We start from the raw sequence: 58,239 nt of genomic DNA on the forward strand, positions 1-58,239 counted from the left end.
TTTTCTTCAAAAATTAATTTTTATTTAATGATTTTTTTTTGTCTTACTTTAATAGTTTGTGTAAATTAAAACTAAGCTAATTTGTAAACAAAGTCATATAACTTTTTTAAATTCTGATTTTAATTTGAATATATTTTTAAACTTTTTTTCTTTTCTCATTTGATTAGTAAATATATCCTCACATACTATATATAAGGAAGAAAAAGAATGTAATACAAACCAAACTTAGGAAAAAAGATAAGTGAATAAAGGACATTGTGTGGTTCAAATCTGTACACACTCTTATCTTATCCCATTCAGCACAGCTTATCAACCAGAGCCAAATCTTATACCATTAGAACTCTAAATATAATATTAATTAAAAAATTATAAATACCTAAATAGCATGTTAATGTTTGGTACTTCACTACTTATACTATAAAAAAAATTATTAAATGAAAACTAATTTTAGAGATCAATTATTAATTAATTATTATTCGAGTAAATTAGATATTATTTTATAAACTAAAAAATATAAGTACCTAAATTAGTTTATTATTAATAAAAAATTACAAAATAGTCTTTAAATTGGTATCTAACTTTATCTATCAAGATTTTAGTTATTAACTACTTTATATTCTAGATGAGTGTCTATTAGTTTGTTTAGAGATCAATTTAGAACTTGAAATATTAGTAGTTAAAATCTACGTAGTTAATTAATATATAAATTTAGAAACTATTTTATAATTTTTTATTAATAATAAAAATTACTTTAGATATCAATAATTTGTTAGTATCTAATTTAGTTAATATAATGACTAATTATTTTTTTTTCTCTAAAATTGATAATTATTTATTGATTTTCTCATAGTGTTATATTTTTAGATTATTATTTATCTTTTTATTATTATATCAAAATAAATATACTGTATTTTCATTTTAAAAAATGAGAAAAAAAATAAAGAAACACAATATAAGGAATACAAAGTGTTAAAAAAATAAGGATATTATTAATTTTCATATTAATTTTTAAAAAATGCTAGATAACAATAAAAAAGCTGAAAAAACTTCCATAATATATATAGAGAATTTAGTATTTATTCATAGATTACTCCAATTAGGGCATAAATAATGTACATTAGGGTTTATACTTGGGAGAGACTAAAAAAGCATAACATTTATCTCACATGTTTGAAACAAAAACACTCTATTTGAAAAAGATTTGAAACACTCTCTATATAAAAAGGATTTGAAACACTCTCTATTTGAATTAACTAATTGAGTTTAGGTTTTGATAGTTTGAAAATATGAAACAATAATGGAGAAAAAGAAGGTGAAATAATGAAAACTAGGTGGCCCAGTGTTCCCTCTGATGTGACTGGTTATTTGGCTGAGAGATGAGTGGTTCATGTTGCATCCCTTCTTCCAATCTCTTCTCTGAAACTTTTCTTCCACCATTTCTGTAGATGCAATATAACCCTAATTGCATGGCCCCCAGCAAAAATCCAGTTCCATTTGGCACCTTTTGTTTGCATGCAACAAACTAGTGATTACTACTTCAAGGAAAAAAAGTGTTTTCTAATTTCTTTTCTATATAAGTATGATAATATCCATATCTTTTACAAGTTCTGAATATTGTACACTTCACAAAATGAGTAATAGTTTAATGATTATCTATGGTGAAGAATCAGATTTTATTCATTAACATTTCAATAAACATATTGAATAAGAATTAATTTTGTGGAAAAAATATTATTTATGATATATTCACTATAAAAAATTATTAAATAAAAATTAGTTTTAGAGAAAAAATAATTAATTAGATATTATTTTATAGACTAAAAAATTTATTAGTATTTAAAATAATTTTTTTATTATTAAAATTTATAAACTATTTTTTAAATTGATTTATTAGTGACCAATTCCTTAAACTTGAAGATTATTATTATTCAATCTCTAAGAATAATTTTCTTCTAGTATTATATATTTAGAAATAAAAGTTTCTATTATATTTTAGATAGTCATTATAAAAATTAAGAAATTTATGAGATGTGAGTATTTATGATTGGAATATTAAAGATCTTATAGTGAAATTAAATTTATGAGAGAATGCAAAACTTACCCCAAGGATAACATCACGAACAAGAACAGCATACAACAACCAAACGCCACCGTTTAGAAAGAAGAAAAAGGAAAGCAAGAATGGCATGTATTCCACACTTTTTGTTGTGACTACTGTTTTCTGAAAAATAAAGAGTATATGTATAAGAAGACAAGAGTTAAAAAAAGAAAAGAAAAATCAAATTAGAAAGTAAAGAAAAAAAAAGCATTCATTTTTTACATAAAGTTTCATAAAATAGTTCATATTTGCATGGTGTAGGTAAGACAAAGAGGAAAATTTGTAAGCCAGATAATAAATTATCTAATTGAATACATGTTTCAACCTAGATGGACACATTATAGCCACAAAGAAAGAAGGATATTTATTTTTTTGTTTAATTGGGAGTTATAATTAAAATGTATAAAATAAATAATGTCTTGTTTTTTTTTTTTAAGAATGATATTTTTTTTAATAAAAATGGCAATGGTAATTGATGTCCCATTTTAAAAATCTCAAATAAAAAACTATTTTTCTTAAAATAAAAAAATTACACACTCCCTTTTAATTTTCCTTCAAATTATTGGTCCCAATAAATCTCAAGTGGGAGAAAAAAAGATGGAGTTTTTTTTTTCTTATTTGAGGTTTTTTTTAAAAAAAATACCTAAATCTTAATGATGAGGAATGTACAAATTGTTGTTAAAATAGGTTTTAAACAGCTCTATATAATGAGAATGTGAATTTAAAGTTTAACTTAATGTCATAAAATCGACTTTTCAGATAAGATTTACACTCACTTATAAAAAATGAAATAATTTAATCTTTAGTACGATGTTCAAAAATATCTCTCATAATTATTTTTTTTCATATAGTTTTTTATTCATGTTGCAAGTAGTGGGTGGAATGTTATTTTATCACGTGCTGGATCTAATTGAAGAAATGCCATGATTGATGGGCCAGTGGGAGATGCTCTTGAGAAAAAATCAGCCCTGTGGGACACTAGCTAGGTCAATATCATAAACAAGAAGATGAGAGAAACAGTATCACGGACAAGGACATTTTGGAAGTTTTCTAAACTCTAAATACATATTACATATTACATATAGGTGTGTGTGAATATTAATTAATTACATGTAAGTTTGAATTTGTATGTAAATTTTGGATATTAATTAATGTGTATGAATTCAAGAAACTAGAGATTTTGATTCTGATAGAAAACTAGATTTGGTGAAACTTACCATGACAGAAAGAGGTGAAGAATACATGACAATGTTCAAACCTGCTCCCATAACACCAACAGCACCACTACGACCATCTCCCTGCAAAGCTAGCAGAGTTGTAGCTACTGCTGCTGCAAAGATCACCACATCCAAAATCACAGCCAGAATCGCAGTTCTAACCTGAAATTGAATCAAATCAATATATCAAGTGATGAACTATGAAGAAACAGGCTTATTTATATAGTAAATAAGGCTTTAAAAACAAATAATGTTGATCATTGTCCATAAGAACTTATTTACCGTATATCGCGCAAATTACTAAAATATAATAAAAAATTTTAAGAATGAGAACTAGCAAGTTACACTTAAAAGAGTAGCTTAAAAATGAACAGTGTTGATTTTCTAAGATGTGAGTGATCACTGTTTATAAAAAGTTATCCGAATGTATTGCGCAAATCTCTCCAGATATATCAGGAACTTTTCAGAAAATTTTGAGAATGAAAACTAACAAACTACTCTTAAAAGAGTAAGAATCCAAATTGTAATAATATACATACACACCCTGATACTTTTTTGTGCATATATGAGAAATAGAATAATATAGATTATCTCCACCAAGATGCCAAAACCATTAACAGTTGCAACGAGGTATTCTCCGGGCTTTATGGTTCCATAGTAAGTCCAAAGAGAACAGTTAAGCAATGTGCAAATGTATGGAAGGCTAGAGAAATCTTCAGTGGATTTCTGCTTTATTATTTTCCAAAACGTTGGTCTGCATCAGTTAGCAATGAACATGAGATTTATATATATATAATCTGAAGATGAAAGTAATAAAAAGTGAATATTGTTATAGGTTTAAGAGAACTAACACAGGAGAAAGAAACATGAGAATTGAGATGATGTTACCTGCATCAAACAAAGAAAAGACACTATTATGAAACACCCTTTTGGGGGCATAAACCAAGATTGGTACACACCAACTATCGAACATGTGGTGTGTGTTACCTATGACTCCAAAAATGAAACTTGCGTCTTCCATGATAGTTTGCAGAAGAATAAAGAAGGTTAGTTCGAAAATGGTTAGTTTTAAAGTCTCTTTCTATATATGCATATTTATGGAAGAAGATGGGTGAGAAGGTGGTGTGTCAGTGTTTTGGACAATAATTGAAACTTTGACAGCGAAAATATGATACAACAACGTTAATGTAAAACAAGAAAAATTATTGTTCCTAAATGGTATAGCTGGTAGAGTTAGGGCCACTAGTTGAGACACTTCTTTTCATTCTTAAAATGTGTGTTTGAAGTTGTTGGGCTGAGTTAACTTGTTATGCAAATTAGCTCTTATAGCCTCGTACATATACTTGCTATGGGCTTGGTGAGGAAAATTCAGTGTAATTTGACACTAACGTGAATGTTCAATTGTAGAAAAATTATGAATATGAAATTCGTTATTATGGACACTACTTTATTTTTTCAAAATAACTAAAGTTGTCCTTCACATATACGACTTGACTTTAAGCTATGTTTGTGATGCACACCCAAGTCTTAAACACTTAATGCGACTTTAGTTTTAAAATATTATGTATGTGACTTTGATTAAGGTACTAATTTTATCAATATTTTTTTAATTGAAATTGTATGACGATTTTAGAGTACATATATTGTTGTTAGTAAATAATAATATTTTATATGTAAGAAATTACGAGCTTGTAAAGGAGGTTTCTGTGGGAATGAGAGAGTGAAGGTAAGAAAATTATTTGGATAAAAAATTTAAGTAAACCAAAGAAATAAAAGAGTTTGGGGATAAAGAATGTAAAAAGTTTTAATAAAGTTTTAGTAGCCAAATGGATATGGAAGTTGAAAGCGGACCAGACAGGAACATGGAGAGAGGTGGTGAAGTCTAAATATGTCACAAGCGTGAGAAGAAGAAAAGCTAATCATAGTAGGTCACATTCTTGGCGGTGACGAGATTTGTGTAAAGTCTGTGAGGAAGGTCAATCAATTAGTTGGTTTCATGATATGATTATGGGGAAGATATTCTATTATGAGAAGGCAAGTGGTTAGACAATATTTCCTTGAAACAGAAATATCCTAGGTTGTATCTTATCTCAAAAGATAAAAGAGAAAATAATTGAGTAGGTTGGTTAGTGGAATGAATCAAGATGGGAATGAAATCTGAGCTAGAGAATGATAACTTTTGAATGGGAAAGAGAACAACTTACACAGTTGATAACATACCTAAATACTGTTGTAAAACTGTGTATATTGTAAAACGAAAAACAGAGTGTGATTTTGCGAAACGGAAAAACAGAGAATGTGGCTTTGATTCATGAACCCTAATACAGTTTTGACTCACGAACCTAAATGCGGTTTTGATTCACAAACCTAAAATTCAGGGTTCAGTTTCCTTGTTGCACGATTCACGGAAACCTTCGTGCAAGCGTTCCTTTTCTCTTCACTCACGATCTGTGCAAGGGCAAAGCGTGAGACTCAGACCTTCGAAGAATCCGTTCTTCTCGGGAGGTTGTGTAGCTGGGACCTGGAGTAGTGCCGTAGATGACTGTTGGAACGTGGGTTGTGGCCGTTTGGGGCTGTTACTTTTTTCCCTATATAAGCAAGGGTTCCCCTCATTCAGAAAACGCATCTCACTTTAACCTTCTTCATCTTCTTCACCCACCAACAACACCTTCTTCTTCCTCCCACCTTCTTTCACTTTTTCACTTTCTCTCTCCTCACTTACTTTATTTGAATTATTATTATATTTCTGGGTTTCATTGGGTATTACTCTTTTAAGAGTAACTTGCTAGTTCTAATCCTCGAAAATTACCAGGAAGTTCCTGTTGTATCCTGGGGGACTTGCGCAATATACCGCGGATAAGTCCTTACGGACAGTGATTACTCACGCCTCGAGAAACCATTATTTTTGTTCGTTTTAAAGCCTAATTTACTACAATCGTAAGGATTTATGGCTGAAAATACGAACGACAACAACAACGCTACTCAGGGAACATCAAATGTTGTTTTCACAACGCAAACCATTTTTGCGAAACCATTTCTAGATGTCTCAAAGATTGAAGTCTTCACCGGTCAGAATTTTCGACGTTGGCAAGAACGCGTGTCCACCCTATTGGACATGTACAAAGTTGCTCTTGCACTTACAACTTCCAAACCGACTCAACCACGGCTGCGAAACAAGTTGACGATTGGATCCATGCAAATAAGGTATGTCGTCACACTTTACTCAGTATGTTATCTAACGATCTGTTTGATGTTTATGCTTCTTATAAGAATGCGAAAGATATTTGGGATTCTCTTATCCTCAAATATACTGCCGAAGACATCGTCAGACAAAGGTTCATAATTGCAAACTACTACCGCTGGGAGATGATCGAAGGTAAAGACATCAAAATCCAGATAAACGAAAATCACAAGTTGATTGAAGATATCAAAACTGAAAGCATAACCTTGCCGGATGAATTCGTGTCCGAACTCTTAATCGAAAAGCTTCTGCAATCTTGGACGGATTACAAACAACAACTGAAGCACAGACACAAGCAGATGACACTATCAGATTTGATCACCCACATCATCATCGAAGACACAAACAGGAAGGAGTGCGCTGCTGCAAAGGCCAAAACTTTGTCTGCCAAAGCAAACGTGGTAGAAGACAAACTAGCTCCAAAAAGGTACAAGAAAAAAATTGATCATAAAAAGAAATATAACAAATTCTCTCGTACCAATGGAACTAACCCCACTTTCAAGAAAAAGGGTAATTGCTTTGTTTGTGGAAAGTTAGGTCATCATGCACCTCAATGCAGACATAGGGCCAAAAATGGCTATCCTCCTAAGGCAAATCTAGTCGAAGGGGAAAATACTATTGTGGTAATCATTTCACAAGTAAATCTTGTGACAAATGTGAGCAAATGGGTGGTAGACTCTGGGGCTACCAGACACATCTGTGCAAACAAAAATGTGTTTACCTCCTACACAAGTGTGGGGGATGGAGAAGAACAAGTATATCTCGGTGACTCCAGGACAACTCCTGTCCTAGGAAAAGGAAAAATTCTTCTGAAGCTCACATCTGGTAAAACTCTGGTTTTGAGTGATGTGCTACATGTGCCATCAATTAGAGTTAATTTGATCTCTGTGACATTGCTAAGCAAAGTTGGGGTTAAAGTGTCATTTGAATATGACAAGATTGTTATGACAAAAAACAATGTTTTTGTGGGAAAGGGATATTGTGATCAATGCCTTTTTGTATTGAACATTTCTGAAATTATGAATGAATCTGAATCTTCTGCTTATATTGTTGACTCGTATGATATATGACATGCTAAATTATGACATGTGAATTCCTCGTATGTTATGAAATTGCAACGACTAGGATTAATCAACATGCATGACAAACAAAATAGTAAATGTGATGTATGCGTAGAATCTAAAATAACGAAGAAAACATGTCACTCTGTAGAACGTCAAACTGAAATTCTTGGTTTAATTCATACCGACCTTGCTGATTTAAAACAAACAATGTCTAGAGGTGGTAAAAATTATTTTGTAACTTTTATAGATGATTTTTCTAGATACACCAAAGTGTATTTAATTAAGCATAAGGATGAAGCTTTTGACATGTTTTTAACTTATAAAGTGGAAGTAGAAAATCAACTGAATAAGAAAATTAAGAGAATTAGATTAGATAGATGTGGTGAATATGTTTTATTTAATGATTATTGTGTAAAAGAAGGTATTATTCATGAAGTAACCCCACCGTATTCACCTGAGTCTAATGGAGTAGCTGAAAGGAAAAATAGGACTCTTAAAGAAATGATGAATGTCATGCTTATTAGTTCTAATGCTCCTGATAATTTATGGGGTGAATCTCTGCTTACCGCGTGTTTTTTTGCAAAATAGGATACCACATAGGAAAACTGGTAAAACACCCTATGAGTTGTGGAAAGGTTATCAACCTAACCTGAAATACCTAAGAGTGTGGGGGTGTTTAGCTAAAGTGATGTTACCTGATCCTAAGAAAAGGAAAATAGGCTCTAAAACATCTGATTGTATGTTCTTAGGATATGCAGAACATAGTGTTGCCTATAGGTTTTTAGTTCTTAATAGTGATATAATTGAACGTAACACTATAGTAGAGACGAAAAACGCTAAGTTCTTTGAACATATCTTTCCTCTAAGAGTAGTGGTACATCTGAACAACTTATAGATAGTGCTAGTGATACCTTAAGTGAGGATGTTAGGAGAAGTAAAAGACAGAGAAAGGAAACATCTTTTAGAGATGACTTTTATACTTATCTAGTTGAGAATGATCCAATAAGTTTTGTAGAAGCTACTAGTGCTCCTGATGCTAAACATTGGGATAAGGCCATTAAAACTGAGCTTGATTCAATTAAGAAAAATAATACGTGGACCTTAGTAGATCTGCCTAAAGGAGCAAAACTCATTGGTTGTAAGTGGATCTTTAAGAAGAAGTACCATCCTGATGGATCCATACAGAAATATAAGGCAAGATTAATAGCTAAAGGGTTTACTCAAAAACATAACATAGATTACTTTGATACTTTTGCACCTGTTACTAGGATTTCCTCTATCCGTGTGTTGCTAGCCTTAACATCTATCCATAAGTTAGTAATTCACCAAATGGATGTTAAAACAACTTTTCTGAATGGTGAATTAGAAGAGGAAATTTATATGACTCAACCTGAAGGATGTGTAGTTCCAGGTCAAAAGGAAAAAATATGCAAACTTTTAAAATCTTTGTATGGTTTGAAACAAGCACCAAAACAATGGCATGAAAAACTTGATAATGTTTTACTTCGTGAAGGTTTTTCTACCAATGATGCTGATAAATGTGTGTATTTTAGATCTGAAAATGGTGAATATGTCATTATATGTTTGTATGTGGATGACATGTTAATCTTTGGTACATGCAATGATATAGTTTTTCAAACAAAATTGTTTCTTGGATCTAAGTTTGAGATGAAAGACATGGGTGAAGCAAGTGTGATTCTAGGAGTTAAAATCATAAGGAAGGGAGACACTACAAGAAAATCATAAAATAGAAACCAATATTTAGAAACCAAAATAATTAGTTGCAATAGTAACTAAATTAGATACCATTTTAGAAACTAAACAAAAAATTGGTTTCTAAATTAGTTTCTATTATTTTCTATTATTGTTAAATAGTTTCTAAATTGGTATCTAATTAACAACCAAAGTTTTAACTACCAGATATTTAGTTTCTAAATTTGGTCTCTAAAACCTTGGTTGCTAATTAGATACCAATTTAGAAACTAGTTAACAATAATAGAAAATAATATAAACTAATTTAGAAACCAATTTTTTGTTTAGTTTCTAAAATGGTCTCTAATTTAGTTACTATTGCAATTAATTATTTTGGTCTCTAAAAATTGGTTTCTATTTCATGATTTTCTTGTAGTGAGATAGTATATTACTATCCCAAGAAAAATACACTGCGAAACTTCTTAAGAAGTTTGGTTATTATGACTTCAAGTCAGTGAGTACTCCTTATGATGCTAATTCTAAATTAAAGAAGAACAGAGGATAATCTATTTCTCAAACTCAGTATGCCCAGATAATTGGGAGCTTATTGCATTTGATGAGCTTTTCTAGACCAGATATTGCTTATGCAGTAGGTAGATTGAGTAGATACACTCAATGTCCTAGTCAGGATTATTGGGATGCACTTGCAAGACTCATGAAATACTTGAGAGGTACAATGGATTATGCCATTGAATATAGTGTATTTCCCGTTGTGCTAGAAGGGTACAATGATGCTAACTGGATCTCTGATTCAGATGAGACAAAATCCACTAGTGGTTATGTATTTACACTTGGGGGTGGTGCAGTTACATGGAGATCAGCCAGACAAACTATTATTGCAAGATCAACAATGGAATCTGAGTTTGTTGCTCTAGAAATGGCTAGTAGTGAAGCTGAGTGGTTGAAAAAGTCAGAACGGAATCTGGAAGATCCTCTGACAAAACCCTTAGGGAGAAAAAATGGTTTTAGAAACATCGAGGGGAATGAGACTTAAGCCACTTGCAAACAAACAAGTGATGGAAACCCAACCTTTGTGATTGGAGATCCCATGAATAAGGTTCATATGGGTAAAAACAAGTCACTTGTTAGTTCTGCTAGCACTGATATTGATTTAAAATCAATTTTGTCCATTCCTATGGTGTGTGTGAAAGTACTAGTTATTGCATTATCGAGACGATAAACTTTGTGGTTAAAATTCAGAGGTAAAAGAGTTTTAACGATTTACAAAGTTTTAATGATTTTCATATCCTTTATGGATGGTGTATGATTTGCAACATACACTTGATGAAATCACCTATATGAGTGTCAGTGGGGCCGCTTGCATGAGATCTTGACAAGATCTCTATAGCACTTATGAATACCGGGCACACGCATGGCCTAGTAGCGCAACACAGCGATAACAACAAGTAATGTGGGGGTGTATTATGATTGATAAACCTCTAACACATACTAAGTGTCTTGGTTCATATAGCTTGCTATACCAACTACACTATGTGTTACGTTCATCAATCTAAGACTGGTTCATATAGCTTGCTATACCAACTCTTATGCATTACATCTTAGATGAACCCAGAAGTTTTCTTTCTTTATCTCTATGTTTTATCTTTTGCAATATGTGGGGGATTGTTGTAAAACTGTGTATATTGCAAAACGAAAAACAAAGTGGGATTTTGTGAAACGGAAAACAGAGAATGTGGCTTTGATTCATGAACCCTAATATAGTTTTGACTCACGAACCTAAATGCGGTTTTGATTCACAAACCTAAAATCTAGGGTTCAGTTTCCTTGTTGCACGATTCACGGAAGCCCTCGTGCAAGCGTTCCTTTTCTCTTCACTCACGATTTGTGCAAGGGTAAAGCGTGAGACTCAGACCTTCGAAGAATCCGTTCTTCTCAGGAGGTTGTGCAGCTGGGACCTGGAATAGTGTCGCAGATGACTGCTGGAACGTGGGTTGTGGCCGTTTGGGGCTGTTACTTTTTTCCCTATATAAGCAAGGGTTCCCCTCATTCAGAAAACGCATCTTGCTTTCACCTTCTTCCTCTTCTTCACCCACCAACAACACCTTCTTCTTCCTCCCACCTTCTTTCTCTTTTTCACTTTCTCTCTCCTCACTTACTTTATTTGAATTATTATTATATTTCTGGGTTTCATTGGGTATTACTCTTTTAAGGGTAACTTGCTAATTCCGATCCTCAGAAATTACCGGGAAGTTCCTGTTGTATCTTGGGGGACTTGAGCAATATACCGCGGATAAGTCCTTACGGACAGTGATTACTCACGCCTCGGGAAACCATTATTTTTGTTCGTTTTAAAGCCTAATTTACTACAAATACTGGTAGAATCCAACACAATTCCTTAGTTTGGGCAGCTAAAGAAGGAGAATTGTTTTCAGTAAAATCTGCTTATCAAGTTCTACATTGTCTACACCCTTTGAAAGCAGCCAAGCAATGGAAACTTTATGGGAAATAAAAGCCACCCCCAATGCTTTAATGTTAGCTTGGAGAATCCTGAAAGGGAAAATACCAACTAGAACTAATCTATAGAGAAGATGAATAAACTTACCATCCTCTATGTGCCCCTTATGTAATCAGAAAGAAGAAACGGTTAACCATCTATTTCCAGAATGTAGAATAGTCTTTCAAGTGTGGTCTACGACGTATCACAACCATATGAAACATCATCTTCTACAGTTCGTTTTAGTGCGAAGAGAAATCGTGTTTGGAAAGGGGTTTAGGTAGCGTGGTATGGAGCACCTAGAATCAAAGGAATGATGTGGTGTTCAAAGAAGGAAAGGTGGATGCATAAGAGGTATTTAGCCTTGCACAACTAGAGGCTAGGACTTGGATGAGGATGAGAATAAAGAACTTCAACTTTTCCTATTCCAATTGGGTGCTTTACCCTTTAATTTGTTTTCATTCCTTAGGTCCTTAATGTTTAAATAGATGTTGCCTAGGGAACTCTTGTGGTAAACTGTGGTTGATGGAAGTGGTGGCAGGTTAGGAGAATGGCATGGTGTTATAGGAAGACTCAAGGAATATATGTGGAGCGTCTAAGGTTGATAACCAAGTAAGAAGGAATGGTGTGAATGGAAGGATTGCAGCACTTTTGAGCAATAATAATTTAAGTGTCACTGTTGTTGCTGCACAATAAAAGCTGCATAATTGCTGCCTAACTACTGCATAATATTTGGGTAAACAGTTTGGCTTATAAATAGCAATATATAATTGGTAAAATCTAGCTAGAACTACTTAACCTTCTTTTTCATTGTTTCTTAGGATTGAACTGAGTTTGTTTATAAAAGGTTGTCACACTCCTGTTTTGTTTAATTATATTTATTTATTATTGATAAAAAAAATTATATATAAATTAAAAGTTGTTAATTAAAAAAAAAATGAAAGTTGAAATATATCACTTCATTTTTATTCATAACATTTAAAAAGGATGTTAATTTTATTGTACAAGTATGACATGGAATTCATATAATGTTACCCTAATAATTTATATTTATTTTAGATAAACTATATGTACTATGCCACTATGCGTATGCTTTTCTTGTTTTATTTTACCAATTTTGTATAATAATATATTTTGTACTAAATTTACAAAATACATAATTTAACACATACTTTTAATGATTTTTTTAAAAATTTAATTTACTATAAAAATATATCTAAAAAAAGATTGCAATCACACCTGGACAATAATTTAAAACAATGACACACAAAAAACTGTGTTTGTTAAGGTTCATCAGTTGTTAAACTAGAATTAAAAGCGTCTAAATTTGTAAGTTGTAAAGAAATAAACATAGACTTACCTAGATGTTAGAATAAGTTCATTTTCTACATCTTCACTCGAAAATGTGATAACTATGGATATTGAAAAACTAAAATTTGGGAGTAAAATTAGTTTACATTCCTCAAAATATTTATTTTAATTTTTTAAAAATTTAATACAATTTTCTTTCTTATATTTTAAAAGAATAATGTGTGTTCTTAGTCTTTTAAAAGAATAAAAATACATTACATTTTTCTGTTATAAAAAAATAAAGTGTCATTAGATTATATGAGTTTTACAAGAAGAGTAAGAGACTCTTGTGCTGAGTTATGAAATATATTTTAGAGAAATGATATTCCAACATCAAATGTAGGTTAATATGTAAAAAAATTGTTAACATCAAGTAAAAAAAAATCAAATTAATAATGTAAATAATAAATATGAGTTTAAATTGTCATTAGTATAAATATTCTGATAAACTTTAGGATATGAACTTGTTTCGGTACGACCAATATATAGTCTCACATAATTTAATGATTGATATAAATGACAGTTTAATTACACATTCCTTTCTTAACTCATCGAGACGTCTTTTAAAGATAAAATCGTGACGGAACATCGATCTTCAAAGCGGACAATATCTCAAATGCAACTATTGATCTTAAAACTAATATTTCCAAAAATGCATGACTTATTTCCATGGACACCATACCATATAGAACTTCATCTTTATACTCTTTTGATAAAAAAAAAAACAAAAAATTGTTTATTAAAATAATCTCCCTTCTTCACTTAACCTTTATGACTTATATGGTTTAATGTGAGGTATAATGGGGGTAAAGAAAATTTTCCACTAACCACATTAATACAACTACCTCCATCAATAATAATAAGAATACATAAATTATAAATTTTCATTTATGAAGCACCTAATATAAAAAATGTATTTTATTTGAATTTCATCAATCAATATATCAAAAATTTACAACATTTAAACTCAAAGTTAAAGACATAATAAATCTAAACTCAATAATAAATCTAAACTCAACTCAAAATGTGAAAAATATAAAAAAGTTAGAAGACAAAACAAAGATTTTTTTATTATTATATATATATATTATTCGGATACGGTTTCAAAAAATCACGCCACCTGATTCCGTCACTTCCCCTAAAAGCTAGCCAAAGCTGATTCGAAGATAGAGATAGAAAAAAAATGAGTGAAGAAGCCAAAAAGGGCATTGCCGGACCTCTAACGGCGAGGCCCAACACCGATGACCGGAAGCCGTTACCCTTACCGGCGCCGGCCGTCCCTCCCAAGAAGGTCATCATCAAGAGCGCCGACATGATCCCCGACATGCAGAAGGAGGCCGTTGATATTGCTGTCGCCGTTAGTTTTAACAACTTTCTTCTCTTCCATTTTCTTGGTTGCATGGTTCACCCTTTTGGATTCTGTTTCTGGGTTTGTTTTTGCTTGCTGTGTTGTGTCGTAAAGCCTTTACTTTTTTGCGGATTAATCAGGCCTTTGAGAAGTACAATGTAGAGAAAGATGTTGCGGAGCAGGTAAAGAAGGAGTTCGATAAGAGGCACGGTCCCACTTGGCATTGCATCGTTGGTCGTAATTTTGGTATTTCATTTTGTTCTTTTCTTAATTGTTATTATTTGTATTCAATGATTTCGGTATTCGGGTAGACTTGGGTTTTTGGTTTCTCTACTAGAAATCGAGTGGATGTAGATCTGTGTAAGCTAATTCTTGTTTGCTTCTCTGCATGATTGGACTTTAGAAGGGTTGCTGAAACCTAGGTTTTTGTTTTTGGCTGCATATGGTTGATTTTCTAGTTACGGAATAAGATTTTGCGGCCTTCTTCTTAGCTTGATTTTCCAGAGGAAAATTGTGAGCTGAATGGTATATGAATATGTAGATTAGTTGGTGTGATTTGTGTTGCATTTATGAGTCACCATGACTTATGTACTGTTGTGACAGATAAGTTGTTCCACTTTGATTGTGCCATATAAGCTGTAGAGGATGGGATTTTCCTTTGTTGGTTTCAGAAGTCTTTTCTTGAATTAGTGTTTACTGGAGGAGAAAATGGTTGAATGTAACGTTGACTATTTACATTTTGACAAATGCTCCCTGATATTCCATGTTAGTGCTCTATCATTCTGGTCTCTCAAAATTTATAATAGCTAGGGGTCTGTTTGGACAAGCTTCTTTTTCCCTAAAAGGTAAGCTACTCAAATGCAAACTTGATGCATGGAAAGGGCCAGTCACGTGGGATGAATTCACCGATGTTCTACATTTGTACAGAGGGAAATTATATGGTCTATCGCTTGGATTAATAAAGAGCTAATGACACTAGGGAGTGCTGGGATTCTCTAGTAGTATCTAGTTGGAGATTAGGAATTCAAGCTTGAAGAAATTATGACTGGATGAGTTGTTTTGCTGCGAATGAAGGGACTGTTTCTATTATATCTTCTTCCCTGCACTGCGTGTTTGTCTTTCATTTCCATTGAATATCTCAATGTCAACAGGCCAACAGGCCTGTTGTTATTAACAAGAACCTTTTTCTAGATTGAAAAATTATTTACAATTGATGCTTTTTCTCAAGTCATAAGTATTATCCTGTGCAATTAATCTTTCTAGCATCATTTACAGTCCATAGTCTCTGGGGCTTAATCAAACTTACACTCTTTTTTTGATCTGGCAAAGTAGTTAGTCTGTAAGTATGATAAAGCTTCAAGGTTTTGAGTAGTCAATTATCTTACTTGAGATAGAAGTATGGAAAATATGCTTAAGAGAGAAATTTGTCTCTAATCTCACTCATTCATTCATTCATTTATAGGAGTTCCTTACATCAAAGATACAGAGAAAGTAATGATTAATCCTACACATATAGTTCAGATAGTTAATATGCATAAGTTACACAATTATGACAATCTTTCACATCTGTTTTCAGTTACCCTGTTATGTCAAGGAAATATGCCTCTTAGACCAACTCTATGAGCAGCTAGTTATGATTGATATAGTTAGTCAGTCCATTAGTGGGTTACATAGTGAGTCAAGTTCATTATGACTCATGGTTGAGAAGGATTTTATCTTGTGATTTGAGAGGGAATTTCATAGGCCATAATGAATGTGTTTCGGAGGAGAGGCAAAGAGAGGGATAAGGGAGTAAAGCTAGAGGAAAATGGGCCTAAAAAGGACCTTTGGGTGTATGAAAGTAGAAAGAAACTTGTGGCAAGCAAGGAGAGAGAGAGAGAGAGAGAGGCACTGGGAAAGGAAATAGCAGAATTGCCAGGTGGCAGTGGGAGAATGGAAGAGGGGGATGTGGGAGTCATGTCATGCTAGATGGTAGAGATAAGGATTATTTGGCGGTATAACAAAATGGAGGGTGTTGAATAAATTATCAAATAGGGTCAGGGTGATTTTATGGTAAGGAGAGGAGCTGGTTCTCTTATAGCAGTTTAACCTCCTTACCTACTGTCTTTCATTCTTCACACTGTAAGGAGCATTGCTCTATTCCAATACCATTTAAGATTTTTTCTTCATATTTTTCTTCAATTCACTGCAATAAGGAATTCATCTGTAGGTGGGAGTGTCCTCCTAATATTAATAGTTGTTCAAGTCTTGTTTCATCCGTAGGTGGGATGTCAAAAGCTTTTTCAAGAAGCCACTAAACTACCTCCTACTAGAAGACGTGATCATACAATAGAGATAAAGGAAAGCCCTCAAATACCAAATATCAAGCCCTATAGGTACCCCACCATCTAAAGGATGCAATAGAGATGTTTGTGAAGGACATAACTAAGTGTAAGTCCTTACACTATCTTTGATTTTAGATTAAAAAATGGGATTTGGAGTTTTGTACTGATTGTAGAGCCCTTCCATAGCATTACTACCCTCAATAAATTCCCAATTCAGGTTATAGAGGAGCTCTTGGATGAATTGTATAGTGCTATCATCTTTTCAAAATTGGTTGTTAAAATCTGGATATCACTAAATTAGAATGAGTAAGAGAGATATTCATAGGATGAAGTTCAGAACTTATGAGGGATATTATGAATATTTGGTTATGGCCTTTGGGCTGTGGTGTCTGAATAAACAATGGCAAGTCAAGTGTTAAATAAATTGATACAAGATTTGACAATTAAGTCTGGTGTTAATCCTATTTCATATCCAAATAGGGTTGTTTGCAGCATGAGTGGAAGCTGTTCATGTCTGCACAATCTAACACAATCATGTCCGTTATAGCATATTTCCACTTTTCACCATGGGGTGGTCACGTGGGGGTACTCAACTTATTAGAGGATTGTGGTTGTTTTCTATTGGGAAGGTACGAGAAAAAGTATAGAAAGTCATACGCAGAGGTGTGAGGTTTACCAGCAAAATAAATATCAAGCTTTGAAGCTTGCTGGTCTGCTACAACCTCTTCCAATTCCTACTCAAGTTTGGTAGGAGTTATTGATGGATTTCCTGGGAGGGTTGTGCACAAATTAACTAAATCAGCACATTTTCTTCCTTTGAGCCATCCATTGTGGTAGAAGGTGTTGGTGTATTTATTTCAGAAATCATTTTCCTTTGTGGTTTTGTGAATTCCATAGTTTTGGGTATGTATAGGGTGTTGTTCATGAGTAAATTCTGGAAGTACTTATTTAAGATGGCTGACACAAACAATGGATGGGCAGAAGGAGGTCACTAACAGGACCATTGGGTCTTATTTAAGATGCTTTGTGTATGGCTATCCTAAACTCGTGGAGTGGATTATGTGTGGGAAGAATTTTGGTTTAAAATTGTTCTCACAATGTATCTCTTGGTATGGATTCCATTTAAGGCACTGTATGAGAGGGATCCCCGCCCTTGGCATGCCCCCTCACCTGCCACCATAGTCAAGTATCATCTCGTTGGAACTTTAGTACGTGAAGTGGATCATTTGCTTTTGGAAAAAGATGCAATCCAATAAGATTTGATCAACAATTATGCAAGGCTCAGAATTCTATGAAGTTGTTGGTAGATAAGAAAAGAAGGGAAGTCAAATTTGACATAGGGGAGGAAGAGGGTTTATTTGAAGGCGCAACCTTATAAGTACAAGTCCTTTTGAAGTTAAGGAGAGGATGATTGGGCAAGCAGCATACACGTTGGACTTGTCTGCGCATGCAAGCTGGTCTTACCTTGCCATGTCGTCACAAATTCCTTGTAGAATGGTGGGAATTGCAGGTGATGCCTCAAGAGATAGTGCAAGTGCATAGGTTGATGAATGGAACCACTAGTATTGGTTAAGTGGGTTAACCTCCCTGATCATGAGAATATATGGGAGGCAGTGTTCTGGATAAGGTTTCGCTGATTTTCACCTTGAGGACAAGGTGAAATTTATAGTTTTAGTATGGATTGGCCTAAATAGGCCTATAGGTGTATGAAAGGAGAACGAAACATGTGGAAAGTAAGGATAGAGAGTAGTGGGAGTGAAATGACAGAATTGACCCGTGGCAGTGGGAGAATGGAAGAGGAGGATGTGGTAATCATGCTAGAAGAGATAGAGAAGGATTATTTGGGGGGGAAATAACAGAATGGAGGGGGCATAAACAGATTCTTGAAAAGTTTCAAGGTGGTTTTGGGGTTAGGAGAGGATCTGGTTCTCTCTTAGCAGTTTATCATTCAGAGCTAGTAATCTCAGTCTTCATATTGTAAGGAGCAGTGCTCCATATCATCACTGTTTAATAGTTTTCTTCGTATTTGTCTTAAATTCACTGTACTGAGGAAGTCATCCTTATGTGGGAGTGTTCTCCTAATATAAATATCCATTACTGTTTTTGTTTCAATTTGATTTCTGCCAGAATTCATAGTGTTGTGGGAGAGCCTTAGTCTCTTGAAAGTTCATGGAGTCAGTTGTACTCTTTTCTGTCAATAGAAAGAAACTATTATTTCTACTATTAACAAACTGCTATTGATATTGCAGACCTAGACTAGCTTGCATACTGTTCTGTTGGATAAATTTTTAGTACATGTATGAGAGTAGAATTTTATAGTTTTCAGTTTTTCATTTATTTGCTTAGAAAGACTTTGTAATGTTCAGTATCATCCCATGTGCTTGTGAAAATTTTCTAACATCCATATATAAGTTTAGTTGCACTTGCTCAATATTTCAAACTTGAATGTAATGTTCAGATTCAAGGTCAGCCACTAGGATTTTGTGATAATGAGTGTTTATATGGAAAATTACTTCAATTGTGAACCTTTTACAGAAAACTAGTTTGTTAAATATATGATTTGATTACATTAAATAGAAAATTAGGATATGATATGATTTTATTACATCAAGTAGGAAATATCTTAGCAAATATTTATCACATTGTTAGTTATTCATTTTGTTCCTCATTATTGTATCTCTCGGGTAACTGCCATTCTCTCCAAGCATTTTTGTTCTCTGGTAGCTGTCATGCCTAGCATTTTTGTTCTCCAGGACCCTTTGAGCATTTTGCTTTCTGGCATCCACTTTGCTCTCTGAGCATTTTTTCTCTCCAGCAGCTTTAGGGTCCTCTGAGCACTTTTTGCTAGGCAGTTTTCAGGCCTAGCAAGCATTTTTGCTTTTCAACAGCCACTGTGCCCTCTGAGCAATTTTGCTCTCTGGCTGTTGCCCTTGGAACTTTATCATCTCTATAATACTTGAGTATATGCTCTTGGCACCTCGCTGTCCAACACTAATTACCATAAAGCATTGTTAATTGTATTACTTTGTTTGTAATTACCTTTTTGCTTGAGTGACATCTTTAAATCACAAAAAGCACCTGATCCTGAATTGTGTCCATATAGCTTGAATATTTACATCTCGATCTGTCTCTTCACTACATACTGAAGATTCAAGCTACCTAAACTAAGCACCCTGTTGTAGGGAGTATGGAATTGTATAATATTTGCATTACTAAGTAAAACCTATTCTTAACCAATGTTATTAAATGGTGGCTATGGTGAAATTTCCTTTTAGCTTGAGTGACATCTTTAAATAACAAAAAGCACCTGATCCTGAACTTTGTCCATAGATTCAAACAACCTAAACTAAGCACCCTGTTGTATGGAGTATGGAATTGTAGTCATATTTGCATTACTAAGTAAAACCTAGCCTTAACCGATGTTATTAATTGGTGGCTCTGGTGGCCCCATAGAGGTATGGTGTGGAAGTTTTGTCACCATATTCACCATGGACATATGTGATAGCGGTGGTGACACCTATGATGGAATATCAGTTTTATTTTTCCAAAAATATGGTTTTGGGCTTGACACGTTTTTTGAACAATCCCAAGCTTGAATACATGAGAATGGGCCCCCCCTTTTGCAAACGAGGACCTTCATGATGCGAGAACCCTAAACTGTGAAAACATTAGAGAATGAGGCTACTTTCATTTTTTTCTTCTTGTACCTTCTATTTGTTTTAATCTTCCTTTGTCATCTGTTGTTCTACTCTTCCCTTTTCGAAAATTCTACTCCATCTAGTTGCTGCTCTGTTTTTTATTTTAAATTTCAGAACCTATTATTTGATTTTTGTTCTCAGATTGCTTATAAAACATTGTTCCCAATTATTTCACTTATAGAATAATCTCAATCACCCAAATCCGAAGCAATGCATCCTCAAACTTTGTTATTAACACTAAGAGTAATAGGTCAGACATAAGATGGGAACACTTCACAAATGTCAAAGAAAGTGTGTAAAATGAAATATTATTGTTTTTGTGAATTATGTTTTAAGACTTTATGCGAGGACAACCATGAGACTTCTATAAATACTTTGTCATTATGCTATTTTTAATATTATATGTCACTTTTGCTGTTTATTTTTTAGTTTATGTCTATATATAAAAAATTTGTCCGCCATGGCTTCTGCCATAGGCTGCCACGCTGTTGATAACGTTGGCCTCAACACAATCATATTGTTTATCCATATAATACAGGTTCAATAAAGTTACTTGTTTACTGATGACTGTGTGAGTGTGTAGCATAACTTCTCTCTTATGCATACATAGGAGAATTGGCAATGTGATTTGGAATAAAGCACAATATAAGCAGACTAAATTTTGAGTTTTTTTAATTTCTTTAGTAAAATGGTGTGTCTAAACATTCAATGAATGGTAAATGAAGGTGATTCTTCTCCCATCATTTTTTAACTTTAAATATCTGTGGTGATTCTTTTCCCATCATTTTAAATCAGTTTTATGGTTAAGAACTAAATTTAAGAAGAAAACAGTGTTTCATTGAATAAGAGTATCACCAGGGTTGAATTATTTATTTACTTTCCCGACTCTAACTGGTCCTTTCATAATACCCAGCTTTTATTAAGCTTAAATTTCTACTCATGCTTTTGTACCGTAAACATAGTCTCAGCCATGAGTAAAATAGAAGAAGAGGTACTATTTATACAACAATTTCCTATAACATCTCTTTTCACTCTATTTCTCCCCATCACATCACTCATCTCCACACTTCTCTATTGTCTTATCCCATTGTTATAAAATTGTAGGAAGTTGTATGCAAATAATTTCTCTAACACGAATCACGTTGGACAGATAATCCTATTTGCAGTTTCTTTTTTTCTTTTTAAAGCATTTTACAGTTACTGATGTTAACTTTTAAGTGCATGTTTGGATGATCTGGGTATTGACATGGTTTATGATCTACTTTATTACATTCTCTTGTCAACACATCATAGTCTTGACGATGAGATCCAGAATTTTGAATACTGTCTTCTTGATGCACAATCTTACCCCATCCAGTACCCTACGCACTATTTATTAGCTTTTTCAATGAAATTCAGACAATTAAAGCAAATAAGGACAAAATTGCTAGTTCTTTCTAGCTTACTTGTATTCTTTGTAAGAGTTGTAATGTTTAGAAGAACAACACAATTCATTACTGAAGTGCATCCATGGACTTGTTTTCCTTTTTTTGCAGGCTCCTATGTGACTCATGAAACAAACCACTTTGTTTATTTCTATTTGGATCAGAAAGCGGTTTTACTCTTCAAGTCTGGCTAGTCCAATTGTGGTGGCAAAGAAGTTGACAACAATGAGATTTGTCTTGTGATTATGCTCATGTATTCAGTCCTCCATGTATCATTGTGCTTGTATATTTGATGTCATGTAAACTAGTTATCAGTTTGGATATGAATTCAAGGATCACTTCATTTTGAGATTAGTGTTTTTTTCTTCTCAGGAAATTTTTAAGAAGAAAATATTATTTTAAAAAAGGTTTTCTGATGCATGTAATAGTATTTTCGGAGATATTGTTTCATGGAGTGTTTTTTGCATTTTTGGCAGTATTAGGTAAGAATATTTATTCCCATTCTTCTTAAAAGGTTATAAAAGAAGCTTTGGACATCTTTCATTCTCAGAAAAGTTATATATGGAAACAGGGCTTCCCCCTAAGAGGGTGTGGGAAGGTTAGATTTCTACAGGAATATGAAGTTATTTTTATAATATTCTGAAACTTTCATTTTAGTCTTTATTTGAAAATTTAAAAAGTATTTCTAGAAATATTAAAAGTTAATCAAATAATCTTTAAGCATGCTTAATAATAACATCTCAGTTATTATACTTCAATAAATATATGATTATTGTAACATTTCAAGAATGTATGATTCTTAAGAATTTATTTACCCAGTACACAATTACAACACATCTTCATAACCTCTGTTTTCAAATTTTTACTTGTCAACTCTTTTATTATTTGATGCCTAACGCGCTCAATTCCTCTTCCTCTTTTCCTTCAACTTCTTGTTTTCCACTTCATTGTGTCTTTGGAAACAGTTACAGGTTTGAAGTGTTTTTGCATATTACAGAAATTTCAAAGTGAGTATAAATTTTATGCATCTCATTTGAAAAAAAAAAAATCTTTTCACAATGAATAATAACTTGCAACCCATTTTTTGTATCTTCAAAACATTATCTTAGGTTCTTGTTGCTACAAGATGGAAAGAGAAGGTTATGGGATATATTGTTAATAACACAAACTATTGATTCTGTTCTATAACTCTTGTGAACAAATATTAACAGAGATGCATGCATGATGTCATGAAGGAGGAGGAATAGATGGGGTTTCACCTTAAGTAGATGTTTTGGTACCGCCAATAGTTCTATATAACTATAGGAGTCGAGTTCAATAATAGTTTATATATTTTTTTCTCTTTAACCTACTGGAGCGTTTTTAGAAGATAAAATCGTGACAGATCATCGATCTTCAAAGTGAATGATATTTCGAATACGGTAATTGACCTTAATAATGTTATCTCTCAAACTTGAGGTCGAAGCAAAGAGAGAAAAAAAGATAAATTAAAATGTTTTTTGAAGATAAAATCGTGACAGATCATCGATCTTCAAAGTGAACGATATCTCAAATACGATAATTGACCTTAACAATGTTATCTCTCAAACTTGATATCAAAACATAGAAAGAAAAAGAGATAAATTGGCTAAATCTTCCCATTGGTTACTTTCAAAACAGTTTGCTTAATATACTCTCCTTTGAAGAAAAAGAAACATTCAGCAGTAAGTTACAAAAACAATAACTTAATATTATCAAAATTTCTAATCAAATGGTGTGGCCATGCATGGTACCAAAAGACAGAAAACAAAGTTCATCCGCACAAACATCATTCTATCAATCACAGCCAATGCTGCACCTAATTTCTGTCGTGCAAGGATTCGCCACCATTATACCACACCAACATATTCTTCAGAATACAACTTTATTTTCGTCAAAATAAAATTCTTAAATTCAAAAAGCACTAATTTTATTTATTTATTTCATAATAAAAACAACATATTCTCCAAACCAGTGCCTATGGTGGGCCTCTTGCTGAACTCCGAAGCATTCTCTGGAGCGTGTGGTGTGGTGTTGCTGTTTCTACACTAACCACTGCAACTCTTTTCTTTCTTCTGCATTTCTCAGCTTAGCCACAACCCCACATCGCTTTCACTTCCCCGAAACCCAACATAATCATCATCAAAATTTCATATCACACAGGTAGATACAGAGAGAGAAATTACATAAAAAAATGAGTGAAGAAGTGAAAAAGAACATTGCCGGGACGCCAACGGCGGGGCCCAACACCGATGACCGGAAGCCGTTACCGGCACCGGCCGTTCCCCCGAAGAAGGTCATCATCAAGAGCGCCGACATGATCCCCGAAATGCAGAAGGAGGCCGTTGATATCGCCGTCGCGGTTAGTTTTACGACTTTTCTCTCTTCCTTTTAATTGTTTCATGGTTCACCCTTTTGGATTCTGTTTCTGGGTTTTTTTGTGCTTGCTGTGTTGTGTCGTAAAGCGTTGGCTTTTTGACGGATTAATCAGACCTTTGAGAAGTACAATGTGGAGAAAGATGTTGCGGAGCAGATAAAGAAGGAGTTCGATAAGAGGCATGGCCCCACTTGGCATTGCATCGTTGGTCGTAATTTTGGTAATTCGTTTTGTTATTTTTTATTCTTATTACTTGTTCTCAATGATTTGGGTACTTGGGTATACTCGGATTTGTGGTTTAGGTTATTTTTCTCTGCTGGAAATTGAGTAGATCTAAGGTTATGTAAGTTGGTCCTTGTGTGTTTGCTTCTGTTGGTGGTTGGAATTTAGAAGGATGCTGAAACCTAGGTTTGTTGTTGTTGTTGTTGTTGCATATGGATGATTCTCTAGTCGTGGAATAAGATTTAAAGGCTTTCTGCTTTTTTATATTCTCCAGCAGAAAATTGTGAACTGAATGGTATGTTTAGTTGAGTTGGTGTGGTTTGTGTTGTGTTGATGAGTCACAATTACTTATATACAGTGGACCTGTGGTGTGTGGTGACAGACAATTTTCCCCCTATGCATTGCTGGGGACAAATGCTCCCTGATATTTCATGTTAGTGTCGGCAACTTGATGCATGTAGGGCCTGTCATGTTGGATGAAATGTTCTTCAATGATGTTCTGTATTCTTCAACATATGGTATAATTGATAATGAGCTAAAGAAAATTAAGGGTGCTACAGTTTTCAAGTTATATCTAGTTGGACACTAGGAATTCATTCTTGATGAAATTATCACTGGATGAGTTGTTTTGCTGCGAATCAAATTGCTGGGCCATTGCTTTTATATCTTCTTCCCCTCATCATCTATCTGTCTTTCATTTTCTATGGATATCTCAGTGTCAACTCTCCATTCTGCAAGCCTGCTGCTTGTTAACAAGAACCTTTTGAATATCGAAAAAATATTTACAATTGCTGGTTTCTCTTGAGTCTTAAGTTTTTTCTGTCAAGTTCAGTGCCATTAATCTTTCAAGTATCATTCAGCCATAATCTGAGGGTTTTGCTTGAATATTTATGTTGTGTAATTGCACAATGTTATTATTATTATTAATGTTATTATTCAAGTTCATGTTGATGAAATTATTGTATCTTTTCGTGATCTGGTAAAGTAGTTAATATGTGGGCATGATAAATCTTAAGGTTTTGAGTAAGTCTATGGTTGGTCTCTTTCTGATGTTCTGCTTTTCAAACTTTTAGATGATTCACTAGTTGATATTAATTTTAAAGCAGAACGAAGAGCTCTTTCTTTCATGGATTATCTTCTCTATTTGTTTTAATCTTCCATATCAATTTCTTGTACATGTATTGTGTAGAATTCAAGTTTTAATCTTTTAAACTTGGGTGTGATGTTGATGTCAGAGGTCAGCTAATAGCATTTTTTGAATAGGAGTTTAGTTATGTAAAAACCATTTCCTACTGGGTTGGGTTGGCTTTATGGATCAAATGATGTCATTTCGTGTTGCCAAAAACAAACTATTTGGAGATAAGGTTGTTCATAAATTTATATAATCTATTGCAAATTTACAATTGCAAAAATTAAACTGACAAACCAACTACCAAAAATACTGAAAAATCAATCTACCTTGTTTCCCTTAGCAGACTCTTGTTATCCAATTCATCCATTCTTGGTCTTATCTGTTCTTGTAATACAAGTTCAACAAAGTTCTTTGTTTTCCATTTACATTTCACTTCATAACATAACTCCCTGTGTTATTCGAATGTAGGATTAGCTATGTAATGATTGGCATTACAACACAACGTAAGCAGAATTAAATCTGAATTTTTCAAAAAAAATTAGTAAAATGGTCTCAAAATGTGATTCTTCCATCATTATTTTAAATTAGTGTTATGCTTATCATTAAGTATTGTATTACAATTTAATCATGAGCATTTGTTTCATTACATGGAAGTATCAAAGGGTTGAACCATATATAAACCTTCTTGACCCCTCTATTTAGTTAACAAATCCTTTCATAAATCAAATTTGAATCAGGCCATGAGCATAATAAAAGAAGAGTTATACTCATACCATTAGCACAACAGTTTTCTACAATTCTTTCTCCGTAACTTTTTCAGTCTCTCTCTGATATAATTATCTCATTCCATACTTCTCTGTCTTATCTTCACATCACATGATTACTTAAAAAATCTGTACGGATTTTTTGTTTAAAAATAATGTCTCAAAGAAGAATCAGTTAGGCAGATTTTGAATTTTCAAACTCAACAGTGTCGCATATTTACACACAGAAACACGAGACAACAAAAACTCATAGAAGGAAGCACTAACATGTCAGTTACTCCTAGTTTCATTTTGCATTCTTTAAATTTTTTTATACAAATATTGATGGGAATACTGTAATTAGATTAGTGATGGCATTTTACAGTGACTCATGTTAACTTCTAAAACATTGATTTACTCTTTTGATTTAAAAATTGTTTTTATGTTAATTTTATACATTTTTTTCATATCTCGTTTTAATAAGATTTAAATCATGTCTAGTATCATATCCATGTTCTGTGTTGTGCCCACGCAACCATGTCTTTTGGTAAATGTGTTAATTTAGGTCGTAACCCTAGAATGGGGTTACAATATTGTAAATAAAGTGTGTATAAACAATGTAGTCTGGTTGGATAGAGCTTTTCTTATGAAGAACCTTGAGAGCTCCTGCCATTTTGAGGCCTCAAAGACAAAATATGAAACCACAATCATGTGTATCCATGACTCTAAATCCCTCAAAAGAAAGAGTTGAAAGAAATAAATGAAATATATTTCTAAGATGTCTTTACAAATGTGATTACGGTCTCAATTTATAGACGGTTTACAACCTAATTAAGGAAAGAAAACAAGAAATAATAGGTAATGAAAACAAGAAATAATAGGTAATTAAAGCTATACAAATCAAATCACTAACCGATATCAAATCTGTCCTAATAAATAGAGAATAAGATCTGCACTTAATTGCACTTAATTACGGAATAATTATCTCCTAATTATGCAACAGAAAGGAATATCATTGGCTCAAAGCTTATTAATATTAGGATCCTTCCTTATTCACATAAATGTATTCCCTTTTAATGTCAACTTAGATAGATCTTGAGAGACATGTTGAAAATTGTATCTTAGAAGTTATGAAAACCAGTTGGAGCTATAATGGGATGGGAAACTTTAAGGGTTTTTTTACCATGATGGGGTTATTTTTTTTGGTTTTTACCAAAATGGGGTCCGTTTAAGTTTTTACCAAACTGTAAGGGTTTTTACCAAGGCAGAAGTCATGCCAAGTTGGCACGACTTCAGTATGACAGGGCAGAAGTCGTGCCAAGTTGGCACGACTTTAGTATAACATGGCAGAAATCGTGCCTAATTGGGACGACTTCTGCATATGAAGTCGTGCCGAATTGCACGACTTGCCTAAATTTGTAATTTTTTTTAAACGGATCCCATTTTGATAAAAAAAAAAAAAATAACCCCATCATGGTCAAAAAACCAACTTTAAGAACTATGCCATTAGCCCAAGCAACTATGGTTTCAAATCTAGTTTCAGTGATGTACTGTTACTGACAGTTATGATTATAATCAATTTCATTGCTATACTAATCACCACATCTCATCTTATTCTATTCTTGGTGATGAGATTCAGAATTCTGGATACCATGGAGTTTGTAATGCACAACTGTCCATAATCTAAACAAATTTTGTACAGAATCTCGTATATCACGTCATGCCATTGAACAAATACTATTCTTTTTTCAATGAAATTCAGATTAATGTAAATGAAGACAGTTTCTTGTTCTTTCTTAGCTTGGTTATATTTTCGTTACAGTCACTATTAAAGTGCATTCATTCATGAACTTCTCTTCCTTTTTGCAGGCTCATATGTGACTCATGAAACAAACCACTTTGTTTATTTCTATTTGGATCAAAAAGCGGTTTTACTCTTCAAATCTGGCTAGCTTTATTGTGGTCGCAAAGATGTTGAGAGCAATGGGAATTATCCTGTGATTGTGCTGCTGCATGCATGCACTCCTCCTTTGTATTAATTCCACTGACATGCAAAAATCTTTGCTGGACATTCTTTTTCTTGTATATTTGATGTCATTTAAACCAGTTCTTCGTTTGGATAATATATATATATATATATATATATATATATATATATATAAAAGGATTAACTTAGAAGGGTTTTCAAAAAAGAAGATATTGTATCTTAAAAAAGCAATTTTTCTGAAGCATGCACTGAAATTCTGTTTCAAGCAAATAAAAAAAATAAAACTTTTTTATAAAAATAATAATAATTAAATGTGAAACATTTTAGGAGCAGTCAAAACTTATAAAAGAAACTTCCAAAAACTCAACCTAAGATTCCTACCAACATCAAGAAGTAGCACACATACAAGGAAAAAGCTAACACAAAAAAACAATACTAAACAAATTCATATAAATTAAAGCATAAACATCAGTCAGAATAAAAAAAATATATTAAAAAAATTATGAAACAAAAACTAATTTTTAAAAATCAAAATAATTAGTTACGTAACTAAATTAGAAACCATTTTAGAAACTAAAACAAAATTTGGTTTCTAAATTAGTTTCTATTATTGTTAAATAGTTTCTAAATTGGTATCTAATTAGCAATCCATATTTTTCTACTAGAAACTAAATAATTGGTAGTTAAAATTTAGAAACTATTTAGCAATAATCTAAACTAATTTAGAAACCAAATTTATTTTTAGTTTCTAAAATGGTCTCTACTTTATTTCCTATTGCAACTAATTATTTTGATATGTAAAAATTAGTTTATGACAGTGAAAGGTATTTTAGATGAAACTCAAGATTAAATCAGAACAAACAGTTTTATAAAAACAATAAAAGTGGGTTTAGTATCGGGTTATGGAAATTACTAAAGCCATTTTTGGATAATAGGTTTCAAAGCTAAATTTTTTTTCATCATTTGGTTAATGTAATCTTCTTCTTTTTGTATTGAACAGATAAATGTAGCAAATTATTCTGACATGCCACTGATATTGGTGTGTGGATTGATGCTTTCTCCCTTCTCTTGGCATTCAATGATGGTTTGAAACAGCCATGCCCGGAAGAAATATTTGAGTTTCATGATTTTAATTAATGTTTATACTACATTTAAATTTTGACTTTAAAGTAAATGATTAATTACATTTGATTACGTGTTATATAAATATTAGCTTATGCATAACAAGAAGAAAAATCAGCACTTCTAGAATAATTAATTTCATTTTATTATGTAAAATATTTAGTAATTTAGAATAATGAATGTATTTGGAAAAAAATTTATATAAATATTTTTAACTGAAAAAGATTTATCTATTGTGAATTGAACTGGTCATATAAAACTTTTGAAAAAACACATAAGTGTGACACGCATGAAAGATAAATAAAATTAATTAAATATAAAAATTAATTAATAAAAGATAAATTGAAATATTCAAATGATGTGATAGGTTTAATAGACCTATTAACAAGTAGTATAAATAGATAAATTGTTTAGTTCAGTTTTATAGTTTTTTTATCTGTTGAATGATTAATACAAATACTGACTTAATCTTTAGAATGTTCTTGTAGGTATCAGATTACATATTGAGAGATCGAAAGGTAATTTTATAAACACGATTGAACGAGAGAAGAAGTACAAACAAAAGAAAGGAGATATAAGAAGAACGAAATGAAGATAGATTCCGAAGACACTCTATATTAATATTAAAAATTAATTAATTATTAAAATAGTAATCGTTTATTAATATAAAATACATAATCAGATAATATATATTAATATAAAAGCATGTTGACAATATATCAAAATTGAATCTATAAACTACTGCAACCATGTTAGTTTTAGCTAGCAGAAAAAGAAAACAAGTGTAAGTTTTATGTTATTGAATAAAGAATATTTTATATGAATAAAATATTTATATATGATTATTGAATTAATTGCTTTGGGATGAGTTAACTTTCTGAGGTGTTGGTAAGTGAAATTCTGAAATAGCAGCCAAAGAGTGTACTGAAGATAAGAATTGTGAAAGGTGCAGGGATAACTTCCTCCTCTATCTTATACGTGTTACATCTCTTCTTTGGTCAACACCTTTTGCAGCTTCTGTCATACATAAAATATCAATATATCTATCACACCTTTACAAAAACTAAATTATTAAATATACTTTAAAAATATTATTTTATTCAACCATTTTTATTAAAACTTATGATTTATTCTACCCATTATAAAAACCGTCTTCATTACTAACATACATTTATTATTTTAATTTAAATTAGGTTATATCCTTTTCATCAATCACTACAAGAAAATCATGAAATAAAAACCAATTTTAGAAATAAAAATAATTAACTTTTATAGTGATTAAATTAAAAATTATTTTAAAAACTAAATAAATTTTTAGTTTTTAAATTAATTTCTATTTTTTTAAATAATTTCTAAATTGGTATCTAATTAGCAAACTAATGTTTTTGCTACTAAATTTAGAATCTAAATAAATGATAGTTAAAACATTGGTAGCTAATTATATACCAATTTAGAAACTATTTCACAATAATAGAAACTAATTTAGAAATCAATTTTTTTTTAGTTTCTAAAATGGTTTCTAATTTAGTTATTATTGCAACTAATTATTTTGGTTTTTAAATATTGATTTTTATTTGATGATTTTCTTGTATTATAATATGAAATTTTCAATCTTAGTTTAAATTTTAGATTGTTTAAATATTTATAATATAAAATTGATTGGAATTAATTTTTATATGTGTAAAATGATTGTTAGTTTTTTTTTAAATTGATAATTAAAAAAAATGTTATTATTTTAATTGCACAATATCCATTGTAATTCATTAGATTGATAGATGTGAAATTTCAAATTAAACAAATTCCACATTAAAAAAAATAATTCTAACTATTTTCGTATTACAACTTGATCTAAAATTTAAACTAAAAAAAATATTTAATTTTTTAATTATTATACTATGTAATGATGAGGTTTTCAAATTAAAAAAAAAAATAAGCATTTATGAATATCACTGGCTATCATTTAAAATTTTGATTTTGAATTAATTTCCCAAAACAAAATTGTTGGGTTAGGTCTAGTCTTCACAGGTCATGTCACTAGCTAGGGTGTAATATTTAATAAAATATTTGAATAAAATTTTATAAAATAAGAGTTTGATTTCTTATTCAATGATTATTTATGAGTATAAGTGTTTCCCTGTGAAGATTCAAGAAGTACAGAAGAACAAAATCTTCAAACAATGTTTCCATACTCATCATCATCACAACCTCCAAGAAACAATACTAGCATCATGAAATGCTTCTGCAACCAGTTTAGAACTACATTCCAATGCAATGCTAAAGAAGCTTCAACTTAAGATGAAAAGCAACCCTTGTAATATCCTTGTATTGATCAGAAGAAGCCTTCAAATGCAGCATGCCCAGAATTTTCCCTCACCATATCAGTGTTATATTTGATAAAACCTGAATGAAGTATGTGTATTTGAATTTGAGTCTGAGTTTTTATTGGCAGCTATATATTTATTTCCAAACATATAAATTTCACTGATTTATTATCCTGTTATAGTCTTATATAAGTGTCTGTCTTCCAGCTGGCACACATAAAATTATCATTATTTGGATTCATCCATGTGAGAAGAGGTTGCTTGTTTGGTGCAAGCAGTACTATAGTTACTGTACAACCAAAGTCCAAAATTTTCTTCATCTTATCTAAAAAAAAATTAAGTTATTTGAGAAATTGATGTTTGGTGATTTATGTCTAACATTTTGTCCAAGTTGAAAATTGTGGTGTGTTTCTGTGCAGGTTTTTTTATTTTCGTATCTGGCTTGATGTTTATCATGTTTGGATGTTTGGCTTTTTTTTTTTGCTTGCTCTCAAACAACTTATTTAGTTGTTGTAATATTTTGTCTCGTGAGAATGTGATTCCTTTGGAGGGTTAATATAATTGTATTCTGATGTGTTCATGTCTCCTGCTTTGTCTATGTTAATTTAGTTGATGTGTTGTAGTGTCTTTTGAATTTCCAGCTGGATGGGTGTTAAGAAATTTGATCTGAATTTTTCTGTATAAGAGTTGAAACACCTTGAAGTGTCTTATTTTATTTATTTATTATTAATAAAAAACTAAAAAAATATTGATAATTTTTGTGAGTTACATAATTATTGCATTATTGCATTCTTCTAAGCTTTGCATTCTCTTTTTCAAACACTTCATAGTTAAAAACAGAAGGCAAATCAACTACTTGCCCTCTTATTACATGAAAATGAAAGACTTTTTTATAACCAGAATTTTATTTTTTTAAAATACACTACAAAGGGTATTGGAACCTTTAATGAAAGATTAATTATCATAGGTTAGTCATATTCAGCATGGTATATTATACTCTCCTTGTTCTGAAAATAATAATCATGGAAACAAATTAACAAAAAAAATAAAAACTCTTATAATTTCACCATATTTTAATGAGTGTTTGTTGGACTTATCAGTCTACGTGTTATCGGGTCATATCAAATCACTTATAATATATTGTCTCATATACAAGCTGTCAGTCTCGGTGTAAGGATATATGTTGGAGATTTCATATCGACTAGAAATTAAGACATTTTACAGCATATAAATAGGTGCAAACCTCACCTTATAAACTGTCACATAAATCGATTTGTGAGGTTGAGGTTGAGTTAGGCTTAAAGAACACTTCTTAATATATATATTCAGCTTTTAAGTCCAAGGTTGGTCCAAAATATGAAACTTAATGCATGAAAATGGGATTAGTAATTTAGTAGTTAATTAATTAACAAGCAAACAAGGCATTATATGCAAACTTGCCATTGAGGGTTAGGCAGTAGCCAATGCATACACACTACAAAATATGATATATAAATGAAAGGCTATTGAGCAAAAATATATAGCTAGAATTGAAGTTAAAAAAAATGAGGCTATTGAGAGTTAAAAACATCAAACGTGCTATAGAATCTTGTACGACAATCCTCTAAATGCGAGTCACAGGAAAGAAAACTCGACCAATAGTAACAAGTGTTGTGCATTGTCATTTTGCTTAAAAACAAACCCATCAATTCAATGCTACTATGCCACTCACCACCATTTCAAAAACTACCATCATCCTCACAAATGCAAAACATGCTCCTCATCAGTCATACCTTCTTTTTCTTTTATCACCAAAAAAAAACATAAATATAATCTATTTTAAGTGTTATTCAAACATCTTAAAAAAAAACATATACTTCAAGAAAACTCAACATGGTTGACATATAAGTCACATTCCAACAAAGCATGCAATGTCTCAAAAACCTCCTTTGTGGGCAATAATGATAGAACAATGTTGTGTGTGGACATTAAATTTTGGAGAGGAAAAGTAACAGAAAAGAAGGAAGAAGTGATAATGTAACAGGAAGAAAAAAAAATGAAGAGAATAAAAGTTATTAAATGAGGATCAATAGTACTGATATATTTATGTACTGATAGTTGAAAACCACAATTTCACACACTTTACTATTACAAACATAATATTTTGTTTATTTGTCGCATCAATCATATCTTACATTATATAAGAAAAAAATACAGTGACATTTTATCTTAAAAGTGTACTATAGTGGAAGATGAAATATAATAAACTAATAACACTTATTGTGTACAAGAATTCTTTTGATAAACATGTAACAGAAAATAGGATTAAGAAAGGAAAAAGAAGAAGAAGTGTTATCTTGTTATCTCTTTCACTTCCATTTTCTAGCTGTGTTGTGTGGATAATGATGGGTAGTAACATTTAACACATGCGTGTCTAGAAAACATTAATATTTTGGATCACACGTACGGTTGAAACCAAACAGGTTGGAGAATGGAGCCACATAAAATAAAAGTTGAAAGGACATTTTGGCTTCATACTAGGAAGCAAAAGGACAAAAACTTGGAAGTTATTACTACAACACAACCATGGGTAAAACTGGAACCTAGCTAAAAAACAAAAACACAACAACAACAAAAAAAAAAATCCCCCATTTTTGGTCAACTACTATTTTCTCTCTATTCCACCATGGCTACTTCATTCATTCTTCTATAACCAAAAACCACACACTCAATTTCTTGTTCCTTTCTCATGCCCACGAGCTTCTGAGGATGAACCAGACGATGTGGGACTCATACCAGTAAAAAACAGCTTCTCTTTCTCGAAACTCTCTTCCTCATCCATGAAAATCTGCTTGCACCTGCACTCCACGCTGCAGAAGGCCCTGTCCCCTCTTCACGCATTCACGTTTATAGAGCCATGGAAGAATAAACTCATTAATGGGTCGATGAAAAAGCATAAAAGATCTTGGCTTTTGTCAGAACAGAAACCAGAGAGAAACGAAGAAGCATGCAGTATTTTAAATAGACTAAAACAAGATCTGGGTTTGAGGAGAAAGTGGAAAAAGTGTCAGAAAAGAAAGAGTAGTAATGCTCACTTGTACATGTAGATGTCTTTCCCTGGTAAGAGTCTCTTTCTGCAGAGAGAACATGTGTGTAGAAACGTTGGTTCCTGAAATGCAGAGTGATGAGAAGCAGAAGAAGCAGAGTGTTTGTTGATGGTGCTGAGCATGGTTGTTTTGCTAATGACTTGTGGAGTTTTCTTGGTAGCACTTCCTCTCTGTGCTTCCAACACTACACTGAGACCCACCATGTTTCATTCTACGTTTTCTCTGTCACTCTTTTCCCAGCACTGAACTGAGAAGTTGGTGGTGGAGAATGGAGAATGGAAAATGGAAAATGGAGAATGGAAGAGAAGAGAAAGGAAGAGAAGAAAGAGGGGTCAATGTGGTGGGTCCCATACAGCTACGGAGCAGTAACAAAGATCAATGATTTGACTGCTTTTGCTATTCAACTGCCACGTATCACTTTTTTTCAGTTTCCATTTCATTTTCTGATTTCTTTTAGGTTCCAGTTTTGTTAAGCTTTTGTCTGCTACTCATAATGTTCTGCTGCCAACACTTTTGGCTGATGCATGCATCTATCTACTAATAAAAATAATATTATGTTTTTTCTCTTTTTATCTTTCAAATATTATTTATTTTATAATATACGTTTTATTTACATGTACATCTATTAATAAAATACCTTTTTAATCCTTTTATGGTAATACTTTTATTTTTTAAAATATTATGTCTCTTTCAGTCGTTGGTGGGTCGAGCAAAAAATAATCGAAACACTGCTAATTCCATTCAATGTTCATGTATTGTGTTAGTTGATGTGACAAAAAATTATTAAAAAGAAAGAAAAAGAGACACAAAATGGTGATATATTTAAAATATTTCACTTTGTAATTAATATTGAGAGTGTGTACTATGTGTGAGAGCCTACTTTGAAGAGAATGTTTGGAGAAATTATTTGAAAAAATATAAAAGAATACTTCAATTTTCTATTACAAGTATTTCCGAAGAATATTTGTTATAAGATTTCATCTTAGTGATACTTAAAAGTTTCTAAAATTAAGACGTAGTTTCGGTGGTTAACCATTTGAAAAGTAATTAAAATGAAAAATTATCCACTTTATAGAAATTAGAAACATTTAATCCTGAAAAATTGCAAGGTATTAATATTATTCTGTTTTTATATTATATTAACTTATCTAATATTATGGTTTTTTTTTTCCTTTTCCTTTTTATAAAAAACATATAAATATAATTTTTCATAATCAATTACCCAATACGTAGTCGCATTTAACTTTGAAAAGTTTTGTTAAATATCATTTCATATAAAACAAAACCTGAGAAATTGAAAAAATAGCACACGACAAGATAAATAATATAATTAATAGAGAAAATTATGAAAATATGTAACAAATAAATTATTATTTTAAGGTGAAGGTGGTGTTGTATTGCATGGTTTAACGTGGTACGGTGTTGCCTGTGTGATATATAACATGTTCAAATGATTAATATATATAATTTAAGAAGCAAGTGTACTTTCTCTAATAATTATTTTGAATATTTGAAAATATTTATATGCTAAATAATTGATAATAAAATGGATTAATTCATCTCATTTCTTGTTATAAATGAAAGTTTATTTTCAGTGGTGAAATAACGTATACTATAAAAAAACTCATATATAAAAATAAATTTTTGAAATAAAAAATAATTAATTATTATGTTAACTAAATTAAATATTAAATATTAAATTAATTATTTTTAGTCTATAATATAATATTAATTTAGTTAATACAATAAATAATTATTTTTTATCTTTAAAATTAATTTTTATTTAATAATTTTCTTGTAAAATACTTAAATTATTTATAAATAATATTTAATATTTTGTAACCAAAATGTGATAGATATATCCTTTTTAAATTTTTAATACATGTTTTTTTATTTGATATTTATTTAAAATTTTATGTAATTTTAAATTTTTTTTCCTTATTATTAAAGAGACAAAAATTATCCTTTAACATTAAATTATTTATAATATTATTTTTTTTTGAATTTTTTTAAATTTAATATATATTTAGATGTATGACAAAATAATAATGAACCGTAAATTTTATACTCATAAACTTCTACAAATAAATAAAAAAATAAATTTATAGTTCGTAAATAATTATATTTCATAAACAAGTATATTGAAGGCCACACCACGACATTTCTGCCATTTATTGATTTGTGCTACCTTTCTTTTAATATGTCATATGGATTACCTTAAAATTCCTTTTATATAATAATTTTTTTAATTATATTTTTTATTAGCAATTTTTTTAATTATAGTAGTTATCACATAAGTAGCTATTAGTAGACTATGTAAAGGTAAAATAAAGAAAATAATAAAGGAAGGCTCAATAAAAGAAATTTTAATTTCTAAAGAACTTGATTACTATGCACTACAAAATTTTCAATAAACATATGGGTGTTCTCTAGATTTAGATAAAATGTACGAATATTAATTAAAAACATATTTGAGCATGTAGGACTATTATAGGGTGTTGTTTCTTTGTCAAAAATAATTATTTGTCTTACTTTATTATATAAAAAATAAAGAAATGTGATTTGTAAATTCAGAAATTAATTGTTTGAATCAACTAATCATATCACGTGTTAATATTATATGTATATTAGATTAGATAGTGTTCTGGCTAGAGAGATGGAATCTAGAGAACTATTAAAGGCTTCGTCTTTTTCTTTCTTTCGGGCAGATTGCTAAAGTTTTACTCTGATCCTTCTGGTCTTTGCGTTATTCCTTCGGCTCTCAATCCTTATGTCTTGGGTGAAAGCCAAATGTAGGGATGGTAAAGCGGGGCGGACTGACCCGCTGATAAAAAACATGGGGCGAGCTCACCTTTTCAACCCACTAACTCGCATTAGCCGGTGCATAACACGCAATCCACGCAGGCCGACAACGGGCTGGGCGGGCTGGCCCGCAAGCCCACAAACACACACAAAAAAATGACTTTGGCAGCAGTGGAGTAAATGTTTTATTTTTCTTTCTTTTTCATTTTGCGATAGAAAATTATAAGGGTCATTGGAGTTATAACTTCTTTAAGACTCCTTTTTGGTCTAGTTTTGGGGATGAAAATACATATATGATATTTTTCATCTAATTTGGAATCAATAATAATGGATATGTTAGGTAGTGGGTAAGTCAAGAACATTGGAAGGTTGATACTTGAATTATGTAACATTCAATTAATGTTTATTGTTGTATTAATCCTAATACCTTTGTTTTTTATGACAATTTTTCAAGAGAAAAAGTAAAAAAAACAAAAAAAAAACATTGAATTTCTAAAAAAAAAATTGAATGCGGGCTAGCCCGCAAACCCGTGGGCTAGCCCTTATGCGGGGCAGAACGGGAAGTCTAGCTTGCACTCACTTTGCGGGGCGGGCCAAGTGCGGGGTGGACTAACCCGCTTTGTCATCCCTAGGCAAATGGGGGAGGTACCTACAGAAGGCACTCCAACGCTCAAATCAGTAAAGAGGATATTCGACACTGGGGTATGTACAGTAATAATGACGTACCTTTTTTTCTTGGAATGTGCATTATTTATATTATTTTAATGGACTTATCTTATTGGGTCCGATTAGTGAATGAATCACACGTATGGTTGTATTACCTATTTCTTAATGATATTTTAGCTTCACTGATTTTGGTTTGAATGTTAATGGTTAAGTGTGTCGGTCGACCTGACCGTCCATGAACATTTTGAACAGTTCGATCAGGGAGACCACCGATCGATTTTACAAATAATTTTAGATTAATATTTGAATAAGTTGAAATTAAATAAGATTACGAAAATACTAATTAATAATGACATAATAAAATGTGATACATACACTAAATATAGAAATATAGAAGAAGTCATATAAGGCAATGGAGAAATCTTTAATGCTTCTCAAAATGAATATTTAAATTTAATATATAAGATTTAATAAATTACAATATTATATATTTTTATATAAAAAATGAACCTGTATAATTTTGAAGAGACAAATTCGGAGGTGGGCCACCTTCACCGCGATCCTATTTATAAATAAATATTAAAAAAAATTAGAATGAGACAAAAAAAGTTATAAATGTGATACATTTTATTTTAGCACCAATACTTATTACATTTTCTTCTATTTGTCTTAAAAGTCAAATTATTATTATTACGATAATTATCTTGATATTATATATTAAATAAAATAATAAACTCCTACGTGCTCAATTTATAGAATAAATGTTAAAATGTGACAAAAAGTTAAATGTGATATATTTTTATTTTTACCACCAACAATTGACTTGTTACATTGTTCTCTGTGTGCCAAAAATCAAATTATTATTATTATTAAGATATCTTAATAGAAAAAAAATATTTTAAATTAATTTTGGTTAATTTTAGAGAAGTAAAATTATTTTGTTAAATTAAGTTGTAGTACAATGGGACCAATGTCATGTTGATAGAATAAATTAGGTACCAAAATTGATTGTGCAATAAATTCCACAACGGGAATGTCCAATTTTAAACTCATTCTATATGCAAAACTAGTCACTGTAAAAGGTTATTAATAGAAATATTTTTTAATTTTTAAATTATATACGATAAGATAGGTGTTTGTATAGTTTTTTTGTTTTTAGTTATTGAGACATTTTAAATTTATTTTGTATTATATTTTGAACTATATATACTAAAAAAAAATTATTAAATAAAAATTAATTTAAAAACAAAAAATATTTAATCAGTATATTAATTAAATTAGATATTATTTTAGATATTAAAGAGATTATTAGTTATTAAATTAGTATTTACTTAACTATCAAAATTTTAACTACAATACTTAAATTTCAAAATTATCTAATTAGTTATCAAGATTTTAACTACAACTAATTAAATTCTAAAATTAATGACTAAAACCTCATAAAACTAACTAGATATGAAACTGATTTGGATACACGTAATTCTTTTAATCTTTTAAATAATATTTAATTTAGTCAATATAATGATTAATTATTTTTTATCTTTCAAAATAGTTTTTATTCAATAATTTTTTAATGATAATTTTTTTATTATTATTTGAAATTCAAAACAAGAAAATAAGTGAATTATAGACAATGTCATTTTTCTTTTAAATTTTATTTAATTTTAAATATTTGAGTGGATACTCATATAAATACTAGTATATTTATTTACCAAATAGAGTGAAACAAAAACACACAAATTTTATATCTATCAAATATCAGAGACGATAATAGATATAAGTTTTTACATGTAAATAAATATAATATAAAATTATATTCATGTTACTCCTCGTAATCTCTAGCCCACATTATAAGTTGTGTGTGAAAAACATATAATTTTCTAAAAATATTTTAAAAAATATTTCATTTAATCTTTAAGAATAAAAAAAATATTTTTCTAATCAAAGTAATAAATATTATTATGTTGAATACTTAATAGAAAAATATAAAATTGTAAGTTATATAGAGTTCCTAAAACTTTATTTCATTATAACAAAATTAAACATAATTTTCTTAGCTCTTATGTAGTAATTAGGGTCATGAATTACGTATTCAAATACATGAAATAACTCATGATTTGTTTCTATTAGAAATGTTCTTACTCTTGGTGAGCCAAAAATGGAAAAATATAATATATCATGGAATAATTAAAATTAAATTATGAATTTAAAACAAGTTTTAATATTATAATAAAAAATATTAATTATTAATTTATATGTTGTAAATGGACAAAAAAAATGTATTAAGTGTGAGAACTTATTTCTATGATAGAAGATGGCTTTAAATAAAGGTTTTATTCATCATATAAATTGGACCATATGGTGGAAGTTGGTGCCTCTAGTTGGATTGGATTGTATGAAGTTTTTCAACGGGCCCTTAATGGGCTAACGAATCTGCTTCTGGTTAATGAAATAGCGTTTGCTATTTGCACACTCCTTTTTTAACATGGATCTCCCTTTTCAAGTTTTCATATTTTGACAAAAATACGTTTCTTTTGAGAAGAAAATCACGTTCCATTTTATATTGGAATTTTCATTCCCAACAAAACCAGACACTGATTTTATTTTATGTAATTTATTTTTTAAATTAAATATGTATTTTGAAAATAGGATCACATTATAAGTCTAAGTATAAAATAATTTAAACATAACATAAAGCAAAGCTAAGTATTTATAGAGTAAAAAAAAATAAGTGTCAATGACAAAAATTGTACATGCATATATCAAAGTTTTGTTTAATGTTTACCTTGAGTCAAACTGGTGATGGTTTCATCTTTGAAGGAACTTGTTGATACAAATTGTTCATAAGATCTTAACATTGTAGATAATTTATTAAATTGGTGTATTTTTCTTTTGTTTTAATAAAAGATAGTAAAGTCTTTAAAATTTACTTATATAAGTAAATAGAAAACACAATTTCAAAATAAAATTATCCTTAATGCATTGAACATTTTTTTTTCTAATTTATAATAAATTTTTCTTGTATGTATAATAACTTTTAATTCTTTTTAAAGGAAGTCATGTTTCCAGGCATGACTTCTTCTAATTTTATTTTTGTCATGCTTCTATTTATGGCTTCTGTTATTTTTTTTATATATAAAAATCATGTTGTAAAACATTAAAATTAAGAATACAATGAAAACAAATGATATACCCATATGACAACAAATTTTATATGAATTCTATTTTGAAGGAAACAAATTTTTTATCCATTTATGTTCTTGTTAATATCATCTTTAAAAGAACATGATTTATTGAATAAGGAATAAAAACAAATTGCATAACGAGAACAATATTAATACCTTAAAGATATTACAACCATGCTAAAAGAAAATGAATGAAAAGTATATGCTAAAGGATATTATTCAACAGATAATATGTTGGAGAACTCAGTTAAATGATGACATATATTCTGATGAATGAATAAAAAATCGTCTACTAGAAACAATTTAATAGTGTTAAAATTAGTTTTAGATCATTTAGCTTTATCGTATTCATTATGCTAAAACCTTCTTACAATTTTTTTACAAAGAATGTGTATTTTATTTTGCTTAAATTAATTTTAAACTACTTTAACTTTTTTGCTAATTCATACTAAACAAGTAGAAAAATTCTTACAAATACCTTAAAATTTTAATTTTTATTGTTAAGGCTATAGCAGCTTAAAAAATTATATTTTATTATTAATTAAGAAGTGTTATATATACTATTGCTGATAAAAAAAAAGTGTTATATACAATTCACTCTTTAAATTTAGCATCCACCCTATTATTATATGAGCTTGTTTTAGTGAAATGCTTTTATAATAAGATCCACATTAAATTGAAGACATTATTATTAAGAGCTTGAATAAACCCTTCTCGTAATGTTGTTACTTTGTTGGCCTTTTGTTGTAAGCAGGAATGTTGGACCAAGTTATCCAATAACTTTATAGGTTCATGATGATCATCATTATTCTATTCAAATGAGTTGAGTAGCAACTAATCAAGGAAAGTGGTGATCCCATAAGAAAAAAGAATATGTTTTTATTTATTTGATTTTTGGGTGGGACATAAAATAGGTGGCAGTTAGCCAGTTAGGTTCCCCTTGACAAGTAACAAAAAGTTGCCCTAGCTTTCGGCTCCCATCGATGTGGGGCCTTTAGTAGCTGAATTATAGATTAACTATCCTTCATTTTTTATTTATTTATCATTGTGCTTTGGCCATTTGTTATATATTTATATCTAGACAAAGCAAAAAAGTGACATTTACTAATCCATTCATATTTCATAAGTTAAGAGGTACTATATAGTGATAGGTAGTTATTCCAAAATATGCCTGTTGCTTACAAATTGGTACATTTCTGCCAAACTTGTTCGCATATGTCTATGTCCTGTCTATTCCAATGGAAGTGATGTATTGGTGGGGAAGAGGAGACATGTCATTACATTAGGGAGTTACATTAAACAATTTTTTCTTTTCCTTTTTCTCCTCCTTAACTTTTGTCTTCTAACGTATTCAAATTCTTACTTGTTCAACTTTTTTTGTGGATATTATAAACTCACTTCCTTCACTACCATTTCTCCTTTGCAATGCTTTAATTTTGTTACTTTGGTATTTGAGAAATATTTGTATTATGGTGGTTAGTGAATCTGGTGTGTTAGGAACAAAGTTATTTATAAAGATGGAGTGACAGATCATTTAGAGACTTTCTCTTTGGTTCAATTGAATGTTTGGTATTGAATTCTTCTAAAATTTCATCTGCTTGTTTTTTTTATTCAAATTGGTGTCTTGAACCCATGATTTGTCGAAACTCGATTTAGTTCTGGTTTTAGTTTGTTGGTTGTTGGTTTTGGAGTTTCTTGTTTTAGAGTAGTTTGGATGACTTTTATGTAGTTTGGTTAGTATTTTGTTGGTTGACTATTTTTTGATAAGTTGTATAAGGATTGATTTACTCCGATATTTATTCATTATGATAAAAAAAACTCATGATTTCTTGTTGTTTAGGGTTCTTCACAAAAGAAAACAAAGTATACTATCTCACCTAAAGTACAAAGAAATGACATAGGACAATGATTTTTCGTTTTATAAGAAACGAAAGTACCCTAATATTCCTCTTGCCATGTGTCCCTGCACATGCATACTTCGTCCTAGCTATAACACATGCACGCACATGCTTAAACCTTCATGAAATAGGGTATCCATCCCCCAAACAACTCATGCATATACTACTCGTTTTCAACGAGTTCCAAATTTATTTTCTCCCAACACTATATGCATATTCACCATTTACGTAACTATCTTAACTCTTAACATATTCAGTCTTCAACTATCCATATCATGCTTTTCTAACTGCTTTTTCTTTTACTCTTTCCAACACTTCACCTGAACAACTTTTACAAACCTCACGAATTTAATTCATTGAATTCAATGTATTGATAGTGTATGTCTGTAATCATATCGTGAAATTTCTCTTGTGATTTTACAGGGATCATTTTTAAGAATAAAAGATTTGTTCCGTAACTTAATATAGTCTCACATCGTTAAAGAGTCAATAATAGTTTATATACTCATTCTTTTTTCAACTATCTGAAATATCTTTTAAAAACAAAACTGTAATACTAACCTTCAAAACAGACAATAACTCATACTTGAGTTCTCGAAACATGATTAATTTGTGATTGTTATAATGATCGCAGTGATAATTTTGAATAATACACGTGAACAGAGGTTAATTACATCATTTTCTTCTCTGGTAACTTGAGCTTAAAATACAAATCCATCATTATGTTTCCTAATACAAATACCATGGAAAGAAAAATTGAAATTACATGAATATATCTAATACTAATCATCAGTAATCAGATAAGCGTACTCTTACAATTTGCAGCAACATTATAGTTGCCAGACCTTGCATTTATCAGCAAGGGAGAAAAAAGTGGAAGAAAATATATTGGTTATGCAAAAACATATACAAAAGCATAATCACAATAAAAAGAACTAATAAAGTGTAGTCAAGATCTTTAGCATTTCTTCCTTCCACTAGTGTCATGATTGTATAACAAAACATCAGTTTTGGGAGATGTTCTTGTGATTGAGAAAGACAAGACCTTCTTCACATTTGACTAGTGTTTGGTCTCCATGTTCCATTGTGTGACATGAAACCAAGGTTTTTGCCTTCAATGACTCCCTTTCCCAATCTGTGTTGTATACCACAACTAGAATAGAGACCACACATGCTATCTGTGCTGCCAACAGCCCATAGCAAAGACCCACCAACCCTAGTCTCCAAACAAATGCCATCACTATAGCCACTGGTGCCCCCACCAAGTAAAATGAATAGAAGTTTATCCCTGCCCCAACACCAGGCCTAGCACTTCCCCTAAGGATTCCACAGCTTGTGGTTTGAGGGCAATTTGCTAACTCACAAACCCCAATTATGGGCAAAACACTCATGGTAAGTTCCAACACCTCACTATCACTAGTGAAAACCCTCCCCCATCTCTCTCTCCCCAATGTGGTCCCTAACAACCCCAATATTGAACTTGAAAGAGCCATTCCTATTGCCACAATACTTGACAACCTTGCCCTCTCGGGTTGACCCGCCCCGAGTTCATTCCCCACTCTTGTTGACACCGAACCACTCAGTGCTGTTGGTAAAGTGTACATGAGAGACGTCGTTTGAATCACTATGCCAGCAGTGGCCAAGGCCACACGCGGGTTGTGAAGGTAACCCGCTAGAATTGTCATGAACTCGTACCACCACCATTCCAAACACACTCCCAAACAACTCTGAATGGAAAACCTTATTAGTATGCCCCACGAGGTTGTTGCTGTGGTTGCTGTTGCTGTTGCTGTCGTTGTTGTTGTTGCACTGATAGCACTGGTGCGAGATATTAATAAAGGCATGGAAAGTGAGCCCTTTGAGACTTGCATGTAGAGCATGTATGATAGGAGGAAGAAAAGGGTGTTGAAGTTGGCAACAAAAGCTGACATGGCAATCCCTGGAACACCAAGGTGGAGTTTGAAGGTGAAAAAAGTGACCACAGGGATGTGTATGAGAATGGAGAGTAAAGTGCACCATAGTAGAGGCCAAGTTGTTCCTTTGCTACGTAAATAGATTCGAATTGGGTGAAGGAAGCTGTTGGCAATGAGGTCTGGGATGGAGAAGCGGCAATAGAGGCTTGCGACTGTGGTTATCTCAGGGTTCTGGTGAAGCCATAGCATGAGAGGCTCAAGCTTGAGCCACAATAGAGAAATGGGTAGTGAAGCTGCCAATAACATGAAGATTGTCCTTTGTAAAGTGAGAGAGAGCAAACAGAAGTTTCTTGAACCAAAGGCTTGCGTGCAGAGAGGTTCCATTCCCATGGCTAGACCTGAGAGCACAGAGAAACCAGTTATGTTGGTGAAGCCTATGGCCAAAGCACCACCAGCTAACTCAAGGCTTCCCAACCTTCCCATGCACACAACTAACACCATGTTTTTGATGTATCCCACAAGGCTCATGGCTGCTATTGGAACTCCTATGTCCCCCATTCTCTTTAACTCATCCACTACCTACCAAACACAACACAATCAAATTAAACCTTTTTTTATCTGCATAAAATAAAATGATAAAAAATATTAATGTTAGCCTTCAAAAAAATCACACAAGAACTAAAAAGGACACCAAACTGATTCTAATTATCATTTAGTGTCTCTTTTTGTGTGAGTTTTTTTTGGTGAAGTTAACATCAATATTCTTGCAGTGCAGAGAAAGTGATAAAGGGCAACCTGTTAAAAATTAAACCTATGGTGACAGAAAAACGATATGATATGCAGTGTAAAATGGTGAACAAGTGAAGAGAGAAAATCATGGAAGAGAGTGGAAGGTTGTGAAAGTATGGTAAGGTGTTGTTGGTACCTGAGCAGTTGTCGGGTATGTCTTTTGGGGTTTCTCCTCCGCAACCATCTTAAACATTTGGTTTTTTTCTCTTTCTTGTTTGTGTGTGGTGTGAGACAGTAGTATATGATAAAGAGGAACAGTGTTAATGAAGTATTGGGTATCTTTTTTCTCCCCAAAAAAACACTCATCCAAGTAGAAAGTGAAGGGGAAGGGAGGGAACAAGAAAAATGGGTGTGAGAATGAGGAGTAAGCTGAGAAACCTTTATATAAGGGTTGGAGATGGTGGGGTATAGCATGGTGGATTCTTTACAAGTTAAAAAGCAATATTACATTATTGTGATTATCATCATTAGTAGAACACAAAATAATTCTAGAAGCCAAAGCTACAACACCTTTCAACTATAAATCTCTGTACAAAAATGTTAAGATGTTGCCTCAAAAGTTTATACTTTAAAAAAGAAGCTTCAGAAAAGTTTATAATCTTGGTAGTGATTTCCACATTGGATAGTCAAAACCAAAGAGAAACTAAAGTGAAATTTTAATGTACTGTATTTTTTTTTAGAGAGAAACACACACAAACAAGAAAAGTTCTGCATAAAGATGGATACTATGATATCTACTTTTACAAAAAAGTTTACTTCTAATGATTTTATTATGTGGTAAGGTAAGTAATATATATAAGACAATTTAAAAATTTATGATGTTTCGTGATATTTACACAAAAAATTGTACACCATCTTTGCCAGTGGCTATGTTGAGATTATGTCACCTTAATTAGCAAGTGGCACTTGAACTCAAAATCGAAATCACATGTTCCGTTTTAGGTCAGATCGCAGTTTTCAATTACTAGCATGCTCACAATTCATCACTTGACATTATCTCTTTGATATTAATTATTCGAGTGATTTTTTGTGATTAGGTTAAAAGTTAGACCTTTTGATTAAATTGTTTTGTATAAAGATTGGTTATAAGAATCTTCATAGAATAGATGATGATTTCTTTTGATGTAACTTATCATTTATTTCAACTTAAAAATTGGTTTGGTGATGAATCCGAAAAATATCTATATATTAAATGTTGAACAGATTAGTCTTAATCACTTTTTTTGCATAAGGATTGAGATATTTCTTAGGTGTTTATATTTTGTTTATTTTTTATTGATAAAAAAAATTATGTATAATTAATTTGGAGTGATTGTTTGCTATCAGGTTAAAAGTTAAACTTGATACTTGATGTATAAGTTTTTATATTTAAGAGTGTAATCAATTTAAAGGAATTTTTTTCATTAAAATGGTACAATTTTTCTTAGAATTTATAAGAATAGGCAAAATCTTGTTTAATTGGGTAAGTGGTGTTTGAGGGGAATGACTTTAAACAAAGAAAATCGTGTTTAAATTAAACAACTTTTGATTTTCATTTTTTTTTAAAACTGAAAATCAATACTTTGGTGTTAGATGTAATACTTAGGAAGTTGTGTAGGAAAAACACCAATTTAATTAAAATGAAAGTCGTCGGTGTAATAAATATTTTTTGAGTAAATACTAATGTGTTAATGTTTTACACATACTCAAATTCAAACTTAACATATATTAACATTTAATAAAAAATATTATTAAATAATTTTTAAAAGCATCAAATTTTAAAAAATCCTACACATATATATTATTAACAAAATACTTAAATAATTAGAAATAATGATTTAGTATGATATATAATTTGTCAAACACAATTTTTCGTTGAAATTTTTTTAAAAAATTACAGAATTCAATTAAATAATTTATTACATATTTTTTGTGTCAATTTTCATTTTCATTTAATTTTACAAATTAAAAAACAACAATTTTATTAATTCTTAAATTAATAAAATAATTATTTTTTACAAATTTTGTTAATCATATTTAACAACTCAATCTTTAAATTTTTATATAAATATTTAAATTTATATATTATTTTTCTTATTTTCCTAAATTCTCAAATAATTAAAAAATTAAAAAGAAGTTGTGTATACAAAAGACGATTTTAGTGTAAAAATTGTACAACTCAAATTGTCATCCCTTACATAGCTTCATTATATAATTTTTACATTGAAGTGGTATTATGTATGTACTACTTGTAATTACATTTTCATTAATGTCGTTAGTGCCTGTTACAACTTTCACCTTAATTAAATTTATGTTCGGACAACTTTCTTTTTTATTATATACAACATAAAAATTGTTACAATTTAAGATTTTAGAAGTCGTGTACAAAAAATCACTAAATAAAAATTAATTTTAGATACAAAAATAATTAGTTACTATATTGATTAAATTAGAGACTATTTTATAAATTAAAAAAATTATTGGTATCTAAAATACTTTCTATTATTAATAATTTTTTTAAAAATATATATAGTTTCTAAATTGATATCTAACCATTAGTTACTTTTTTTTATAAGAATAACCATTAACTACTAAGATTTTAGTTATTAACTATTTTATATTCTAAATTAGTTTCTATTAGTTTCTTTTAGAAACTAATTTAAAATCTAAAATATTAGTAGCTAAAATATTGGTAGCTAATTTAGATATCAATTTAAAAATTATTTTATAAGTTTTTATTAATAGTAGAAATCAGTCTAAATATTAATAATTGTTTAGTCTCTAAAATAATATATAATTTAGTCGATATAATGACTAATTACTTTTTGCCTCTAAATTTAGTTGTTATTTAATGATTTTCTTATAGTGTAACGTTAAGTCGGTCACTTCAAATACGACTTATCAAAACCATAATTAAAAAAGATTTTACATGTGTTATATAAATTCTAAGAAAAATTGCACTATTTTATTACAAAACTCTAGGTTTCTTTTCATCAGCAAGACAAAATTAATAAATATAGGTTACTTCAAGCGTGGTTCAACCCTTGTACAGAACACAAGAGACAAACACACCTCTCTCCAAAGCAGACCAAAACTCAAAAAGCTTGCCACCACCTACCTACTAAAAAACAACATCAGCCAAGTCATCTATCATACAACAAAAGCTACACTAAAGCAAGTTGTCACATCAAACACCACCTTCTCACCAAACAAAAACAACAATCAATGCGCATAGTTCAAAATAGGAAAACTCATCTATACCACCTGCCACTCATAACCACAACAAAAACTAACACCCCTCACAAACACAAAGAAACAGTTGAATCAACCTATATATAATCATTTAGTTTGAATTGAGTGCATACATACTATGGGGTTAAGACACCAATCTGAAAAGGAAAAACACGCTGATGAAACTTTAAAAGTTACCCGAGATCAGACCTTCAATTGAGTCAGGGAGAAAATTTATGAATGATCAATCATTCCACCTTTAAAGATGTGTTTATTCTTATGTCTCCAAATCTCACTTACCAACACAATTAAGACATTTTCCAAAATTATATTAACAAATGTAGGTGCATCATGCAATTTAAACTGCATGAAATGTGAAATAGAAGCAAGATGGTCTACCAATCTCAATCATAACCACGCATTGCAAAGATTCCAAACTAGCAAAGTAACTCTACAACTAAAAAACATATGACTTGTTGTCCCCTCTTTCACCCTACACAAGCATCATAAGTTACTTTCAAACACAACTCCACGTCTCTCCAAATTGACCTTAATAGCAATCTTGTTTTCTAGCACCCTCCAAGTTGTGACATGAGCTGAAGGCAAAGTCTTAATCTTCCAAAAGAAATTGTATAACCGCGAACTTTCTCCTTCTTCCTCTCCTCTGAAAATACCATAAGCAGACTTACGTGAATACACTATTGACTCACCATCCTTCCAAGCCCATCTATCATTGTTTTCCAGAGCGAGACTCAATCCGTGCACAACCTCAAGAAGCTGACTTACCTGGGACTTCTCCCAAACATTATTAACCCAATTCCTACAGCAAAACATCTTAGCATCCGTATTAGCAGAAAGCGAAAAAAGTCTAAAAAATTTACCCTTCAGGTCTCCAAAACCCACTCAACTGTCTTCCCAGAATAGTATTTATTTCCCATTTCCAACCTCCCATTAAAGAAGTCTTCAAACTTTCTTCCTCAATCCCTCAACTTCCAGATCTCCTTCATGTATCTCCACCAGAGAGACTTTGTTGTTGAACCTCTGCTCTTTTAAACATCTCCAACCTCCATATTTAAACTCTAGAATCTCGTTCCACAACCCACCCTTTTTTTTATCAGCCAAGAATAAATAAAATAAAATGAGGTACTTCAGGGGTACCCCAACCCTTATACAAAAAAACGAAAACAAGTTTCTTTGCACCTAACCAGCTAAGGATCCACCAGACCTTACATGACAATACCCAAAATCACATATAAAAAACAAGATACAAAGTCCCCAAATACATCAACCCAACAGTGAAACACACCCTCAAAACAGGCAAAAAATCCAACAGGTAAAGAAGAACTTTGCCAACAGTCTGACCTACGCCATAACTAATTGTCAAAGACAACAATCGATCCTGCGATAAGAGAACATAACCAGAAAAACCTGCACAAATCACAAACAACTTCCAATCGCAATCCAAGACAAACACATCAATCCATCCCTGCCAAGAAAAAATGCACACACAACTTCCAAACCTAAGTACAAACATTAAATAAAAAACACCAAATATCAATTTTTCAAATACCTCATACAACATTGAGGTTCCAGAGCCCACCATTCTTCAAACTCAAACACCATATACACTTTTCTCAATAAGACCACATTGAATAGCCTAATATTAATGATGCGAAAGTCTAGGTTAAACTTCACCGTCTATCCTGCTCACTGAATGACTCAAAATACAAAGTGATATCTATAATCCTGTAGAATATAGGAAGTAGAAGAGTAAAAAAGATAAAGAGCTTATTTAAACCGTGCGATATATGCATTAATGAAGTGATACCAGAAACCTTCTTCTTTACTACTCCTATTTTGTCATTTCCCATATATGTAGAAGCATAGACACCTTCTCTACCCCATAAGAAATGCATATATGTTGTATTACCAGAAATTTCATCTCCACGTTTAAAAAGAAGCTATTTATTGTGCATGTGAGTCAGACTACTGCTATTATAGCTCTACTGAGGTCACAGTTGACGTCTTTCCATGCCATACAATCCATTATATCATTTTCGAATCTCCCTTTCTTCACCTCTCTCATTCCTTTTCATAATTTTTTATTCACATTTTCTTACTTTATTTAACATTTCATACTTTTTTTTATCCACAAAAAATTAAATAAATAATAGAACAAATGCATTCTCTAACCTACAATTAGTCTTACATAGTATAACTGCTTATTTAGTCTTACAAGTTATTACTCCATATTAACTTTCTTCTATAACACTACTTATTATCAATGAAATAAATTCTTGAATATCAACAACTTCATGTTGTAAATATTCATTTTGTAATTAAAACAAATTCAATGATAAGTGTGAAGTTTAGGTTAGAGGGTTTTTGATAAATTAATTCAATAATTGAAACTAAAGTGAGTGCAAAGTAAACCATAACTAAAATTGTCTTGAATTTAGAAACGTGACAGATAAAAAAAATGTTTTTTGTAAGAAAATTTTGATGGATATAAACGGAGAAAAAAATAGCTAAGAGTTTAGATAAAAATGAAGAAATGAAAAAAAGAAGAAGATTTAATTGTAAATTTAAATTTAAATTTAAAACAGCCACTGTAAATTTTATTTATTATGAAAACCTTATTTGAGACTGTGAATTCTAATTGCACTCATAACAGCATAATATTTATCAAAAGTTAGTATTAATTGTCACTAAGAAAATATTTTAGAATTCAACAATTAGATTTATTAAACAAATTATATAAAAAAATGTTAAAATATTAAGTATATACTGTCTTTTTTTCTCTATGTATATGTATGTAGTGACCTTTTCATATGCTAAATTTATACTCACTTTACACCTTTTCTTAACCTAAATTTGTACTCACTTTACACCTTTTCTTAACCTAAATTTATACTCACTTTACACCTTTCTCTTCTTTCCGGTCCTTTTCTTTTTATGTCTCACATCACATCTATTATTATTTTTTCCCTATTTCCCATTTGTCTCTTTATCCAAAAGAATTTTTACTATATAGAATAATGTCTGTTTATACTCAGAGATAAATGATAAACATGATATATGACGTGGTATAACAAAAAAAAAAGATAACTGATTAATAAAAAGTTGAGTCTTTTGATTTTTACACTTTTCTGTACGAAGTAATTTTTTTTCTGTACGAAGTACTTAGATTACCATAATAATATTGTGTTTCAGGTTGTCTGTTTTGACTTCAACTGTATATATGATTTCTGATTAATATATTTATACATGAAAAGGCATTTTATTTATCGCTTTAATCTGACCTAATTAAGACTGCTTTAGTTAGGCTATAATATATACATTCTTATTAGCAAAGAGGGATTTTTATTAATTTGGTGATATTTTAAAATAGGATTTTTTTTTAAATTTATCTAAAAAATCATGTTAAAGTGTCATGATTTTATTTGTCATGATTTTATTGTGAAAAAATTGTGTCAACGACTTTAGTGTATTTGAACTGTCGTGACAAGATGACACAACACTACAAGAAAATCATCAAATAGAAATCAATTTTTAGAGATAAAAAATAATTAGTTGAAACGGTGACTAAATTAAAAACCATTTTAGGGACAAAATAAATTTTTGGTTTCTAAATTAGTTTCTATTATTGTTAAATGGTTTCTAAATTGGTATCTATTTAGCAACCAAGGTTTTTACTACTAAATTTAGAATCTAAATAATTGGTAGTTAAAACATTAGTAGTTAATTAGATACCAATTTAGAAACTATTTAACAATAATAAAAACTAATTTAGAAACCAATTTTTTTTTTAGTTTCTAAAATGGTCTCTAATTTAGTTACTATTGCAACTAATTATTTTGGTTTCTAAAAATTGGTTTCTATTTGATGATTTTCTTGTAGTGAAATAGAAACTATTTTTAGAGACAAAATAATTAGTTTCTTTATTGACTAAATTAGATACCATTTTAGAGATTAATTTTTTTTTAGTTTCTAAATTAGTTTATATTATTGTTAAATGGTTTCTAAATTGATATTTTTGCTACCAAATTTAGAAACTATTTAACAATAATATAAACTAATTTAGAAATCAAAAAATTTTGTAGTCTCTAAAATAATCTTTAATTTAGTCATTATAACAACTAATTATTTTTTATTTCTAAAATTAGTTTTTATTTTATTATATTTTTGTTTTTTAGTGTATATTTTGTGAGAAGAGAAGAGTTTGGGAGAATGGGGTTTGCAGAATTTGTTAGCATAAGGTCATATCAGTAAGGTATGAGCAGTAGGGCCTTTGAAGCTAACAACATTAGGGTTTTGGGGCCTTTGGTTCACATCAGAAAACCGACTCTAATGAAATTAGATTGTATCGTAAGCAAAAAACTCCCTTTTATCACATGTTGGCACCAAGATATTTTTGACATAGATCCAAATTCTCACAACTGCTCAAACCTCACTACCACCTTTACCATTTCAGCACGCACCTTGTCCACAAAAGTTACTACACCCACCTTGTTACCTTGTAATTCGTATTGTACAACCTTAGCTCCCATTTACGTTGCCAGCAACTACTTTCTGTATTTCTGTTCTTTTTTTTCCCTTTATCTTGTTCCATGCACTTCCAACACCCTCACACACATTCCTTACTCTTCCTTCTACGACAGCGATTGGTGGTTTTACACCAATGAAGCCATTATTACACAACGTGGGCGGTGACTAGTGGAGTGGTCGAGCTTTTGATACATAAGTATAACCGAAGCATGTCGTGCTTATTTTAAGCTGCATGGCTACTCAACCATGCATTATTCTTACTCTTTTTGACTCCTTTCTTCATTCCTAACAATTTCATTCTCTTCAAATTAGGCCTGCGATTAAAGTGCTTCCATCACCCCCAAATCACAATGCTCCTTTATCTAGAGAAGACATGAGATATGATTTAGGATTTAGGATGCGAGATTTTGAGACACACTAATAATCATTTATTTAAAAGTGGTGTGGTTGATTATACTGAATTTTTTTGTTTTTTTCTTGACCTAGATTAAGATTTAGTATTGGATCGTTTCAAAAATACCATCAACGAGTTTCTTATTTTCTGACTGGTATTTAAAAGTCTTGATATTTTGTAATCGATTTAATATTGTACCGATTGGATCCGGACGACGGAAGATATGAATTAATAATATAAGATAATAAATACGTAGTAGGAAAGCAGTTACAACTAACGTTGAATAGGTTAAAGACACGTCGGAACACATTTCCGTAATATCAGGAAGCCACTACACACGACCTAAAGATCACTACACATGTCTTAGCAACCGGTTATTTAGCCCACGCGAGTATGAATGCCCAAGTCAACTTATAAAAGGGACTTCTGAAAGGGGAAAAATGTACGTTTTCAATATCCTAAAAAATAATAAACTAATCACCAGCACTGACTTGAACGTCGGAGTGCAATCGTAGGTACCCGCCGACCGGCGAAACGCACACAAAAAAAGAAGAGCTTTGAAGAATTCAAAGAATACGAACACGTCAACAAATTGTGTACTGAGTGAATCAATATTACTGAGGCCCTTCATCCATACACTTACAAATATTTTTTCTTTAGGTGGGAGTGTTTGGAAAGTTAGGAGAAAACAACACTCCTTTATCACACCTTTTAACTACCTCACTTTCGTATTTAGTATTACTATAACTTCTCTCTATGGTTCAATCTTTTCTCCATCTCCACCCAAAAAGTGCTGCTTTTCTTGTCAAACATTCACACTTTTGCACCAATTGTAAACAATTAATCCTGCACCCTTTCAACTATTCCTGCCTCTGTTTTCTGAACCGATTCCCTTTAATTATGAGTTCTTTAGGTTCTTTTACCCCCCTCCTAGCTACTACCTACAAGGATCTTTTATGGGAAAAAAAAAGTTGTGAAGTTCACACTGTGTATCTTCTTCTTAGATCTTGGTGTATCAGTATAGCATGATTACTATCTAGATTGCTCCTTAACTTTTACTTATACCTAACCACCCAATTCAGATAGTGCTTTGTTTTCTGGTTTCAGACTGCATTAATTCTCTAACGTATATAAAATTGTAAATCATAAAGAGAAAAGTTTTGTTGAGATTGTGAAAAGTAAACCACATATGTTTCATACTGTTTATAATAATATAATAATATTTTTAAATTAAAAATAAAATATTAATTTTTTAAATTGTAAAGTGCTTTTTTTACTAATATATCACCACCCAATCATAAATCATGTCACTTCTGTGTGCAAATAATGCTTTCAAAAATTATACTTTTACACCCACATAAAACAAAATAATATGGCTTTACAACCTATTCTGACAATATAATAACATATATTATAATATAAAAGAAATATATTTAAAATAATAATATATTAATTTGTAAAATAGGAGTGATTTTTCTACAAGTCTAAACACATCTCGGGTCTCGAAGAAAAAAAAACATGGGGTAATGTGATAGAAATAATAGATGAATGATATATTTTCATTTTACAACCTTAAAAAATAGTATTTTTATTATTTAATAAAAAATTGAAATTTTAGAAAAAAGAGAATTGTATATGGAACAAGGTTAATGTATATTTTTTTAAATAATAAGATTTGAGATTTGAATAAATTATGTAATAGTGTGAAACAAACTTTATTTAATAATAAGCACAAAGATTCTTTCAAAACCAAACAAACATTAAAAAAACTTCCATTTCACAACTCCATATAATACTATAATAATATTTTAAATTTTATTTTATTAAATTGTTTAGAGAATGTAGATAGTGTTTAATAGTGTTAAAAAGTATCAGCATCTTATATAAAAGGAACAGTTAGCTATAGTCTATTTGTTCTGCCAGAATTCGTTGATCCTGTATTTGATTTTTATTAATAAATATATTAATAAGAAGACCTTTTTTTAATTCTTCTTTAAATAAGATTTTTCTCTAGTAAATTTGTTATATTAGATGAACTTTTTTGCTAATTATGTATTGAGTTTTTATAAGAAAGAAAAAAAGAAAAGTAACATGGGGTAACGTGACAAGTAAGAACAGTTAGCTAGAATTAACAATAATAGAAAATGAATCAGTTAGCTAGTCTGCTATCATAAAAAGGGCAAGTTGTGATGATATTTATATATTACAATAAAATAATTACAAGGTAACAAATTATTCTGCCTAAACTCTTTGATCATGTGTCTAATTTTTATTGATAAATATATAAAGACCCTTTTTTAATTCTTCTTTAAATTAATTGTTTCTCAGTAAAATTGCTATATTATAAATTATCATCTGTGTTAATTATGTCTTGAGTTTTACGAAAAAAAAAGGAGAAACCTTGGGGTGACAACAAGTGAGAACAGTTAACTAGTCTCCAATCATATAAAGCAGATCCAAGTTGTGATGATATTTTGTAAATTAGAATCATAGGGCATATAGAATATTCTGTCTAAATTTATTGATTTGTATATCATTTTTACTAATAGAGTTTTTTATATAGGAGATTCATCTAATTTTTCAAGTTTATTATCGAAATAGAATTTTTTTTTAAAAAATTTATCTAAATAAGTCGTGTCATGCTGACACAATTTTATCTTGAAGAAGTGTTTAAGTTAACACAACTTTGATATTATAAAAGTAAAATTGTATCATGTTAGCACAATTTTAGTGTTGAAGTAGAAGTTGTGTCTCCTTAGCACGACTTTGATTAATGTTAATTAATTTTATTTTTAAATGAAATCGTGTTTGGGTGACACAATTTCAATTCAAATCATATTAGACTGAAGTCGTATTATTTTGGAACAACTTCAGTATAATTTTAATTGAAGTTGTGTCATCTTTACACAACTTGCCATTAATAAGATATCAGGTGGATTTTTTGAAGGAGGAGTGACATCATCAACCAAAAAGAAACATCTCAGATTAGCTTGGATAGTACATACAATATTTCGGGAAAGGAATATGTCGGTTATAACTTTCACTGAAGATTTTCAAACAATAGACCCAGAGCAGGATGATTCAATAGTGATTACGGTTGAGGTGACTGATTTTGCTATCATGAAGACTTTAGTGGATGAGGGGAGTTTGATTGTATTTTGTATTGGGAAACATTCTTAAAGTTGGGGTTACGAAAGGAAGACATTCAACCTCATCAAGAGAAAATTATAGGATTATCGGGAGAAAGGGTGAACACGAGAGGATACGTAGACTTGAAAGTGACATTTGGGCTTGGAGAATTGATTAAAATTATTTTGGTGAAAGTCTCGTAAAAACATTTAAAAATAATAATTAACATTATAATTAAAGTTGTGTCAAGGTGACATGCCTTTTACTCAAATACTAAAATCGTGTTAACATGGCACGATTTCACTTTTATAAGACCAAAATTGTGCAAATGTGGCACAAGTTACACATCTAATTAATTTTTTTTAAATCTGTCAATTTCCATAATAAATGTGAAAAATTACCAATAGTTTGAAAAAAAAATTGCCAATAAAAGTAGTTAGATTTAGGTGTCCAAACATCAAATCAGGCTAAAGTTCTTGCTTATTGTTCTCAATTTAACATCTTTTAATACACCAACACAATATTCTCTTTATGCATGTGTTGAATGTTGTGTTAACTAGTGTGTGCATTTATGTATATCACTATATAGCACACCTGATTGAAATATTAAATGGAACCATGTATGTTGAATGTAGTTCTAACAAATGAAACTAATTCATAAATTTTATTAATAATAAAAAATACTTTAGATACCAATAAATTTTTATTTTTTAAAATAGTATTTAA

At 30.8% G+C, this 58,239-nt stretch overlaps 6 protein-coding genes across 6 annotated transcripts; 3 read left to right on the forward strand and 3 right to left on the reverse strand.

The window, feature by feature from the left end:
* Positions 1-1,218: 1,218 nt before the first annotated feature.
* LOC137821919 (bidirectional sugar transporter SWEET17-like) lies at positions 1,219-4,665 on the reverse strand. The gene is made up of 6 exons (XM_068626723.1): positions 4,303-4,665; positions 4,167-4,203; positions 3,859-4,069; positions 3,316-3,477; positions 2,102-2,221; positions 1,219-1,501 (listed from the first exon to the last, which is right to left on the reverse strand). Exons 1-6 carry the CDS (start codon positions 4,334-4,336, stop codon positions 1,328-1,330), a joined length of 738 nt encoding a protein of 245 aa, XP_068482824.1. The 5' UTR covers positions 4,337-4,665; the 3' UTR covers positions 1,219-1,327.
* Positions 4,666-6,262: 1,597 nt separating this feature from the next.
* Positions 6,263-10,366, forward strand: LOC137822460 (uncharacterized). Its single transcript, XM_068627347.1, has 4 exons — positions 6,263-6,541; positions 6,586-7,613; positions 8,493-8,933; positions 9,943-10,366. Exons 1-4 carry the CDS (start codon positions 6,263-6,265, stop codon positions 10,364-10,366), a joined length of 2,172 nt encoding a protein of 723 aa, XP_068483448.1.
* A 3,914-nt stretch (positions 10,367-14,280) lies between these two features.
* Positions 14,281-22,507, forward strand: LOC137820374 (uncharacterized). The gene is made up of 3 exons (XM_068624432.1): positions 14,281-14,534; positions 14,666-14,771; positions 22,083-22,507. Exons 1-3 carry the CDS (start codon positions 14,361-14,363, stop codon positions 22,163-22,165), a joined length of 363 nt encoding a protein of 120 aa, XP_068480533.1. The 5' UTR covers positions 14,281-14,360; the 3' UTR covers positions 22,166-22,507.
* Positions 22,508-23,733: 1,226 nt separating this feature from the next.
* Positions 23,734-28,569, forward strand: LOC137821716 (uncharacterized). The gene is made up of 3 exons (XM_068626443.1): positions 23,734-24,351; positions 24,481-24,586; positions 28,333-28,569. Exons 1-3 carry the CDS (start codon positions 24,184-24,186, stop codon positions 28,413-28,415), a joined length of 357 nt encoding a protein of 118 aa, XP_068482544.1. The 5' UTR covers positions 23,734-24,183; the 3' UTR covers positions 28,416-28,569.
* A 6,031-nt stretch (positions 28,570-34,600) lies between these two features.
* LOC137822462 (FCS-Like Zinc finger 15) lies at positions 34,601-35,182 on the reverse strand. Its single transcript, XM_068627348.1, has 2 exons — positions 34,968-35,182; positions 34,601-34,763 (listed from the first exon to the last, which is right to left on the reverse strand). The coding sequence occupies exons 1-2, from the start codon at positions 35,180-35,182 to the stop codon at positions 34,601-34,603; spliced, it is 378 nt and encodes a 125-aa protein (XP_068483449.1).
* Positions 35,183-44,234: 9,052 nt separating this feature from the next.
* On the reverse strand, positions 44,235-46,582 carry LOC137822912 (protein DETOXIFICATION 55-like). The gene is made up of 2 exons (XM_068627937.1): positions 46,369-46,582; positions 44,235-46,022 (listed from the first exon to the last, which is right to left on the reverse strand). The coding sequence occupies exons 1-2, from the start codon at positions 46,423-46,425 to the stop codon at positions 44,535-44,537; spliced, it is 1,545 nt and encodes a 514-aa protein (XP_068484038.1). The 5' UTR covers positions 46,426-46,582; the 3' UTR covers positions 44,235-44,534.
* Between the last annotated feature and the right edge of the window lie 11,657 nt (positions 46,583-58,239).

This window comes from Phaseolus vulgaris, chromosome 9, assembly GCF_000499845.2.
Source record: "Phaseolus vulgaris cultivar G19833 chromosome 9, P. vulgaris v2.0, whole genome shotgun sequence".
Classification (NCBI taxonomy): Eukaryota; Viridiplantae; Streptophyta; class Magnoliopsida; order Fabales; family Fabaceae; genus Phaseolus; species Phaseolus vulgaris.

What these genes read in the sequence shown, in the direction of transcription:
- LOC137822460 (XM_068627347.1), top strand. Translation starts at nt 6,263, where the DNA reads ATGGCTGAAAATACGAACGACAACAACAACGCTACTCAGGGAACATCA. An exon ending in ATGTCGTCACACTTTACTCA is followed by an intron (nt 6,542 to 6,585) that starts GTATGTTATCTA and finishes GCTTCTTATAAG; the next exon opens with AATGCGAAAGATATTTGGGA. An exon ending in GCCTTAACATCTATCCATAA is followed by an intron (nt 8,934 to 9,942) that starts GTTAGTAATTCA and finishes GAGCTTTTCTAG; the next exon opens with ACCAGATATTGCTTATGCAG.
- LOC137821919 (XM_068626723.1), bottom strand. Translation starts at nt 4,336, where the DNA reads ATGGAAGACGCAAGTTTCATTTTTGGAGTCATAG. An exon ending in ATGCACAAAAAAGTATCAGG is followed by an intron (nt 3,478 to 3,858) that starts GTGTGTATGTAT and finishes ATTCAATTTCAG; the next exon opens with GTTAGAACTGCGATTCTGGC. An exon ending in CTTCACCTCTTTCTGTCATG is followed by an intron (nt 2,222 to 3,315) that starts GTAAGTTTCACC and finishes TTTATTTTTCAG; the next exon opens with AAAACAGTAGTCACAACAAA.
- LOC137822462 (XM_068627348.1), bottom strand. Translation starts at nt 35,182, where the DNA reads ATGGTGGGTCTCAGTGTAGTGTTGGAAGCACAGAGAGGAAGTGCTACC. An exon ending in AAAGACATCTACATGTACAA is followed by an intron (nt 34,764 to 34,967) that starts GTGAGCATTACT and finishes GAATGCGTGAAG; the next exon opens with AGGGGACAGGGCCTTCTGCA.
- LOC137822912 (XM_068627937.1), bottom strand. Translation starts at nt 46,425, where the DNA reads ATGTTTAAGATGGTTGCGGAGGAGAAACCCCAAAAGACATACCCGACA. An exon ending in CATACCCGACAACTGCTCAG is followed by an intron (nt 46,023 to 46,368) that starts GTACCAACAACA and finishes TGTGTTTGGTAG; the next exon opens with GTAGTGGATGAGTTAAAGAG.
- LOC137820374 (XM_068624432.1), top strand. Translation starts at nt 14,361, where the DNA reads ATGAGTGAAGAAGCCAAAAAGGGCATTGCCGGACCTCTAACGGCGAGG. An exon ending in CCGTTGATATTGCTGTCGCC is followed by an intron (nt 14,535 to 14,665) that starts GTTAGTTTTAAC and finishes CGGATTAATCAG; the next exon opens with GCCTTTGAGAAGTACAATGT. An exon ending in CATCGTTGGTCGTAATTTTG is followed by an intron (nt 14,772 to 22,082) that starts GTATTTCATTTT and finishes CTTTTTTTGCAG; the next exon opens with GCTCCTATGTGACTCATGAA.
- LOC137821716 (XM_068626443.1), top strand. Translation starts at nt 24,184, where the DNA reads ATGAGTGAAGAAGTGAAAAAGAACATTGCCGGGACGCCAACGGCGGGG. An exon ending in CCGTTGATATCGCCGTCGCG is followed by an intron (nt 24,352 to 24,480) that starts GTTAGTTTTACG and finishes CGGATTAATCAG; the next exon opens with ACCTTTGAGAAGTACAATGT. An exon ending in CATCGTTGGTCGTAATTTTG is followed by an intron (nt 24,587 to 28,332) that starts GTAATTCGTTTT and finishes TCCTTTTTGCAG; the next exon opens with GCTCATATGTGACTCATGAA.